General features: G+C 31.2%; 1 non-coding gene across 1 annotated transcript; it reads left to right on the plus strand.

Moving 5' to 3' along the window:
• Positions 1 to 27,683: 27,683 nt before the first annotated feature.
• On the plus strand, positions 27,684 to 27,790 carry LOC139845977 (small nucleolar RNA R71). Its single transcript, XR_011758726.1, has one exon. It is a non-coding gene; the product is annotated as a small nucleolar RNA R71 (small nucleolar RNA).
• Positions 27,791 to 72,089: the final 44,299 nt, after the last annotated feature.

Genomic DNA, 72,089 nt, shown 5'->3' on the forward strand with positions numbered 1-72,089 from the left:
AGCGTTACACGGACAGAATTTCGACTTACACCCTTACAACATTCGCTAACATACGCTTATTATTAAAATTAAAATTAAAATTAAAATTATAATATATATATATATATATAAATATATATATATATATATATATATATATATATATATATATATATATATATATATATATATATATATATATATACACACACATTTGAGTAAGAAGAGAAAAAGATGGTTTTTACATTCGCTCAAAACTGCGCTTTTTATAGGAATGTGGCCTGACACTGTTCACCATGCGATCGCATGGAATTATAGCCTCCAGACCATGCAATCGTATGGCCTGCTTTTCCAGCTCACATGAGTTTGTTTGCTTTCTTGCCGACGGTTTAATAAATAAATATAATATATAAATAATTTTAAGAATTATTTAAATATTATATTATATTTATGTGCATAGTTGACTTGTAATTTTTGCTCCGTTGCGTCGCGCGTTGAGAGTTGACTCTGGTCCCGGTTCCGGATTTTCGAACGTCCTTGCGTATAATTTAATATCTTGTACTTTGCGTTTCGCGTCTTGTACTCTTGTAATTTTGAGACGTTTCTCATCAATAATTTGAACCACTTTGATTGTACTTTATACTTTTGAGCTTTTTGGTCGTTTGCGTCTTCAATTCGTCGAATCTTTCTTTTGTCTTCACCTTTTATTATTTAAACGAATATCACTTGTAAATAGAACAATTGCAACTAAAAGTTGTCTTTCTTGAGGGATAATGCTATGAAATATATGTTCGTTTTTAGCATTATCAAATATTCTCACACTTAAGTGTTGCTTGTCCTCAAGCAATATAGTCTTGAAATAAAAATACTAGAATCACTTCTTTATTCTTCACACTTTGTACATCAGTGATTTCTATATGGCGGTATAAACAATGATAATAACGTTGTGGTTTATAGTCCCACATGACTATGAAAATTTTGATCCTTAAGGAAATTGGATCTTTATGAAAACATTTGAACTTTTAAAAATTTAATCTAGTATTTACCCTAGATAAGTTTTCGTGAATAACCCTTCACCGGAGTTTGCAAATTGTTTTTGTGGGTTTGGTGGGTTTCAGATTTGAAAATTTTGGCTCAAAACTTATGGTTTTGTGTCACCCACTTGCTAACCTTGTATTGGGAAAGCAAACGTCCAGTTTACTTGCTCCGTATATTACCTTTCAGTAAACTACCGTCCGGTTGTAAAGGAAAGCGTTGAACAAGCAACTGTTAAGGCAATGTCCCGTGACATGCTTTTGATTATGGTCTATTACGTGTCGGATGCAATTACTATCCTTGGTAGGAGCAATAGTAAAGCTCACCCTATAGTTTTTCGGTCTGGCACAAGGTCCTGTCTTCGACCATGCTATGCAACCACCGTTTTTACGGTTGACACCCGATTTGGTTTAGGTGATCTGATGAATTCCAGGTGAATTCCTAGGATTTTACGTTCAATGGTAATGAACGCATTAAAAATGGGTTTTCAGAAAACAAATCGGTTTGTAATTTTGATCAAAATATTTTCTCGTTCAAGCTCGAGTTTAGATATCATCGAATTCCATGAGTTTGAATTCTCAATCTTTAAGGTCAATCTCAAGGATTGAGTAATCAGTCTTAAAAGCTGATTTTTAATCTTTAAGGAGATTATCCTTTCTGGAGGTCTGATTCATTAGTCTTATCAAGCTAATTTTCACGGCGCCCTCCCCATTTTACGAGACAGATCCTCTCATGGTTAGGATAAGTCTGACCACTTGGCGACCCTGTTTGATGCTGAGGTCCGTGGATTTTCAGCTGATTTTTGAGAAAACTTTTCAAGGTTTTTCGTATACTCTACAACTGGTCTGGACGACAACTTTCTGACCTAAATCAAGAAGCGCGTGTCTTTTTCGGAAGACTTTACTTCCTTTTAATGATGGAATTGATTCATCGTGTAGATCCATCTTTTATTTCAAATATATTATAAGAAATTGGGTAAAACTAATAAAATTTGTCCAAAACAAAAGTATCTTCAATTATTTGTACAAAAATTTGTGAAATATGTTTTAAATAACTTGGTAAATTTTCCCACACTTGACTTTTATTTTCCTTTCTTTGCCTTTTTATTGTCCTCTATTCCATTTTAAATGAATTCTAACATTTTGGGTTGTTTCTCAATTTATGTTCTTTCCGAGGTAACAATAATTTCGGTGTTAACACCTAGTTTTACCGTTCATAAATATGTATAAACATGATTTTGAATTCATTTATTTGAAAATTTTGAAAATTTTTACTAGAATTGGGTAGTCAGTATATAAGACTAGGGCTGTTCTTTATTATCATAGAGCACCAGATTCTAATACAACTACTGCGTTACTAGTATTTTTAATGGTAACCAAGTGTATAAGTTAAAAATTTTAAAAATTCGAAAGAATTTAACCCCTTCCCACACTTAAGATCTTGCAATGCCCTCATTTGCAATAAATCAGTAACAATTTAAATTATTGAGGGTGATTAGCGTAGAAAAATGATTAAATTTTACCAAAGTTTCCAAACATATTGGCGTTTGTTTGCTGAATGATAAATGGTGCACATCATTTGTTTATTCCGTCTTGTTGTTACATCACATTTGTTTTTCGTTTTGTCGTCAAAATTAGTAGCTTTTGCTGAACTTAATGCCAGTCTTTGAAAATGTGCTGTTTTACCCTGTTGTGTACAATTGAAAATATACATACATACAAATAATAAAATGCATGGTAATTTGAAATGGGACTTAACATCCCACTTTCAAATCAAATATGAAATATTAGTACAAAATAATAAAAATGTTAAAACTTACATAAAAGTATTACAATATAATATATTTAAACATAAATAAATAAAAATAATAAAAAGATAAAACTCATAAAAATCACCAACGGGAACTATGTCAATCTGGATAGGGGTTCCAGTTCATGTCGTCGGTCGGGTTCCATGGTTGGTGATAGGTGTACTGGTAGGCCTGGTTAGGGTCGTAGAGAGTATATGGTGGTCTCATCTCGGGCTGGTGTGGAGGATAGTAAGCTGGTCGGGTCGGTACATAATGATCCTGAGGTGATAGCCGACTCATGATCTGACGCTGATGATAGTCCCATCTATCATGCTGTCATTGCCTAGAATGCTCGTACTCATTCCGGGCTTGCCACTGCTCGTATCGATTATGTCTATCCTGGTTTGTCATTTCTACCTTATCTATACGCTGGTAGACATCAGTCATAGCCTCCCTAATGACATCCCTAATGTCATCTGCTTCCTCCAATTCCTCATCTGAACCTCTCTATACCTGTGGATGACGACCAACATAGGGTACTGCCTGATTGCGTCTGCTTTTCAATACCTTAGCACCCTGATAGACCTTTAATCCTAAGGTATCATCCTGTTCCCTACATACCATAAGTGGACCCCCTGATCCCTATCTACACCCAAATACTCTCCAATGAGAGTAACAAAAATACCTCCTCCTATTACTCCCCCTTCCTGTATTCCTTCTACCATCTTAGACAAATAAAAACCAACACAGTAAGAGATATTAACAAAACCTCTTGGGTCTCGAATACACTTTAGGTAAAATAAATCATGTAAGGTCATTTTCTCCTTGTTGTGACCTCTCTATGTAATCGAGTTAGCCAGAAATCTATGAATTATACGAAGCTCGGCTCTGTGAATATGTAAGTAGGTATGTGTTCCTGCCCGCCCAAAAACATTAAAATCTGACATACGCCTCCAGACGGCGTTAACATTAAAATTCCTATTTTCCCTTTCACCATGATAAATCAAATTTGTACAATCGGGTAATAGTAATTCAGCGGGCTTATATATCTGTAAAGCCCTGACCATGTCCAGCATGGACATCCTGTACATCCTACGGTCAAGTATAAATCTAAGAAAACTTCTATCATCTAATCTAATTACATCCGCATTAAGTGAAATAGTACTCATAAGCTCAACGCACCATTCCTTATATACAGGCCTATGAATGGTGAATAAACGTTCCCAATCGGGAAAAGAAGAGCTGCCATACCTTTGGATCAGATGCTGTCTAACTGAGTTAGCAAGTTGGACCCTTTCCAAAGGCTTCCAATCGATTGTCCTTGGCACTTCTACATTTTTCGGTACCAGTTTGAATTTGTTACTTTGATATGTTGGGTAATCTTTCCAGCTTCGATCAAATCTTAGATTGGGATGCAACTGTTCTTCATGAATCGTTGGGTGAGCTACTATCAGATGCATCGGAAATACTACGTAAGCATCAACATATTCTTGATGCGGATCATAATAAGGTACGTGTTGATCAGGTTGTTGTTGTTGTTCCTGTTATTGCTCCGGTTCATATTGCATTTCAGGTTCAGGTTCTGGAGCAGGTTGTCTAGATGATGATGATGCACCATCAGTATTAGTAAATCTCTTCAAAACACATTAAACACAAATTTTGTGCATCCAAATATGTATTAGTGTTAGCAAAATAACAACTTGAAACAATTACAATAACATGTTTAATCAAAATTAAACTTATACACATTTTTACAATTTTAACAATTCTACACTTTTTCAAATAAGTATATATGAAAATATTTACAAAGTTCATAAGCATTCAACTCAAATAACATGTTTAAAACAACCATTACTAGCAATTAAACAAGTTTCAAATGGCATTTACATCAATTTAATCAAGTTCATGAATTTTATACCTAAAAAGTCCACTTTAATTCTCAAAAATCATGTTTAGGATCAAAGTTTGGATCATTTAGCTACCTAAACATGTTACACTACTTAATTTAGCAAAAATTCATGACAAAAATCGGCCATAACCTGTTTATATCAAAAAGCCCCAAATTGCTCAAGAACACAAACCCTAGATTCCTAAAAAATTTGTAGTTTTTAGCTTCAAATCAGGGTAAATAGCATCAATCTAGGTTATACATGCATAATATACTAACAATTTAACTTTAATTACATTAGAAATTAACAAAATCAAATTAGAAAAATTATAGCTCAAGAACACTAAAAATTAAATTTAAAGAGGTTTAGGGGTGTAATTGTTACCCTTCTTGATAAACTTCATATCAAATTCATGATTAGAGCGAATTATAGCAAGAAATTTGGTTGATTTTGGTAAAAAAAATGGTGATTTTAGAGTGGATTTTGGAGAGTGTTCGTGTGTATGTGTGTGTTGAAGTGGGAAGAACAGAACAGCGAGCTGCTCTTTTGTTTCTGTCCAAAATTCGGTCTCCATGCGACCGCATGGAAATGAAGGCCAAACCCCATGCGATCGCATGGGGTGCAGGTACTGTTTTTTTTTTTTTTTTTTTTTTTTTTTATAAAAACCTTATACTTTTTAAAAAAATAAATAATAAATTTTAAAAATTTGTTTCTTTTTAGGAGTGAGGACGTTTCGGATCATTGTCCTAGTCCGTCTCTCAATAAAGTTTTAAAATTTTGTTATTTCAAAGCGTAGTTTTAAAAGTAAAGATTTTTGGGTTTTTTTATGTTTTTGGCTTACTTTAATTCAATAATATTAAAAAATAATGATAATAAAAGTTCTCGTCCCTCCCTTGGGTAGAGCAATTTCGGTTCAACGACCTAGTTTTCAACTCACGACGAATTTTAAAAATCATATTTTTAACTTAGTAAAATAAAGTAAATTTTTGTTTTTAAATTCACACCAAACTTAAATTTAAAATGCATAAAATTAAAAATTCATATTATTAAAATTAAAAGTTCACACCAAATTTATATTATATTTTTGTTTTAATACATACAAACTTATTTTTAAAATATTAATTTTTCAAATATTTACAAACTTAAATATATTGATTTTAAAAAGTTTACAATGTTAATTTAATATTTATATAATAATTTTAAAAACAAGGTAAAAAAATTAAAATAAAAAAAATCTTTTTGGTCTTTTATCCCACTTTAATCAATCAAATATTATCAAAAATATACGCCTATCTTTTCGGTAAAGTAATTTCGGTTCAACGACCTAGTTTTACTCCTGACGAATTTCTGAAATATTTTGGGTTGATTGATTAAAGATATTTATACATTGAGAATAAATGGTAAATTTCGTAGTGATGTAATAAATTTTTGTATGATATCAATAATTTCGGTTACGCATACCTAATTTTATTGAATACCAATTTAATACTATATAGCGAACGATTCAGCGTTTATTATCAAAAGGTTAAAAGCAATAAAAATAAAAATAAAAACTATACATACATACCTGTGAGAAAAAATTCTCAGAGACCTGCTTTAGCCGACTCATAGGAGAGTCGTGTGATTTGGTTCTCCATAGCTACGTAAGCATAACCTCGAATCTTCAATATCTTTTCTTCTAAACATATAAAGGGTAGTTCTCTGCATAGAGTAACAAATTCGGTATTTGAATATGTTTGATTATTTGAACATTTACCTTCGTGTGACCATTTTCCACATTTATAACATCTTTCAAGGTGTCGTACTCTTCTTTTTGTTGCGGATTTTGATTTTCCTTTTCCAAAATGTATTTTATGATGATCTTTCCTGAGTTCTTTTCTTACTCCATCCATTTTATCTCTTATGAATGATACCAGTTCACTCGGAAGTGTGTCATTATTACGTTTAGTAATCATAGCATGTAGCATTAGACCATGGTTCAGATCAAAGGAATTCTTCATCTCGTAAAACCTAAAAAAAATAAAAATTTAGAATGGGGGGGAGAAGACTAGTTCTTTAGGGTCTGCTAGGGAAAGACCATTCGGATTCCATTCTCGGAAACTACACGAAAACAGAATATCTAACTCTAACAGAAATAAATGTTACCCTAAAAAGATTCGAACCTTCCCACACTTAGTTAGCTGTGGTGTCAAAATTGTGATTAACTTCATCTTCAACTTCCATTAGATTATCTATGTAATGTTTAACTCTGTGACCATTAACCTTAAATTCAATTCCATTTGAATTTATTAATTCTGCTGTTCCGTATGAGAAAACTCTTTTGAATATGAATGGTCCAGACCATCTTGATTTCAATTTTCCAGGAAATAGCTTGAATCGTGAATTGAAAAGAAGAACTCTATCTCCTTCTTTAAATTCTTTTGAACTTCTGATTCTTTTATCATGCCATTTCTTCATTTTTTCTTTATAGATTAACGAATTTTCGTATGCTTCATGTCTTAATTCTTCTAATTCATTTAGTTGGCTTAACTGTAGACGTCCGGCTTCATGTAAATCAAGATTACATGTCTTCAAAGCCCAAAATGCTTTGTGTTCAATTTCTGCTGGAAGATGACATGTTTTTCCATAAACGAGTCTAAAAGGTGTGGTTCCAATTAGAGTTTTGTAGGCTGTTCTAAAAGCCCAGAGTGAATCCTCCAATTTTATGGACTATTCCTTCGGATTTGATCATACGGTTTGTGAAGACCCGTCCTAATCCATCCGGACGAAGTCCATATCGATTATAAACGATTCACAACAGTTGATTACATCGCGAGGTACTTGACCTCTATATGATACATTTTACAAACATTGCATTCATTTTTGAAAAGACAAACTTTCATTACATCGAAAGTTGACAGGCATGCATACCATTTCATAATATATCCAACTATAATTGATTTGATAATAATCTTGATGAACTCGACGACTCGAATGCAACGTCTTTTGAAATATGCCATGAATGACTCCAAGTAATATCTATAAAATGAGCAAATACACAGCGAAAGATTTCTTTCGTACTTGAGAATAAACATGCTTTAAAGTGTCAACCAAAATGTTGGTGAGTTCATTAGTTTAACTTAAACAATCGTTTCCATCATTTTAATAGACCACAAGATTTCAGATTTCCATTTCTCATAAACATACGTCCCATGCATAGAGCCAAAAATATCATTCATATGGATTGAACACCTGGTAACCGACATTAACAATATGCATATATAAGAATATCCCCATCATTCCGGGATCCTCCTTCGGACATGATATAAATTTCGAAGTACTAAAACATCCGATACTTTGGATGGGGCTTGTTGGGCCCGATAGATCTATCTTTAGGATTCGCGTCAATTAGGGTGTCTGTTCCCTAATTCTTAGATTACCAGACTTAATAAAAAGGGGCATATTCGACTTCGATAATCCAACCATAGAATGTAGTTTCACGTACTTGTGTCAATTTCGTAAAACAGTTATAAAAGTCAGCCCAAAAATATAAAGGGTAAAAAGGCAAATGAAACTCACGATACTGTATTTTGTAGTAAAAATATATATGACGTCATTGAACAATGCAGGGTTAGCCTCGGATTCACGAACCTATATCAATTGTGTATATATTAATACGTATAATGTAAGTTACAAAATTTCATTTATTAATATGTATTATTTATATATTATAGTTTTTGTAGAATTTTTTCTAACGTTTATTTTAAAACGTATACTTATATTATATTTTAAGTTATATTTTATATATATATATATCGATTTTATGTATATATATCTATAATGATTTACGTTTATATAAATAGTGACATTAATATATTTATATACATATATTTGTGGTTAGTATTGTATTTATGAAATTTTATTAGTTTGTTATGTGAATTATTAATACAATCCTAGTATATACCATAAGTATATATATAGTGTACAAAAGATTTATTTGTTAAAATAATAATTTAGATAATAATGATTTACTAATAATAATAATAATTTTATTAATAATGATAATACTAATAGCAAAAAAAATGAAAATGATAACTGTTAATGATACTAATAATAATAACTCTAAAATAATATTAATACTAATACCATACTTATGTTAATAATAAGGGTTCTAATATTTATAAAATGATAAATGATAATCATAATAATACTAGTAAATATTAATGATGATACTGATAAATATGATATTATTAATTGTAAATGTACTGATGATACTATTATTTATAAACCGGTACAAATTCTAATATTGATGATAATAATATATTTTTATTTCCTTCATAATAATAATAATGATAATCATAATCATAATCCTAATGATGATAAAATACTAAAATGATAAGTTTATTACTAATAATAATATTATTAATACCTATCATAATAATAATAGTAATGTCTATAATACTTTCAAATATGATAACAAGTATGATACTAATAATAACAATAACAATAACAATCAAAACAATCACACTAATAATAATAATACTAATAATAATTAATATATAATAACAATAATAAAATTAGAAAAGAAAACTACCTCACATGAAAAGAGTTTCAAAAAAAAGAAACTGCCGTCCTCTGGACTCGATCTCGTGACCACATGCTCACACGCAAACACTCTCGACCATCCCACCAACTCTGATTCTCCGTACTAATATCGAATTTAAATTTTATATATAAAATGTTTTTCTTCTATTCCTCTTCTTCTCCACAAGTCTCATGGATTCAACAAAACATCAATAACCAAAAAAAAAAAAAAACAAAATCGGGGTTCCCTTTAAAGCTTCAAAACATTACAGAAAAAAAATAATTTGGGTTCTAAAATAAAAAAAAAAATATACTAAAGGCCTACTGCAGCGTCGGTTCTTAGAACAAAAAAAATCGATTTCGTAATAGATAACATTATAGATAATGTTTATAACACGAAATAGTTTTCTAAACATGTATAAAAACTACTGGAATCGTCAATTTGATCAGAAACATATACACGAACGCGAATTTGTCTCAAGAACAATTGTTGACTTTTTTTAAACTAAATTTGACTTCAAAATTCAAGATCGATATAAAGATTTGAGAGTTGAGATTTTGCAGATAGATTCAAAGAAAGATTTCTAACCTTTCTGCATTTTTAGATTTTGAAACTTTATTCGAAATTGAATTAAGAGAAAAAAAAATTGGAGCGTGCAGAGAAGAAGAAAAAAAAAATATCGATGTGCTTTTTAATCCCATTGGATTTCCTTTTTATTTGATTTGCAATTATACATAATCATGTTGTAATAATAGAGATCACTTGATAAAAATGGAGAAAATGTCAACACAGGTTCACGAGTTGGGAGCAGGAAAGAAACAAAAAAAAAATAATAATAATAGAGATAAAGGATACAGAGGTCACGCGTATAATATAGATCCCTACTGTTTTTTTTAATTAATAATAATAATAATATATAATAACAATACTATTAATATCTAATAATATTAATAAAATTAATAATAATGATAAATATAATATTAATGATAATAATAATTGTAAAAATGATAATAATAATAATAATAATACCATACTAATTATGATAATATTAATATTTTATCGATAATAATAATATTAGTAATAATAATCTAATATATACATCCAATTTCATCTTTATATGATATAAAGTGATATTATGAATACAAATATTGATATTTGACGATACAAATAATATTACTACAACAACTATATTTGTATTTAAATTTAATTTATTAATATCATCTATTATTATGTAATATTTAATAATTATGTAATATGTATTGTAACATATACTGAATATTATATATTTATGCATTTTAATATAAATATATTATAATATTTATTTACATACTAATTATATTATACTTATGTATGTAATTATGAAAAATATAAATGTTTTATATATGTAAGTATTATATATATTTATTAAAATAGTACATTATTTCATCATAGATATATTATAAATTTCTACATATACATAATATAATAATTATGTATAAAATCATATATATATATAGTTATATTTATGTATATATGTATACTACCATATATATAAAATCATGTTTTAAATGTTGAGTAGATGATTAATTATGTATATTAAACAATTAACTACAAAGTATAACATTGTACATTTAATATTTTGATAACGTTGGTAAAATATGTTTGAATCATTTATATACAATATACTATATATATTCAAAATGAAAATCTTTAGTTATTAAATGTTATCTTTTATAATAACAAAATTACTTAATAGTTCATTAATACTAATATAATTAGTTTTATATATAATTATTTATATTTACATTCTTAGTTACAATTAAAGGTTCGTGAATCGTCGGAAATAGTTAAAGGTCAAATGTTATCATGAAATAGTTCAAACATAATGAGACTCGGTTTAATAGACTTTGCTTATCGAGTCGAATCATATAAGATTATGTTTAAATTTGGTCAGAAATTCCCGGGTCATCACACGGTTTTCTCTAAAATACGTTTTAAGGCTCGGTTGGTATTTTCAACTTGTCCACTTGTTTGTGGATGATAAGTGGTTGAGATTTTATGAGTTACTCCATATCTTTTGAGAACTTTCTCAAGTTGATTATTACAAAAATGAGTACCCCGATCACTTATTAAAACTTTCGGTGTTCCAAACCATGCAAAAAGACGTTTTAAAAAGTTAACTACAACTCGTGCATCGTTAGTTAGGAGAGCTTGTGCTTCCGCCCATTTAGATACATAATCAATGGCAACAAGAATATAGAGATTATTATGAGATTTTGAAAATGGACCCATAAAGTCAATACCCCAAACGTCAAATACTTCCCATACTTGAATGACATTTTGTGGCATTTCATCACGTTGACTTATTTTTCCGGCCCTTTGACAAGCATCGCAGGATTTGCAAAGAAGGTGTGCGTCTTTGAAAATTGTAGGCAAATAGAATCCAGCATCGTAAACTTTTCTTGCTGTGAGCTGAGGCCCATAATGCCCTCCTGTTGGTCCTGTGTGACAATGGTTTAAGATTTGACTAGCTTCATCTTCGAATACACATCGGCGTATTATTCCATCGGGACAACTTTTAAACAAATGTGGATCTTCCCAAAAATAGTGTTTTATATCACTAAAGAATTTCTTTCGTTTTTGGTACGACAATCCTTTTTCAAGGAATCCACATACTAAGTAGTTTACATAGTCTGCAAACCATGAAATTTCACTATAATCTATCTTCAATAGATATTCATCAGGAAAGTTGTCTTGTATGGCCGATTCATTTAGAACTTCTAATTCGGGATTTTCAAGACGAGAAAGATGATCAGCTGCGAGATTTTCTGCTCCCTTTTGGTCAAAGATTTCAATATCGAACTCTTGTAAGAGTAAGATCCAACGGATTAATTGTGGTTTAGCATCTTGTTTCGAAAATAGGTATCTAAGAGCAGAATGGTCGGTATAAACCACCGTTTTAGCTAGAACGAGATATGAACGAAATTTGTCAAAAGCAAAGACAATAGCAAGGAGTTCTTTTTCAGTAGTTGTATAATTCGTTTGTGCTCCTTGTAATGTCTTACTAGCATAATAAATAGGTTGAAATCGTTTTTCAATCCTTTGTCCTAAAACGGCTCCCATTGCAAAATCACTTGCATTGCACATAAGTTCAAATGGTAGATTCCAATTTGGAGTTATCATGATCGGCTCATTAGTGAGTTTCTCTTTATGAATATTAAAAGATTTGATGCATTCATCTAAAAAGATGAATGGAGCATCTTTTTCTAGGAGTTTATTCATAGGAGTGGCAATTTTAGAAAAATCTTATATGAAACGTCGGTAAAAACCGGCATGCCCTAGAAAACACCTAACTCCTCTAACATTGGTGGGATGTGGAAGTTTAGCAATTACATCTACTTTAGCTCTGTCCACTTCAATTCCTTCCTTTGAAATTTTATGACCAAGAACGATGCCTTCTTTAACCATGAAATGACATTTCTCCCAATTAAGTACTAGATTTGATTGTTCGCATCTAATAAGCATTCGTTCAAGATTAACTAGACATGATTCAAATGTATCACTGAAGACTGAAAAGTCATCCATGAAAACTTCCATGCATTCTTCTATCATGTCATGAAAAATCGCCATCATGCACCTTTGAAAGGTTGCAGGGGCGTTGCAAAGTCCAAATGGCATGCGTTTGTAAGCAAAAGTACCATAAGGGCACGTGAATGTGGTTTTCTCTTGATCTTCGAGTGCTATTGGAATTTGAAAATATCCGGAAAAACCATCAAGAAATCAATAGTAACTATTTTCGGCTAATCTTTCCAATATTTGATCAATGAAAGGTAAGGGAAAGTGATCTTTTCTGGTGGAGTCATTTAATTTTCTATAATCAATACAAACACGCCATCCTGTTACAGTCCTAGTAGGAATAAGTTCATTTTTTTCATTTGTGATGACAGTCATGCAACCTTTCTTAGGTACGCATTGAACTAGGCTTACCCTTGGACTATCAGAAATTGGATAAATTAAACCAGCATCAAGCAGTTTAATAATTTCTTTCTTAACAACATCTTGCATATTAGGATTTATTCTTCGTTGGCGTTGCACATATGTTTTATGACCTTCTTCCATAAGGATTTTATGTGTACAATACGAAGGACTTATTCCTTTAATATCATGAATCTTCCATGCAATAGCTGGTTTATGAGCTTTTAGCACAGCAATGAGTTGAGATTTTTCATTTTCAGTAAGAGAAGATGATATTATTACAGGTAATTCAGATTCACCATGTAAATAAGCATATTCTAAATGGTTTAGAAGTGGTTTTAATTCTAATGTCGGTGGTTCTTCTATCGATGATTTATATCGATATCTGTCTTCTTCTTTTAGCATTTGAATTTATTCTGTTGTTGTTTCATATCCATTAACCATAAGTGTAGCTAATATTTTAGCTTCATCAATTGGTTTAGTTACTTCTCCTAAAGAACATTCTCCCGTTCCTTGTAATTCTGGAAATTCTTCTAACAATTCTGCATGTGAATCTATAGTTTGAATATAATAACATGTATCATCTGCAGATTGCGGTTGTTGCATTGCTCTATCAACTGAAAAGGTAACACTCTCGTCCTCTATACTTAGGGTTAGTTTCTTACCGAACACGTCTATTATTGCTTTAGCCGTGTTTAAGAATGGTCTTCCTAATATGAGAGGAACTCGAGAATCTTCTTCCATGTCCAGAATAACAAAATCTACTGGAAATACTAAAGTACCAACTTTAACTAGCATGTTTTCCATTATCCCTCTAGGATATTTTACTGATCGATCGGCTAGTTGTATACTTATTCGTGTTGGTTTCAATTCTCCAAGGTCTAGTTTAGCGTATAGTGAATACGGCATTAAATTTATACTAGCACCTAAGTCTGCCAATGCTTCTATTGAACTAAGATTACCCAGAAAATGAAAGGACCCGTCCTAAACCATCTGGACGAAGTCACCAACAACTGGTTCCATTGCGATGATCGACTCCAAATACTGTCTTTAAAATGAGCAAATGCACAGCGGAAGATTTCTTTCATACCTGAGAATAAACATGCTTTAAACGTGTCAACCAAAAGGTTGGTGAGTTCATTAGTTTAACATAAATAATCATTTCATAATTTTAATAGACCACAAGATTTCATATTTCCATTTCTCATAAACATACGTCCCATGCATAGAGACAAAAATATCATTCATATGGATTGAACACCTGGTAACCGACATTCACAATATGCATATAAGAATATCCCCATCATTCCGGGATCCTCCTTCGGACATGATATAAATTTCAAAGTACTAAAGCATCCGGTACTTTGGATGGGGCTTGTTGGGCCCGATAGATCTATCTTTAGAGTTCGCGTCAATTAGGGTGTCTGTTCCCTAATTCTTAGATTACCAGACTTAATAAAAAGGGGCATATTCAGTTTCGATCATTCAACCATAGAACGTAATTTCGATTACTTGTGTCTATTTCGTAAAACAGTTATAAAAGTTGCGCATGTATTCTCAACCCAAAAATATAAAGGGTAAAAAGGTAAATGAAACTCACCATACTGTATTTTGTAGTAAAAATACATATGACTATATTGAACAATGCAGGGTTGACCTCGGATTCACGAACCTATATCATTTGTATATATATTAACACACATAATCGTAATCGAATAAATATATTTATTATTTTTAATAATATACTTGTTAAATTATTTGTTATATAGATATAGATATATTTAATTTATATATTTAATTTAACTCGTGTTTATCTTTTATAATAACATCATAATAATAATAATAATAATTTATATTAGGGTTTATATATGATGAAATATATATGTACCAATTAATTGATATATTTGATATATAGCTTAGTTACAATCTTGTTAATAATCAAATCATAGTGATATGTGATATTAATATTCTTATAATGTATTTTTATATAAAAATACCTATTGGTAGTAATACTAATAATAATAACTATGAATATAGCAATTTTTCTATTAATGATAATAATGATAGTAATAATAATAAAGATAAAAAAAATAATACTTAAAAATAATAACAATTAAGTTTTATGATTTTTACTTATAGCATCCATATTTACTTCCATCTTAATAGTTCTAAATCTATATATTTTTTTTTTCTACATCATATTAGTTAATAATCAAGATAATAATAATAATAATAATAATAATAATAATAATAATAATAATAATAATAATAATAATAATAATAAAAATAATAATAATCCTAATTGATAATACATGTTAGTGATAATAATAATAAAGGTCATACTTTTCATAACACTTACTATTATTAACAATTGTAATAATAATACTTAATAATAACAATAATATTAATATTCACAATAATATAAATGTTAATAGAAATAATTTTTAGTAAGGAAACTACCTCTATAAACTTGTTCTAAAAAGAATGCCCCAAACCGAGCTCGAACCCATGACCACTCGCTCACACAAAAGACCTTATGACCAACTACACCATCCATCATTCCTGTTTTAATATATAACCGAAACATATATAACCCAATAATATGTTTTCTTCTTCTTTTGGACCCAATACATCTTGTAGTCCATTAGTGATCCGTAAGCCCACTAGGAAGTTAAAAAGGAAATGGCCCAAGTAGGAACTGCAGCCCATGTTTCATGATTTGGAAAAAAAAGGCCGATATACAAATTTATTTATTAACGTATCATCTTTTTAATTGTGGCCGACAAGAAGAAAAAGGGTTTCGTTCATCTTTTCACTCGTATTCATCATCATAATATCATCAATATCCATTATCATCATTCATCGTATAACATCGCCTTCATACTCGTTACATACATCACTCGACATCATCTCCATTATTGCATCATCATCGTTATCCTAGTGTTAACATCATTATCTTAATTATCGTTATACGTATATCATTATCAAGGTCATCATCATCGTTCGCCAACATCACCATTCATTAACATAACCATCATCATGTATCTTCGATTGAAACAGAAACCGTATAGCAGCGGTGGTTCGAGCAGTAGCAACATCTCAATGATAGTGATAGTTGCAGCGTCTATAACCGAAAGATAATAAAAGAAATAGTATAACAGCAGCCTGTAGCCGTGATCGAGAGAGGGTTACTTTGGTTATGGTTTACTGAAACATAAATTAATTAGCAGCAGCAGTAACAAACGAAAAACTTTGAAGGTTTGATGTTTTATTGATGGTTATTTGATTTTGTGTTCGATAATAAGAAACAGAAAAATATAATGCAATCGTGACATGGTTTTAAAGGTTTGATGATAAATGGGTTGTGGGTTTGGGTCTGGACCGAAGGCTTTAACAGGAAGAAAAGAAAGAAAAATAAATGGGTTTTGTGCTTTGATGGTTTGTGGTGGCGGTTGTTGATAGTGGAGGTGATGAGCCGATGATGTTGGGGTTCGGGTTGTAATGGTTTAAAGTGGTGATGACAGTGGGTAGCTCGATGGTGGTCATGAACAACAACAAGAATTGGTGGCGGCTTTGTAATTCAAATAGAAGTAGAAAATGAACACAATTTAACAAGATGATGATGGTGGTTATGGTATTTCTCTATCAAAAACAGAAAAACGGAAATCATTAAAGATAGTGTTTGATGGGTGGTGAAATGGTAGTAGTAGTGGTGGTCTAGCTGGAAAATAAAGTGGTAGTGATAGTTGAGTTCTCGGTTGATCATACCTATATGTATATATGCGCTAGTATTCATGCATACATACGACGACTTCAAGTGTGCACCGGGGCATTGATATAGCGTATGTATAGACCTAGCATGTACTATGCGCAGGTTCACATTTCGTTGATTCAAGTCATGCTTCACCATGCTATGCGTATGAGAATGGGTTGAGATTCATGATATATATAATCGATGGCCTCCATTTCTTTTTAGGAGTTTATGCATACGAGCTTGTACCATTCATAAAAATATTTGTACTTTCAATTACTCAATAAAACAAGCATGTCCATTCCCATAATTGGGGGTGATACTTATATATATATATATATATATATATATATATATATATATATATATATATATATATATATATATATATATATATATATATATATATATATATATATTCGTTGATAATGACTAAAGGTAGGCACAAGTTGTTTTAAAAGGTGAATTCATGTATATTATCTATATGTCGTGATTAGGAGGATTGGATGAAACACAAATAGTTAGTCAATTATACTGTGGCAAATTGAAAATTGACATAAAGTTAGGATATGAATTCAAGGATGTGAAATTATATTATATTATATTTATTATTAAACGTGTACAATGAATAATAAGTAGCCTTCCAATTAACTTATTGTAGCGACAGTTTATCACAGACTGTGTATCGTGCAAAAACAGTGATGGATAAAAAGTCTTTAGAAAAATTCTAAATTGTTACAGAAATTATATTTATTTATTTTAGTCATTATGGTATAAAATTCTATCACTAATTTGTTAAATAAAAATTACATCAACTGTCCCTATCATTTTTGGGTAAAATATTAAAAATGTTAAAATTACATAATTAGATTCTAAGTATACTTGTAATAAGCCTATAACTTATATAATTCATTTCCGGATCACCTTTTATTTTAAAATTACATAAGTTCGAATTTAACTTGCTTAATATCAATCGGAACATTAAACGAGTATTACAAACATTTAATATTTATTTTTAATATACTTTATTTATATATAGAGATATATTTTAAATAATAATTATTATAATATCCTATTTTTATTTTATAAATTTTTTTTTTATAACGACAACATATAATACATCAAATTATATTTCAAAATATTATTTATATACATTCACACATATCTATTTACAATTAATTATTCGTGAATCGTCGAGAGCAGTCGAAGGTCAATTGAATATATGAACATCGTTTCAAAATTTTTCTAGACTCAACATTACATACTTTGCTTATCGTGTCGGAATCATATAAGAATTAAGTTTAAATTTGGTCGGAAATTTCCGGGTCGTCACAGTACCTACCCATTAAAGAAATTTCGTCCCGAAATTTGAGTGAGGTCGTCATGGCTAACAATAAAAATGTTTTCATGACTAATATGGGTTGATAAATAAAGTTTTATCACCATTAAATAATACTAATAAAACATTTCGATTACTCGAAGTGTACGAGTGGAGTTATCATAAAAGATTGAGATTGAAATTTAACTTTTGACGTTATTTTGGTTGAATTCCGGAACTCAAGGAATATAAAGAAAATTTCCAAAATTTAAAAGATTTGATTCTTTGGCGAGTAAGGAAATTAAGATCTCTATAATTAAATACGGTGATCTGCATCGATTACTCTGTCTGATATTTCCATTATAAATTAAACTTTTTCCGTTTCATTATTTTCCACCACTCCCATTTTCTATACTTTCATTCTTAATTCTTACTTCTAAAAAATTTTGAAAATGCTTCATCCAGTTCTAATCATTGATATTTTCCTAATTATCCTTTCTGTCATCTTTCTTTTTAATCTTCCACCAGAAGAATCTGTTTACTTCTACTATTACCTTGGGATGATACTATTCTTAATTCTACCGTGTCTTTATATTGCTATTCGTATTAATATCCACGGTTTGTAACCTCCATGTTGTTATTGGGCTTTATAATTTGGAGCTCTTTGCCTTTTTATTATCCTCCTGGCCTCTAGTAAAGCGAGTAATGATCCAGAATTTGTAAGTATGGAGTTTTGAATGAACTTAATGTTCTAAACAAGAAAGAATGTAATAGCACGATTTGATTTGTCAAATTACCAGAACCACTAAGAATAGAACTATCAAGAATATATTTTCTTGATATGTTTGAAGGTTGAACAGATTGAACAAGTCGTGTAACATGGCACATGATGACGTTATGGTCTGTGAATCATCACGCTTCATTAGAAAATCAGCATGACTTACTGTAATATAATCACGTTGATCAAGTGTCATTATATTATACTAACTCATGCTTCAGTTCCCAACACTACTTCAGAATTCATTCATAGTTTATACTTAGATTTTACAGAAATTTCCAGTATAATGTATTACAGATAACACGAAGAGGTATATAATTTCGGACGAGAATATTTATGAAAATATCCTCAGAAATATCGAAGATATTTATGATGATATTTTGGAATTTCTAAGTTCAAAGGTTGATGAAGAAAAATTTTCCGCAAGATTTTAACATGACCTCGGAGAAAGACATTCGTTGAAGATTTCATCGGATCTAGGATTACCTGGATTCTTTGAATATAGGGTATGGTCCTTGTATTTATCCTTGGTCTCTTTCGTGGTTAGCTCAATCCGTTTTTCAGTTCCAACTTTTCTGAGCTTTTCCAACATACTATTCTTTATCATAGAATTTCCGACGATTAAGGTCGTTTACGGTTATCTACAGTTTCTGCTGCTTCATTCAGCTTTTTCAAAATTCAGAGTATTGATTTGTGACTGGGTGCTTTTCAGAATTTCATAATGAGAGATCATAATTCTAAGAAATAAATGTCATATATATAACTGTTGATGTAGATATGCTGTGAGTTTTCAAAGTACTGATTGCTGATTCTCAGTAATTGTTATGGCAGTTCTCATTATAAGATGCGGATGTGTATATGATAGGGTTTCAATGAATAACTATAATGATTTATCAGAGAGATTTAAGCCAAGAAGCATCGAGGTTGTTGGTACGTCTGCTGGTAATATGGTGGAATATAAAAGAATTCTCCGGTATCAAAAGGGTAATCGTATATATCAGGATTATAGTAAGACTACTTCGAATGAAAAGTCGAAGTTGACTTGCTGGAGCTGTGACTAAATTGGCTACTTTGAAGAGAGATCTCAAAGTTATTTTTGCTAATAAATGCCAAAGGATCTGACGCGGCTACGTGTTAAACTTTTACTCAGTTGCTGAGAGTTTCTCCGGTGCATATCTATACGCATAAATCTTTTCTTTCGTAGATGAAGTGCGGTTGATTCATCCAATCGATTGAGGTGTTTTCAAGAATCATGAAAGGTTTGAACGCAGATTGTAATCATCAAGATACAAATGAGGTTTAAAATGATATCAAGTGGCAAACTTGAAGAAATGTTAAGTTTCATATGTTATAAATAATATTTTAATTCATTTTAGTTGTCCAATGTTATTAGTCCACAGTCGATAGTCCACAGTTAACAGTCTAATAATTTATATATAGTTTAATTTATAATATTTGAATTAATTAATAAATATCGTGACCCGTGTACATGTCTCAGACTCGATCACAACTCAAAGTATATATATTATTTGAGAATTAACCTCAACCCTGTATAGAGAACTCGATCATTACTGCATATAGAGTGTCTATGGTGATTCCAAATAATATATATAGATGCGTCGATATGATATGTCAAAACCTTGTATACGTGTCCCGATATTTAAAGTGCGTAAAATAGATAACAGAAATTAAATGACGATAATTAAAATTGCGAGAATGTAAATTGCGATAAATAAACTACGATAAATAAATTACAATAATTAAATGGTAATACGAAATTAACAGTTAGCTAGGAACAGTTAGCTAGGATTTTGTTAGCGTGGATTCTTAATAGAATTTCATATTGTTAATTAATCTGTTTCTAATCAATTTTTATTGTGTCCAATATTTCTTCATTATGCCACTTGTTGGATTCTGATAGGTCAAAATCCAAATATGTAATTGGATGAATATGGTTATTCTGTGGTGAACGGATTTGTATATCGGTGGATGTAAGTAGGATAGTATATGACTGTTGAAACAGATTCGAAGAACGTACAATGTAACTTACTAATGTGAAATTTAAATAGTCCTCGAGTATTACCTACCCGTTAAAATATTTTCACCATTAACAGTTTGTACAAGAGAATTTTTAATTACAATCTTTATGAAAACATATATACATATATATATTTTCTTCAGATGTATTCATGGATTTAATGAGTTAATATAATATTAAACTCATTTGCTTTTCGGTTGGAACTAGAATAAATAATCTTTAAAACTTTAGAGATTACATATTCGACATCTCGAACGAAGATCATACTCAAAGTACAGATGATAATATTGGAGCATAGATTGTTGATGGTACTGGTGCTGTTATTGATTGTACTGTTGGTGCTGGTGATGTTGCTGAAGCTGGTACATTTTGCACCATATTCTTCGAATTTATTATTCGAGCGCGAAGTTCGTTGACTTATTACTCCAGGATGATTGTCGGTCGGAATGAGCGGATGAATAAGGTTTAGAATTGTGGATTGAATATGATCTTGTCGAGTTACCCTGGGAATGAGACTGAAAATGGTGTCTCGAACAGGTTCGCCGGTAAACGCTTCAGGTTTATTGTCAAGAGGTGAATTCGGTTGATGGAAGGGATTACCTTCTGCGCGTTTCCATTAATTAAGTCAACTACGAACCCATCAGATGAAGTGATAATGGCTGATTGGTTGATTCATACCGATGACGCTATTTTCGGAGCTTAGGTGAACATCTATGTCGGAATAGCTGTCGGAATAACTATCGGAATAGCTATCGGAATCTGAGGGACTCGAACTGGTTGTAGGATTCATCTCGTACGATCAGATGAAGGATTTTCGATAAGAATAGATTATAGGATGTAGATTAGTACCCTGCAATACATAATTTACATATGCATATATAATACTAAAATTCCATAAGTTACGGAGGAATCTACGGAAGTTTTCAGGCAAAGTTACAGTAACAGATACGCTAAGATATGAAGTAGCAGATACGCTAAGATATGAATTTTGTCTATACACTATTCATGCAGTCAATACAGTAAAACGTGTCTAGACTAAGAATGATAAGCAAGTGATTATCTAAAAATGATAAGCAGGTAATTTTTTTTCACAAAATGATAAGCAAATCTTTTGACATGCAGACACGGTCGAAGTCCAGACTCACTAATGCATCCTAACGACTTATCAATTAGACACACTAATGCAGACATGGTTCGCTAAGACCACCGCTCTGATACCAACTGAAAGGACCCGTCCTAAACCATCTGGACGAAGTCACCAATAACTGGTTCCATTGCGATGATCGACTCCAAATACTGTCTTTAAAATGAGCAAATGCACAGCGGAAGATTTCTTTCATACCTGAGAATAAACATGCTTTAAACGTGTCAACCAAAAGGTTGGTGAGTTCATTAGTTTAACATAAATAATCATTTCATAATTTTAATAGACCACAAGATTTCATATTTCCATTTCTCATAAACATACGTCCCATGCATAGAGACAAAAATATCATTCATATGGATTGAACACCTGGTAACCGACATTCACAATATGCATATAAGAATATCCCCATCATTCCGGGATCCTTCTTCGGACATGATATAAATTTCGAAGTACTAAAGCATCCGGTACTTTGGATGGGGCTTGTTGGGCCCGATAGATCTATCTTTAGAGTTCGCGTCAATTAGGGTGTCTGTTCCCTAATTCTTAGATTACCAGACTTAATAAAAAGGGGCATATTCAATTTCGATCATTCAACCATAGAACGTAATTTCGATTACTTGTGTCTATTTCGTAAAACAGTTATAAAAGTTGCGCATGTATTCTCAGCCCAAAAATATAAAGGGTAAAAAGGTAAATGAAACTCACCATACTGTATTTTGTAGTAAAAATACATATGACTATATTGAACAATGCAGGGTTGACCTCGGATTCACGAACCTATATCATTTGTATATATATTAACACACATAATCGTAATCGAATAAATATATTTATTATTTTTAATAATATACTTATTAAATTATTTGTTATATAGATATAGATATATTTAATTTATATATTTTATTTAACTCGTGTTTATCTTTTATTATAACATCATAATAATAATAATAATTTATATTAGGTTTTATATATGATGAAATATATATGTACCAATTAATTGATATATTTGATATATAGCTTAGTTACTATCTTGTTAATAATCAAATCATAGTGATATGTGATATTAATATTCTTATAATGTATTTTTATATAAAAATACCTATTGGTAGTAATACTAATAATAATAACTATGAATATAGCAATTTTTCTATTAATGATAATAATGATAGTAATAATAATAAAGATAAAAAAATAATACTTAAAAATAATAACGATTAAGTTTTATGATTTTTACTTATAGCATCCATATTTACTTCCATCTTAATAGTTCTAAATCTATATATATTTTTTTTCTACATCATATTAGTTAATAATCAAGATAATAATAATAATAATAATAATAATAATAATAATAATAATAATAATAATAATAATAATAATAATAATAATAATAATAATAATAATAATAATAATAATCCTAATTGATAATACATGTTAGTGATAATAATAATAAAGGTCATACTTTTCATAACACTTACTATTATTAACAATAGTAATAATAATACTTAATAATAACAATAATATTAATATTCACAATAATATAAATGTTAATAGAAATAATTTTTAGTAAGGAAACTACCTCTATAAACTTGTTCTAAAAAGAATGCCCTAAACCGGGCTCGAACCCATGACCACTCGCTCACACAAAAGACCTAATGACCAACTGCACCATCCATCAATCCTGTTTTAATATATAACCGAAACATATATAACCCAATAATATGTTTTCTTCTTCTTTTGGACCCAATACATCTTGTAGTCCATTAGTGATCCGTAAGCCCACTAGGAAGTTAAAAAGGAAATGGCCCAAGTAGGAACTGCAGCCCATGTTTCATGATTTGGGAAAAAAAGGCCGATATACAAATTTATTTATTAACGTATCATCTTTTTAATTGTGGCCGACAAGAAGAAAAAGGGTTTCGTTCATCTTTTCACTCGTATTCATCATCATAATATCATCAATATCCATTATCATCATTCATCGTATAACATCGCATTCATACTCGTTACATACATCACTCGACATCATCTCCATTATTGCATCATCATCGTTATCCTAGTGTTAACATCATTATCTTAATTATCGTTATACGTATATCATTATCAAGGTCATCATCATCGTTCACCAACATCACCATTCATTAACATAACCATCATCATGTATCTTCGATTGAAACAGAAACCGTATAGCAGCGGTGGTTCGAGCAGTAGCAACATCTTAATGATAGTGATAGTTGCAGCGTCTATAATCGAAAGATAATAAAAGAAATAGTATAACAGCAGCCTGTAGCAGTGATCGAGAGAGGGTTACTTTGGTTATGGTTTACTGAAACATAAATTAATTAGCAGCAGCAGTAACAAATGAAAAACTTTGAAGGTTTGATGTTTTATTGATGGTTATTTGATTTGGTGTTCGATAATAAGAAACAGAAAAATACAATGCAATCGTGACATGGTTTTAAAGGTTTGATGATAAATGGGTTGTGGGTTTGGGTCTGGACCGAAGGCTTTAACAGGAAGAAAAGAAAGAAAAATAAATGGGTTTTGTGCTTTGATGGTTTGTGGTGGCGGTTGTTGATAGTGGAGGTGATGAGCCGATGATGTTGGGGTTCGGGTTGTAATGGTTTAAAGTGGTGATGACAGTGGGTAGCTCGATGGTGGTCATGAACAACAACAAGAATTGGTGGCGGCTTTGTAATTCAAATAGAAGTAGAAAATGAACACAATTTAACAAGATGATGATGGTGGTTATGGTATTTCTCTATCAAAAACAGAAAAACGGAAATCATTAAAGATAGTGTTTGATGGGTGGTGAAATGGTAGTAGTAGTGGTGGTCTAGCTGGAAAATAAAGTGGTAGTGATAGTTGAGTTCTCGGTTGATCATACCTATATGTATATATGCGCTAGTATTCATGCATACATACGACGACTTCAAGTGTGCACCGGGGCATTGATATAGCGTATGTATAGACCTAGCATGTACTATGCGCAGGTTCACATTTCGTTGATTCAAGTCATGCTTCACCATGCTATGCGTATGAGAATGGGTTGAGATTCATGATATATATAATCGATGGCCTCCATTTCTTTTTAGGAGTTTATGCATACGAGCTTGTACCATTCATAAAAATATTTGTACTTTCAATTACTCAATAAAACAAGCATGTCCATTCCCATAATTGGTGGTGATACTTTTATATATATATATATATATATATATATATATATATATATATATATATATATATATATATATATATTTCGTTGATAATGACTAAAGGTAGGCACAAGTTGTTTTAAAAGGTGAATTCATGTATATTATCTATATGTCGTGATTAGGAGGATTGGATGAAACACAAATAGTTAGTCAATTATACTGTGGCAAATTGAAAATTGACATAAAGTTAGGATATGAATTCAAGGATGTGAAATTATATTATATTATATTTATTATTAAACGTGTACAATGAATAATAAGTAGCCTTCCAATTAACTTATTGTAGCGACAGTTTATCACAGACTGTGTATCGTGCAAAAACAGTGATGGATAAAAAGTCTTTAGAAAAATTCTAAATTGTTACAGAAATTATATTTATTTATTTTAGTCATTATGGTATAAAATTCGATCACTAATTTGTTAAATAAAAATTACATCAACTGTCCCTCTCATTTATGGGTAAAATATTAAAAATGTTAAAATTACATAATTAGATTCTAAGTATACTTGTAATAAGCCTATAACTTATATAATTCATTTCCGGATCACCTTTTATTTTAAAATTACATAAGTTCGAATTTAACTTGCTTAATATCAATCGGAACATTAAACGAGTATTACAAACATTTAATATTTATTTTTAATATACTTTATTTATATATAGAGATATATTTTAAATAATAATTATTATAATATCCTATTTTTATTTTATAAATTTTTTTTTATAACGACAACATATAATACATCAAATTATATTTCAAAATATTATTTATATACATTCACACATATCTATTTACAATTAATTATTCGTGAATCGTCGAGAGCAGTCGAAGGTCAATTGAATATATGAACATCGTTTCAAAATTTTTCTAGACTCAACATTACATACTTTGCTTATCGTGTCGGAATCATATAAGAATTAAGTTTAAATTTGGTCGGAAATTTCCGGGTCGTCACAGAAAACATGGAATTGTGAAACTTCCTGGATCAGGTAATTTTTCTGGTATCTTATTCAACAGCACTGCAGAACAATTAGCATTCATAGTAACAGCCGAGAGTTCTTCCATTTTCTTTCTATTTGTGATTAGGTCTTTCAAGAATTTAGCATATCTAGGCATTCCTGAAATCACATCAATGAAAGGAAGATTAATATTTATTTGTTTAAACATATCCAAGAATTTGGATTGCTCGGCTTCAAGTCTTTCTTTTCTCATTTTACTCGGGTAAGGAAGTGGTGGTTGGTATGGTTTAACATAAGGTTTAGCCTTAATTGTGTTATCTTCATTAACCTTTTCAACTACCGGTTCTTTTTCCTTATCTTGCTCAGGTTGTGTTTCTTGTGGAGTAGGAATAGCATCCTCAGAAATTACAGGTATTTCAGGTGGTTTAAGTGTAACACCACTTCTTGTGGTAATGGCTTTAGCTGTTTCATTCCGGGGGTTAGCATTTGTATCACTAGGTAGACTTCCCGATTTTCTTTCACCTATCAACCTTGCTAGGTTACTTACTTCTTGTTCCAAATTTTGAATAGAAGATTGTTGATTTCTAAATGCTTGAGCATTTTGTTCATTGGTTTATTTCTGAGATGTGAAAAACTGCATTTGAGATTCAACTAGCTTTGACATCATGTCTTCTAAATTTGGCTTTTTATCATCGGTTTGTGGTGGTTTGTTTTGAAAAAATAGGTCTTTGCTGATTGTAAGTATTGTTAGATACTTGTTGATTGCTAGGACCTTGTTGGTTGTTGTATGGAACATTTCGGTTATAATTCTGACTTTGATTGTAGATCTGTCTTGGCGGTTGATAATTATTCTAATAATTATTTCCAGGCCTTTGGTTCATGTATGAAACATTCTCTCTTTTTCCATTGTTGGTTCAATACTGAGACAATCTTTTGTCAAATGTGGTCCTCCACACTGCTCATAACTAATTCGTATTGAGTGGATATCTTTAGTCATCTTTTCCATTCGTCTCTCGACAGCAACTATCTTTGCGGAAATGGAATCAAAGTCATGGCTAGAATCGGCTCTAGTTGCTTTAGATGATCTAACGATATCTTTTTCTTGATGCCACTCATGTGAGTGGGAAGCAGTGTTATCAATAATTTTGTAAGCGTCAGTTGCGGTTTTCTTCATAATGGAACCACCAGCTGCTATATCTATGTCTTTTCTTGTAGTGATGTCGCATCCTTGGCAGAATATTTCTACTATTTGACAAGTGTCTAAACCATGTTGAGGACATCCTCTTAATAACTTTCCAAATCTTGTCCATGCCTCATATAGAGTTTCATTTGGCTTTTGTGTGAACGTAACAATTTCTCCTTGAAGTCTTATGGCTTTAGATGTCGGAAAGAATTGTTTAAGAAATTTTTCAACTAAAACGTCCCATGTATTAATCGCCCCTTCAGGTAACGATTCTAACCAATCTTTGGCTTCTCCCTTTAAATTCCAGGGAAATAACATGAGATAGATCTGTTCATCCTCCACTTCTCTGATTTTAAATAAAGTACAGATCCTATTAAAGGTTCGAAGATGTTCATTTGGATCTTCCTTCGGCGCACCACTAAATTGGCATTGATTTGTTACCATGTGTAGAATTTGTCCTTTGATTTCATAATATGGCGCATTAATGTCTGGTTGAGTAATTGCGTGACCTTGACCAGTGCGTTTAGCTCTCATTCGGTCTTCCATACTTAGAGGTTCTAGATTTTCCATTATTGAATTTGTTGAATATGAATCACTAGAGGATTCTGATTTAATGGGTTGTTCCTCGACAATCTCTGTTTGAATGATTGGTGGTTCCGGAGGAAAGATTAATGGTTCAGGATCTCGGAATTGTCCCTGAATATCCTCCGGATTCTCAATTGTGAGGTCGGGTACAAAAAATGGATTATCGGAAATTTGAATTGGAGTACTTGGTCGACTGGATGACGATTCTAAAGAAAATTCAACGGCAAAAATATTGGCTAGATGTCTTGATCTGGTTACATGTGGTGAGCGTATAAAAGGTGGTGAACGTTTTGCTCGGTGCATTCACTGAATATCCTATTAGTTATAAAAGATAAAAATTATATAAGTTATCAAATTAATAGACTTTTCTGCTTTTGCCCACGTTTCGAATAGCCAAAAGATGTAGCAGGGAGCCAGAACCCTTTAAATCGGAAGCTCACAACTCAGCCACTAACAAATCCAACTATTACTACGAAGCAGAAAATTTTAGATGTCTATCAATTTAACCACTTAAAATAATTTTTAGTTGAAATTTAAAGAAATTTTAGAGAAGAAATAAAAAATTCTATGTCCTAAAAACTAGAGCGTCGTGAAATAAGAAAGAAAAAGAGCGCGTCGGAAAACGTTGAAAAATAAAAGGTCGAAAAATAATAAAAAGAACGTAGCACGTCTAAACTTAAAAGTCTAAAAACTAAAAATTAAAACTTACGTCTAAAGGTATTAAAGCTTAAAAGAAATTCTATATCCAAAACGGTATAAACTTAAAAAGTACTAAAATTTATAAAACGGCGTCGCAAAATTCTAAAGCACCTAAATCTTAGTCTAAAGAAAAAGTACTTAAGGGATTTTACGGCAAAGTTTAAAAATCTAGAAATAAAAATAACTACAGCAAAAACTATGACTTAGAACTAAATACGAACGAAAAATACAAATATTACGCTAAAACAAATAAAAAGATACAAAATATAAAAATAAACTTAAAGTTGTAAAAAGTACAATTTTTATAAAAATATTATTTTTATATTATTTATTTTATAAAAGTATTAATTTTATAATTTATCAAAACTAATTAAAACTAAAAATACAAATTAAAACTAAAAACTAAATTAATTATTTAATTAATTAACCCTAATTAGGGTTTAGAATAATAATAATAATTAATACCCGTAATTAATACAGAACTAGGTCAACTTCGGCGTGTCAGATCCAGTCATGCGATCGCATGAGATTGGAGTTAAAACTCCATGCGGTTGCATGGATTAAATTTCCAGGCCAGATTATGGGCTTCAACAGTGATCGGCCCGTAAACTTTTATATATATATATTTTTTTTGTTTTTAAATTTATATAAAATATTTATATAACTTAAATAAAACTTATATTTAAAAAAAATAGAAATAAAAATATTCATAATTTTATATATTTTGAACAACTCTTAAAAATATATATTTTTTGTTTTTCTTTTTATATTTTTGTGTTTTTAATAATTAAAACGTATTTTTACAAAAGCGTATTTTTACAAAAGTAAACTAAGACTTAATAAAAATCTTTTTTTATATAGCGTTGCGCTTTCGGCGTTTATCTTTCCCCGGCAGCGGCGCTAAAAATACTTGATGTGCGTAGAGGTGTATACAAAATAGTTATATTTTTACTACAAAATACTATTAAATACGATACAATTTTACACAAGTTATTTATTTATTTATAGAGTGGATATACCTAAACCTTGCTACAACACTTATAGGCAGTGTACCTAATCGTACAGTAGTGTAGTTTTTTAGTAAGTCCGGTTCGTTCCACAGGGATCTTAGCCAAGTTTAACGCTATATTTCTAAAACTATATTTGTAAAAATATAAATATAAATATATATATATATATATATATATATATATATATATATATATATATATATATATATATATATATATATATATATATATATATATATATATATATATATATATATATATATATATATATAAGTAGTATTATTATTATAAAAGGGGGTTTTTACCGTTTAATGACCGGTTTGTCGATTTTAAAACTTAAGTCGCAGTTAAAACCTAATGTAAAAATATTAAAAATAAATATAACTTAAATTAAAGCGTAAAGTAAATGACAATAATGAAATTGCGATAAATAAAAGTGCAATAAATAAAATGATAATAAATTAAAGTGCGATAATTAAAAGTGCAATTAAATATGAAATAAAGGAATTATGCTTATTTAAACTTCCATAATCATGATGTTCGACGTGTTGTTTTTAGTTTAGTACCATGGGTTAATTGTCCTTTGTCCTGAATTATTTGATATGTCCATACGGTTTTGTCCATATTAGTCCATCAGTCATAAATACAAAGTGCGAGAGTCTTCGTCAAATTATCCTTATACCCGAAGTCAAATATTCCAACTAATTGAGGATTCAAATTGTAACAAGGTCTTAATACTTTGTTTAATGAATACACCAGGTTATCAACTGCGTGTAGTTCAAGGTTTTACTACTTTGTTAACAATTACACCAATTACCCTTGAATGTAATCCACCCCTGTTTCAACTAATCCATTAACTATTAATCCAGTTTCGTGTCCGGTAAAATGAACAATTATTGGTATTTATAGATATTCCGCCCACCGTACCCAGTCAAGCGTATGTGGTTATATATAAATACGTCAAATTATAAGTCTATATATTAAATTAACGAGTTATCATTTAGTTAATATAAAGCCCATTAATAGCTCATAGTCTAATTTCCACAAGTGTCGTTCTTTTGTCCAAACCCCAATTATGGTACAAAGCCCAATTACCCCGTCTTTAATATTTAGCCCAACATCATGATTACTTCAATTTAAATAAGCATAATAATAACTTAGCTACGAGACATTAATTTAAAAAGGTTGAACATAACTTATAATGATTAAAAATAGCGTAGCGTTACACGGATAGAATTTCGACTTACATCCTTACAATAGTCGCTAACATACCCTTATTATTAAAATTAAAATTAAAATTAAAATTAAAATTAAAATTAAAATTAAAATTAAAATTAAAATTAAAATTAAAATTAAAATTAAAATTAAAATTAAAATTAAAATTAAAATTAAAATTAAAATTAAAATTAAAATTAAAATTAAAATTAAAATTAAAATATATATATATATATACGTTTGAGTAAGAAGAGAAAAAGATGGTTTTTACATTCGCTCAAAACTGTGCTTTTTATTGGAATGTGGCTTGACACTGTTCACCATGCGATCGCATGTAATTATAGCCTCCAGGCCATGCGATCGCATGGCCTGCTTTTCCAGCTCACATGAGTTTGTTTGTTTTCTTACCGACGGTTTAATAAAAAAATATAATATATAAATAATTTTAAGAATTATTTAAATATTATATTATATTTGTGTGCATAGTTGACTTGTAATTTTCGCTCTGTTGTGTCGCGCATTGAGAGTTGACTCTGGTCCCGGTTCCGGATTTTCGAACGTCCTTGCGTACAATTTAATATCTTGTACTTTGCGTTTCGCGTCTTGTACTCTTGTAATTTTGAGACGTTTCTCATCAATAATTTGAACCACTTTGATTGTACTTTATACTTTTGAGCTTTTTGGTCGTTTGCGTCTTCAATTCGTCGAATCTGTCTTTTGTCTTCACCTTTTATTATTTAAACGAATATCACTTGTAAATAGAACAATTGCAACTAAAAGCTTGTCTTTCTTGAGGGATAATGCTATGAAATATATGTTCGTTTTTAGCATTATCAACAGATCACAAGAGTCTGCAATATATTTTCTCTTAGAAAGAATTGAATATGCGTCAGAGACGATGGCAAGAGCTGATTAAAGACTACGATTGTGAAATTAAGTACCATCCGGGTAAAGCAAATGTCGTAGCAGATGCGTTAAGTCGTAAAAAGTCATATGAGAATGTGAAATTTTTGCGTTTGAGTATAACTTCAGATTTGATCTATCAATTACGAACTGTTCAAGCCTGTGCTTTGGAGGATGAACATATTAAATCTGAACTTATGACTAAATGAAAATTTGACCTAATTGATGATTCTCGTGGACTTAAGACTTTATATAACCGTATTTGGGTGCCTATGCTTGGAGACTTGAGGGATTTAATCATGACTGAAGCTCACAAATCCAGATTGATAGTACATCCAGGCAGTAATAAGATGTATCATGATTTGAAATCCATGTATTGGTGGCCGACTATGAAAATAGACATCGTTCGATTTGTTGAAAAGTGTCATATTTGTGCGTAAGTGAAGGCAGAACACCAGAAACCATATGGTTCGTTGCGTCAATTACAGATTCCAGAATGGAAATGGGAGCATATCACGATGGATTTTGTGACAAAATTACCTAGAACTCAGAGAAAACACGATATGATTTGGGTAATAGTTGATCGTTTGACCAAGAGTGCTCATTTTCTAGCTACTCATGAGACAGCGTCATTAAGTGAACTTGCCGATTTATATGTGAAAGAGATAGTTAGTCATCATGATGTGCCATTATCGATTGTGTCAGACAGGGATCCTAGATTTGTATCGAACTTCTGGAACAGTCTACAATAGAATCTGGGTACACGTGTGAATCTGAGTATAGCTTATCATCCTCAGGCAGATGGCCAGGGTGAACGAACGATATAAACGTTAGAGGATATGTTGAGAGCATGTGTATTAGAATATGGTGGTTCGTGAGATACACATTTGTCGTTGGTTGAATTCGTGTATAACAATTCTTATCATTCGAACATAGTAATGCCGCCTTACGAAATTTTGTACGGCCGTCATTGAAGAACTCCGACTTGTTGGTTAAGCTGGAGAGAAACAGTTTGCTGGTCCCAAAATTGTTCAAATGACAGCCGAAAAAGTTGCTATTGCGCGGGAAAAGTTGAAAGCAGCTAGAGATAGACAAAAGATGTATGTAGATCCGCGTAGATGTCCAGTAAATTTTAATGTTGGTGATCGTGTGTATCTTAAGGTTTCACCGTGGAAAGGGGTCATCAAATTTGGTAAACATGGTAAGCTCGCGCCAAGGTATATTGGGCCGTTTCCAATTAGTGAGATTCTGAATGACCAGATAGTTGTGTTAGATCTTCCTTCTGAGTTAGCTGGTATTCGTAATACCTTCAACGTGTGTTATTTGCGTAAGTGTAAAGTCGATGACGAGACACAGATCATACCGCTAGTAGATTTGAAAGTTGATTTGAGTAACAAGTTGGTTGAGGAACCAATTTGAGTGGTCGATAAAAAGGTTACTAAGTCAAGAAAGAAAGAAATCCCGATGGTTTTAGTAGAATGGAAACACAGTGTAAGGTCTAATTTGACGTGGGAGACAGAAGAGTTGATGAAGACCCGTTATCCTCATCTGATTGAGAAAGACCAGATTCTGAGGACGGAATCTCTTTAAAGGGGTGGATTTGTAACAGACTGGAACCAGGATTAGAAGTAAGATTACTAAATTACCCTTAGGTTAATATTTGTGTTTAAAATATGCTTTTATTTTAATAATATGTGTATTGTTAATTGAATATGTGGTTAAGACCAATTTGTGACAAGAGTCACAGAAATGGTTCATTTGTTGAGTTTGGACTCCGTTAGGATTGTCAAATTAAGTACAAAAGATATTAGATAACTGGTAGATACCCACGTGTAATGGGGTATTATATTTTAACACAATTATAGTGTAGATATCAGCTTCTTTCTTCCCATTTCTAGACATTTCTAAAACTAAACAGTACCTAAACTTCATCCCCTTCATAACCCTAATTGAATCTAAGCTAGAAATTGGATCAAGAGACTTTAAGGAGTGATTATTATAATCCTTGTGATCATCTAATCAGGTTTGTTTACTTGAATCCTTGCTTTGATTCTTGATTAAATGGGTTTTGTGTTCTTGAATAAAAATTATGATTTTTAGCTTGAATCTTCATGAATTGTGTTAGTTATGCTTAATTGATGTTAGAAATAGTTGCTATATAGTTTATATGATGTTTTTTCAAGTGGTTTTGATGTTAGAACTTGCAAAAATCGAGTTTTTGGGCCAAAATGGCAAAAATCAGCGTGCAGGAGCTGTTCTTCAGCTCCCACACGAGTGACAGGTCACTCGTACGAGTGATTACACATTTGAGGATCAACCACGCGGTTGAGGACTCACTTGCACGAGTGAGGTCTCAGCCACGTGTGTGAGCACCGGTCAGCTTTGTGGAAACTTGTTTTGGTCATAACTTTCACACTGTAACTCTGTTTTTGATGAATCAAGTATCGTTGGAATTGTAATGAAAAATCCTTTCCAATGATAAAATTTTTAGAACTATATCAAAATGTATTTGGGTCAGAAATAGAGGTATTAGCATGTGTGTCTAGTGTACATGCGTTAATATGTTATTATGGGTTGAATTCTTGATATAGACTTATCAATTAATGATAATATGATTGTATGATGTGGTTTAGAACTTGATATTATGACTTTGGGTGGTTTTGGATTAAAAACCCATCATAACAGCTGCTGTTGTTGTACTTCTCCACCCGCACGAGTGAACCTTCACATGTACGATTGAGGCGGTCAACCGCATGGTGAACCACATGAGTGAGTGGTTACTTAAACTGTTATATTTGCTAGTTGGATCGTATGGTTGAGATGTGACTCGTACGAGTCATATGTCACTCGTGTGGTCAACCGTACGGATCTACTGTTGTCTAATAAGATATTTGGCCAAGGACCAAACGTACGAGTGAGGTGTTAACCGCACGGTTAAGGTTTCTCAGATGTGCAGATAAGTGTCACTCGTATGGTTGACAGGTCAGATTGATTAAGTGTTCAAGTGCTTGTTTATTGATGCAATTGTCTTGTTGTTGGGATGATATCAAGACACGATTACTGACTTGATTATGTCTATTCTAAGGTGAAAAATAGAAAGAAAAGACTCAGAAAGATTAGACCTCTGAGAATCTTCAATTGCTGGTAATTGGTGAGTGGGTCTATCTTCGGATAGAGTTTATGTAGCAAATCATGCTACTGAGGATTACTCTGATTACCCTGTGTAGTGTAGTGATTGCCATGCTAGTTGGATAGTTGCATGCTATGTGATTAATATGGTGTATATGTGCACTGTGTTTGACACCAGCTGTTCCTAGGGAGGTTGGGGATTTGCAACTGTTCCCAGGGAGGTTGCAGTCCGTGTGAGGTCAACCATTCTAAGAGAGGTTGAGTCCAAGTCCTACAGTTTGTTTAGTATAGCATAGAAGAACGTATGTGTTGCGTTTGGATAGTTATGCAGAGACTGGTAGGAAGGACTATCGGTAGATCCTAGTCCGATCAGCTAGGTCGTGTGCCCGTACAAGCCGCCGATCCTCATATTGTGGTTGATTGTATGCTTGATGGTTGTAAGCATGTTAGCTTATTGTTGTATGATGGATTGCATAAGCTTAATCTGTAGTTAGATTCCATTCACTTAGCGGTGCGTTAACCCCCTACGTTCCTTCCCTTGCAGGTTTAGCTACTGCTACTGGGATCGGAAAATGATGTAGAAGACATGTTTGACTTGCAACTCTGATGTGGGCTTTTGTAACCGTGTTTGTAATAACGTAACACCGTTTGATAGAGTAAACGTAATTAAGTGGTTTTTCTACTAATGTAATTAAGGTTATGGTTTTACTAAATAAGACTTCAGCTGTGTTATAAAAAAAAATAGACGGTTTTACACCTTTGTATTGGAACTCTTATGCATAATTAAATACCAATTTGATGCTTGTTTTTTATGTAACACTTTATTTAGTTTCATTGAGAATATTTTTGGGGTTAATAGATCCCTACTAGCCACAAATCCTTACATGTTTAGAGACATCTTGGGTTAATGGTTCGATTATTTTGTGACACTTTTTGATATCTCTCAAATTATAACTCTATAATTGTTTCTATTTTAAATTTTCATTTTGTATGAAAATATATTTGACTAGTTTCGTTTCGATAACAATTGATGGCCGCAAAACATATTTTTGAGCACATTAAGTTGCCATATAATCAGGCCAAATTATGCGGCAAGCATGCTAAAAAAACTCCGGTTGAAAATTTGACCCACTTTCGCAGGATGAATACATAACGACTCTATGAGCAAGACTTCCAAAAGGCAGGCTTCCATTCATAATAATTTTGACGCAGAAAAAGTCGTTTCGCTATTTGTAAAGGTGAATTTTGAACTGTCAGATTTTACGATAATTATTACCTTTCCATTTGAACTCTTATGCATATTTAAATACCATTTTAATACTTGTTTTTTATGTAACACTTAATTTAGGTTGATTGAGAATATTTTTGGAGTTAATATATCCCTACTGTCCACAAATCCTTGCACGTTTAGTGACATCTTGGTTTAATGGTTTGATTATTTTGTGACACTTTTGGATATCTTTCAATTCATAACTCTATAATTGTTTCTATTTAAAATTTCATATTGAATGAAAATATATTTGACTATAATTTCGTTTCGATAATAATTCATGGCCCTAAAACACATTTTTGAGCACATTATATTGCCCACATAATCGTGCCAAATTATGTGGCAAACATGCTAAAAAAACTTCGGTTGAAAATTGGACTCACTTTCACACGATGAATAGATACCGACGCTATGAGCAAGACTTTCTGAAGGCTTACTTCCATTCGAAATAGTTGTGACGGTGAAAAGTCGTTTTGCTATTTCTAAAAGTGAATTTTGAACTTTCAGATTTTACGATAATTATTACCTTTGTATTTGAACTCTTATGCATATTAAATACCATTTTGATACTTGTTTTTATGTAACACTTTATTTAGGTTCATTGAGAATATTTTGGGGGCTAACAAATCCCTACTAGCCACAAATCCTTACATGTTTAGTGACATCTTGGTTTAATGGTTCGATTATTTTGTGACACTTTTTGATATCTCTCAAATCATAACTCTATAATTGTTTCTATTTTAAAATTTTATACTGAATACAAATATATTTGACTATAGTTTTCTTATGATAATAATTCATGGTCGCAAAACACATTTTTGAGCACATTACGTTGGCCACATAATCGGGCCAAATTATGTGGCAAGCATGCTAAAAAAAACTTCGGTTGAAAATTGGACCCACTTTCGCACGATGAATAGATAACGACGCTATGAGCAAGGCTTCCTGAAGGCTTGCTTCCATTCGAAATAATTTTTGACGCCAAAAAAGTCGTCTTGCTATTTCTAAAGGTGAATTTTGAACTTTCAGATTTTACGATAATTATTACCTTTGCATTTGAACTCTTATGCATATTTAAATACCATTTTGATACTTTTTTTTATGTAACACTTTATTTAGGTTCGTTGAGAATATTTTTTGGGTTAATATATCTCTACTAGCCACAATATAACACCCCGCCAAATTTCATCTGACGGCGTGTTAATCATAGGTCCCACAGTAACAGTTCACGCCCTCTAATGAGACGTTTCAAAAGCATTCGCATTTAATTTTATTAAAAAAAACCGTTGACTTTAAAACACTAGTCAACAACCACAAAGGAATACCATTGTGATCGTAACCACAAGCCAGCAGTATTTAGAAAATATAAAAAGAGTTTAAATGTGAATTAAATAAAAATAATGTCTGTAGAAAACCCTACGCGGTCAGCATCATTACACCAGCTGATACGAAAAACTGACTCTAACTTCTCGAACCATCGATTGAGTCCAACTAGTCCCTCAGTCCCACTAAAGAAGTGTGGGTTGCAGCTAGTGAATGTTATGTAAGTACATCCACCACGACCATTATTGCCGTTATTGTTGTTCCTCGATCCACCATTGTTATTGTTGTTGTTACGCGTAGTAACTCAGCTCTATCTGCCGCGATATCTTCGGCGACAAGTCTAATGATTTGTGTTGCTGCAGATTCCTTTGGTGGCATGATCTTCAAAATAGAATAACACACCAGATCAGTGTCAAAAACAACGCTATATATAAAAATATACTAGCAACAAGTAGTGAAGACTAGTAAATAGTAATAATACGTAGAGATTTCTTAGTAGTGAGAAGTAGTGTTAAGTAGTACTAGTAGTTGTAAGTAGTAACAGTAGTGACATTAGTGACACTAGGGATAGTAACGATAGTAGTGACACTAGTGTTATGTAGTGATAGTAGTGGTAATAGTATTGAGTAGTGACAACAGTGATAATCATAGTAGTGTTCTTTCAACACATGTAATTATCCATCATATAATCATCGAGCAGTTAAATATATAATACCACACAATATAAAGGTAAATAGTCATTCATAAATGATAAGGTAATCCACCATATTCAAAAATAATCCAAAAGTAATATATCCAACCAAAATAAATGTCAAGTACTAATAGCCCGGTGTAAACCACCCGGTAAGTCTATGCAATAATAGTAGAAAGAATAATGAAGAAATGAGTAGAAGAAAGTCCAAAGTCAAGTGACTCATTCACTTCTTCCTCAGTCTAGTGTGAAAGGCTGGTCCATCATCACTCTTAGCCTTGGCTAGATCCGCCTCGAGCTTATATATCCTTGCAGCATAAGTTGCATTTAGCTTTTCTTGCTCGAAAAATCTAGCCTCTATCTCATCCAGGTACTCGTTCATAGACTTCACCGTCTCTTGTAATCCATCTATCACCTCTGGATGCGGGGTAACACACATGATATCACTGAGGGCATTCACACGATCTCGTATCAACAGGTTCCTGTTAGTGTGAATTAGATCCATAGCGAGGATGTTAACAGGATGATCAGGCATTGGAGCAGGTGCAGGGTAATTAGGCACTGAAGCAGGTGCAGGTGCCACGTTTGAGTTGTTTGAACTTCCTGACGAACTCGACATCTATCTCAGCAGCACAAGAACAGTTAGAGAAAGAACATCAGTTAATTACAAGGTATAATCATAAAGTAATCATATTGTGACTAAGTTCCGGTCATTGTCTAGACTCGCTAAAGTGTTCTAATGACTCGATCAGACACACTAATGCAAATCCTAGTTCCCTACGAATCGTTAGCTCTGATACCAACTATAACACCCCACCAAATTCCATCTGACGGCGTGTTAATCATAGGTCCCACAGTAATAGTTCACGCCCTCTAAATGAGATGTTTCAAAAGCATTCACATTTAATTTTATTAAAAAACCGTTGACTTTAAAACACTAGTCAACAACCATAAAGGAATACCATTGTGATCGTAACCACAAACCAAAAGGATTTAGAAAATATAAAAAAAGTTTAAATGCGAATTAAATAAAAATAATGTCTTGACAAAAAGATGCTGACTCCACGGCCAGACAATGCATCAAGTAAACCAGCGAAAGCAATACCTCTAAGGATCTGAGAATAAACACGCAAAAATAGGTCAACAATAATGTTGGTGAATCTACATGTTTAAGTAGTGTAAAATAGTATCTGAAAAACAGTATTCAGAAAAATAGTTCATTTGCATTTGACCACGAGATTTCAATAAGCACAACCCAATCGTTGCAAAATGTACATACATCCATGAGCACCTGAATATTAGCATAAAGACCCGTGTATAGTATATATAACTACACTTATCCTTTACCCCGTATATCGTATACACTTGTTCGAGTGTACATATAGTTCAAAGTAAATGCACCATAGTTATAGTAGGGTTAGGTTTGTCTAACTTAACAGATCCGTCCATCTAATTTGTGCTTACCCGAAGGTAATTATAGTATTCAAGCTAGGGGCTTTGTGAACAATAACTCAACATGTATAATAGTACTCGTGTCAAAAGTAAAAGAATTTGTAAAAATGTAAATGTAACCAGCGTGTATTCTCATCCTAGAAAATATGTAAAAAGCAGGACTGTAGACTCACCTTTGAAAAGCTCGGTATGAAAAGTAAGCAACAAGTAGCTTCTACGGATTACGGTCGAGTAATGCAACCTAGTTAAACGTATTTAGGTTGGTCAATAATTGTATCTAGTGCATAGATATTTCATAGAGTAAGTTGTCCTATTGCTCAGACCGACGCGTTTCAATGTAAAAGTCAACACATAGTCAACTAGTTCATGCAAGTCAACAAAAGTCAACCAAGGTCAAACAAAAGTCAAACTTGGTCAAAGTGGTCAATCAAAGTCAACACATCAGTAGGTTCATGTCAATGTTGGTCAAATAGTCAAACTTGGTTTATATCGTTCATTTTCAGCTTCAGTTTCAAGTTTTATCGATTATCGATTTCGTTGTCATACCGCATGTTAAAGTAGTGTGCAACTAAAGACACATATGAACATATGACAATCAAGTTTTACTTATGACATATTAATGATCATTATACAATCTACATCCATTCATAAGTTCAAAGTTATGTCCTTAGCACGAAGCACATAATAGCATTCACAATACACATTGCACGAAATCAGTTTCAAACTGCGCATCAGTTTTAGAATGAGTATAACCGGAACTAGGAGCATGAAAATCAAGCAAGGTCAGTGGATAAATTTCAAGGAAAAGCTAAACTAACACATATAAAAAGATGAGTTGATTTGGTTTAGCCAATTAGTGCAGTTTATTCTAGAAAGTCAGACCATCTGTTTCAGTCCAATTCAGTAGTTAACAAATCTTTGGTCTTATAGTACATAATGTAGCGGGTTACAACATTTGACTTGAACTAGACATTTGTTCTAAAACAAACAAAGAGTAAATATCCAGAAGCTCAAGTCTTTAAACCATCCACAACTTAACTTATAGTGCCTAAGGTGTATACTTATCATATTCGGACAGAATACAGTTAGTCGTTTTGGCACGCACATTACGCAAGCTATACATATCCAAATATCACAAGGCCTAGATGAAAAGTTATTTTAAAACATATGAAGTTTAATAAATGAAAAGACTTGGTTCAAGAACACATTTTATAATTCCTTTAGAACCTGTTTTAAGTTACCGATTAATCAGGTTTTACCAAGAACGATCATTTAGGCATAAAATGAGTTTTACAACTCCAAATAGCACGATATCTGAAATGTCCCATTCATAATGATTATAAACGTTTCATATTAATTGATTTTATTGCGAGGTTTTGACCTCTATATGAGAAGTTTTTCAAAGACTGCATTCGATTTTTAAAACAACCATAACCTTTATTTTATCGATAAAGGTTTTTAAAAACTTTACGATGATTATCAAATAATGATAATCTAAAATATAGCATTATCACACGACCATTTCATAATGGTTTACAATAATATTACACATCAACTTAAGTCTTTGAATGCAGTTTTTAAACAATATTATACAAGCATGCAGACTCCAATATTGTCTTTATTTAGCATGCAACAGCGGAAGCTCTTAATAATCACCGGAGAATAAACATGCTTAAAATGTCAACAAAAAATGTTAGTGAGTTATAGGTTTAACCTATATATTTATCAAATCGTAATAATAGACCACAAGATTTCATAATTCCATTTCTCATAAACAACATGCAATCTGCATAAAAATTATTCATATGATGAACACCTGGTAACCGACATTAACAAATGCATCTAGAATATCCCCAAATATATAGGTACACTCATCTATATATAAAATCAAAGTACTAAAGCATCCATAACATGGATGGGGTTCGTTAGGCCCATAGATCTATCTTCAGAATTCGCGTCAATTTGGGGGTCTGTTCCCAAATTATTAGGCTACCAAGCTGAAAAGGTGATATCCGGTATAATGATTCAATCATAGAATATAGTTTCAAGTACTTGTGTCTATTTTGTAAAACATTTATAAAACTGCATGTATTCTCATCCCAAAAATATTAGATTTTAAAAGTGGGACTATAACTCACTTTCACCGATTTTCACTTCGTCGGAAAATAAGACTTGGCCACAGATCGATTCACGAACCTATAACAAATATATACATATATATCAAAGCATGATCGAAATATATTCACAATATGTTTTATTATGTTTTAATGATTTAAGTTTATTAAGTTAACAGTCCAACGTTCGTAGTCCACAATTAGTTGTCCACAGTTAGTAGTACAGAAATAAATCAATATATATTATATCGAATCAATCCATGATCCAGTGTATACAAGTCTCAGACTCGATCACAACTCAAAGTATATATATTATTTTGGAATCAACCTCAACCCTGTATAGCTAACTCGAACATTACCGCATATAGAGTGCATATGGTTGTTCCAAATAATATATATAGATGACGTCAATATGATATGTCAAAACATAGTATACATGTCTATGGTCTATCAAGATTACATAATATATGTTAGAATACATGTATAATACAATAATAGTTAGTTAGGATATGGTTAGTATAGATTTTTATCAATTCATCCAGTAGTCAAATTAACCATTTTTAACCAATTTTGTTTTACCCATAACTTCTTCGTTTTAAATCCGTTTTGAGTGAATCAACTTTCGATGATTTCATATTGAACTGTATTTTATGAAACTAAACATAAAAATTATAGGTTTATAGTCGAAAATACAGGTTACAAGTCATTTTTGTAGAGGTAGTCATTTCAGTCGAAAAACGACGTCTTGATGACCATTTTGAAAAACATATTTCCACTTTGAGTTTAACCATGATTTTTAGATATAGTTTTATGTTCATAAGAAAAATCATTTTCCCAGAAGAACAACTTTTAAATCAAAGTTTATCATAGTTTTTAATTATCTAACCCAAAACAGCCCCCGATTTCACTACGACGGCGTATGTCCGGTTTTACGGTGTTCTTCGTGTTTCCAGGTTTTAAATCATTAAGTTAGCATATCATATAGATATAGAACATGTATTTAGTTGATTTTAAAAGTCAAATTAGAAGGATTAACTTTGTTTTTGAACAAGTTTAGAATTAACTAAACTATGTTCTAATTATTACAAGTTTAAATCTTCGAATAAGATAGTTATATATATATATATATGAATCGAATGATGTTATGAACATCATTACTACCTCAAGTTTAGTAGGTAAACCTACTGGAAGTGACAAGAAATGATTTAGCTTCAAAGGATCTTGGATGGCTTGAAAGTTCTTGAAGTAGAATCATGACACGAAAACAAATTCAAGTAAGATTCCTACTCGAATTAAGATTGTTATAGTTATAGAAATTGAATCAAAGTTTGAATATGAGTATTATCTTGAATTAGAATGATAACCTACTGTAAATAACAGAGGTTTATTAATATTAGATGATTACTTGGAATGGATTAGAAAGCTTGGAAGTAGACTTGCAAACTTGAAAGTGTTCTTGAAGTGTACTTGAGTAGTTGTTTTGAAAGTTGATCTAGGTTAGGATTTATGAACTAGATTGAGCTAGATTTTGTTGAAGATGATGAAGAACACTTAGAACACCAAGAGAGAACTTGAGAGAGATAAGTTTGATGCATGAAAGTTGAAAAATGAAAGTGTTATGGTTGGTGAAGAAAAACGTGATCCTAACCTTGAATATAAGGTTCCATTAGTTTGTATTTTTGTTAGATATTTCATGCTAGTTGCCAAATGATGGTTTCTACATATTTAGGTGACTCATTAAGGGTGCTAAGAGCTGATCATTGAAGTGTATACACTAATAGTATATACATTTAGAAGTTGTTTATTGTACGAGTACGAATACGGATTGAATACGAGTAAATAGTGTTACTGTAGTAAATAGTGTTTACTGTAGCAAATAGTGTTTTAGTTGTACATCTTTGATTTAATTGTATTTCTTATATATATATATATATATATATATATATATATATATATATATATATATATATATATATATATATATATATATATAAAATAAAAACTTACATCATAAAAAAATAAAACGATTATATAATTATCACAATTTATGACGTTCGTGAATCATCAGGCAAACGGGGTGGTCAATTGTCTACATAAACTCATTTCAACTAATCAAGTCTTAACAAGTTTGATTGCTTAACATGTTGGAAACATTTAATCATGCAAATATAGTTTTCATTTAATATATAATCATGGAAAAATTAGGGTCACTACAATATCCTAGTCCAAATTGAATGTTTTTAAATTATCAATTCATAACTCAATTCATTATCTATTTGTCCAAATTTCGAATTTTGCAACAAAACTTCAATTATGCATATCTTGCACATACGGTAACGAAAATACGCAATTCAAAAGCCTAAAATTATTATTTTTTCATGAGGATTCTGAATATGTAATAATATTTAACATCCAATAAGTTCAAGTTTCTGTAATCATACAAATCAAATTCGGGTTTAACCCTAAAAATGTCAAACAGACAAATTAACGCATGCAAATAATTATAAACGTATAGACTTGAGCAATTGACAACATCTATTATGAAATATTATCAAATTCAGATTTATGAAAATTAGGGTTTATAGATATATACCTCCAATCAACAAATTATTTATATCAACGTGTAGAGGATGACGAGAATTGCAACCTTCGTGTTGAAAGTAAAAGCTAAAAATCAAAATTGATGGTGGTTGTGTTGTGTGTGTGATCGTCGACCAAAGGGAGCATGGAGGGAGAAACTGGCGACTGATTAGGTTATGGGATTAGGTTTATCACTAGTGCTCTTTTAATCATCTAATTTTAGGGCCTAATCCACACTACTTTAATCCATAAGACCACAAAATAGTCCATTAAGGGGGTGAGGATGGGATTCGGCCGAACATGGCCAAATGGGTGTTCCCGAGCTCGTGTAGTCCAATTGCATGTACTCGTGGTCCATTTCAAGTGTCTTTTAAATGTACCAAAGTCCAGGAACGCTAAACCGATCGTTAAAACGCAACCAAGTAATCTAATTTATTAAAATGATTAATAAATTAAATATTTTTCAAAGTTAATAATTATTTAAATAAATATTAAAATAAACACGAGTGTTTCGTTACTCAAAAAATAGTTTTTGCAGTTGTTCAAACTATTTCGACGCTATGAGGAAGACTTCCTGAAGGCTTGCTTCCATTTGAAATAGTTTTGAGGTCGAAAAATTTGTTTTGCTATTTCTAAAGGTGAATTTTGAACTTTCAGATTTTGAGATAATTATTACCTTTGCATTTGAACTCTTATGCATATTTAAATATCATTTTGACACCCGTTTTTTATGTAACACTTTATTTAGGTTCATTGAGAATATTTTTTGGGGTTAATATATCCCTACTTGCTACAAACCCTTACATGTTTAGTGACATCTTGGTTTATTGGTTCGATTATTTTGTGACACTTTTTGATATCTTTCAATTCATAACTCTATAATTGTTTATATTTTAAAATTTCATATTGAATGAAAATATATTTGACTATAGTTTCATTTCGATAATAATTAATGGCTGCAAAACACATTTTTAAGCACATTACTTTGAGCACATAACCGGGCCAAATTATGTGGCAAGCATGCTAAAAAAACTTTGGTTGAAAGTTGGACCCACTTTTGCACAATAAATAGATAACGACGCTATGAGCAATACTTCCTAAGGGCTTGCTTCCATTCGAAATAATTTTGACGCCAAAAAAGTAGTTTTGATAGTGAATTTTGAACTTTTATATTTTACGATAATTATTACCTTTGCATTTGAACTCTTATGCAAATTTAAATACCATTTTTGATACATGTTTTTCATGTAACACTTTATTTAGGTTCATTGAAAATATTTTTGGGGTTATTATATCTCGACTAGCCACAAATCCTTACACGTTGACATCTTGGTTTAATGCTTTGATTTTTTTGTGACACTTTTTGATATCTCTCAATTCATTACTTTATAATTGTTACTATTTGATGATTTCATATTGAATGAAAATATATTTGACTATAGTTTCATTTCGATAATAATCCTGGCTGCAAAACACATTTTGAGCCCATTAAGTTGGCCACATAATCGGGCCAAATTATGTGACAAGCATGCTAAAAAAACTTCGGTTGAAAATTGAACTCACTTTCGCACGATGAATAGATAACGATGCAATGAGCAAAACTTCTTTAAGGCTTGATTCCATTCGAAATAGTTTTGACACCAAAAAGTCATTTTGCTATTTCTAAAGGTGAATTATGAACTTTCAGATTTTACGATAATAATTACCATTGCATTTGAACTCTTATGAATATTTAAATACCATTTTTGATACTTACTTTTTATATACCACTTTATTTAGGTTCATTTTAAATATATTTAGGGTTAATATATCCCTACTAGCCACAAATCCTGACACATTTAGTGACATCTTGGTTTAATGGTTCGATTATATTGTGACACTTTTTGATATCTCTCAATTCATAACTCTAGAATTGTTTGTATTTTAAAATTTCATATTGAATGAAAATATATTTGACGATAGTTTCCTGTCGATAATAAATCATGGCCGCAAAACACATTTTTGAGCACATTATGTTAGCCACATAATCGGGCAAAACTATGTGGCAAGCATGCTAATAAACTTTGTATGAAAATTGGACCCATTTTCGCACGATGAATAGATAACGATGCTATGAGTAAGACTTTGTGAAGTCTTGCTTCAATTCGAAATAGTTTTGAGGCCAAAAAGTCATTTTCCTATTTCTAAAGGTGAATTTTGAACTTTCAGATTTTACGATAATTATTACTTTTGCATGTGAACTCTTATGCATATTTAAATACCATTTTGATACTTGTTTTTTATGTAACACTTTATTTAGGTTTATTGACAATATTTTTGGGGTCAATATATCCCTACTAGCCACAAATTCTTACACGTTTAGTGGAATCTTGGTTTAATGGTTCGATTATTTTGTGACACTTTTTAATATCTCTCAATTCATAACTCAATAATTGTTTCTATTTTAAAATTTCATATTGAATGAATTTATATTTGACTATAGTTTCATTTTGATAACAATTCATGGCCGCAAAATACATTTTTGAGCACATTACGTTGGCCACATAACCGAGCCAAATTATGTGGCAAGCATGATAATAAAACTTCGGTTGAAAATTGGACCCACTTTCGCACGATGAATAGATAACGACGCTATGAGCAAGACTTCCTGAAGGCTTGCTTCCATTCGAAATAGTTTTGACGCTGAAAAAGTCGTTTTGCTTTTTCCAAAGTAGAATTTTGAACTTTCAGATTTTACGATAATTATTACGTTTGCATTTGAACTCTTATGCATATTTAAATACCATTTCGATACTTATTTTTTATGTAACACTTAATTTAGGTTCATTGAAAATATTTTTGGGATTAATATATCCCTACTAGCCACCAATACTTGAACGTTTAGTGACATCTTGGTTTAATGGTTCGATTTTTTTTGACACTTTTTGATATCTCTCAATTCATTACTCTATAATTGTTTCTATTTACAAATTTCATATTGAATGAAAATATATTTGACTATATTTTCGTTTCGATAATAATTCTTGGCTACAAAACTCATTTTTGAGCACATTACGTTGGCCACATAATCGGGCCAAATTATGTGACAAGCATGCTAAAAAAATTCGGTTGAAAATTGGACCCACTTTTGCACAATAAATAGATAACGACGCTATGATCAATACTTCCTAAGGGCTTGCTTCCATTCAAAATAGTTTTGACGTCAAAAAAGTCGTTTTGCAATTATTAAAAGTGAATTTTGAACTTTCAGATTCTACGATAATTATTACCTTTGCATTTGAATTCTTATGCACAATTAAATACCATTTTTGATACATGTTTTTTATGTAACACTTTATTTAGGTTCATTGAAAATATTTTTGGGGTTAATAAATCTCTACTAGCCACAAATCCTTACACGTTTAGTGACATCTTGGTTTAATGGTTCGATTTTTTTGTGACACTTTTTGATATCTCTCAATTCATAACTCTATAATTGTTTCTATTTTAAAATTTCATATTGAATGAAAATATATTTGACTATAGTTTCGTTTTGATAATAATTAATGGCTGCAAAACACATTTTTGAGCACATTACGTTGGCCACATAATCGGGCCAAATTATGTGGCAAGGATGCTAAAAAAAACTTCGGTTGAAAATTGGACCCACTTTCGCACAATGAATAGATAACGACGCTATGGGCAAGAATTCCTGAAGGTTTGCTTCCATTCAAAATAGTTTTGACGCCGAAAAAGTCGTTTTGCTATTTCTAAAGGTAAATTTTGAACTTTCAGATTTTACGATAATTATTACCTTTGCATTTGAACTCTTATGCATATTTATATATCATTTTGAAACTTGATTTTATATAACACTTAATTTAGGTATATTGAGAATATTTATGGGGTTATATCCCTACTAGCCACAAATCCTTACACGTTTAGTGACATCTTAGTTTAATGGTTCGATTATTTTGTGACACTTTTTGAAATCTCTCAATTCATAATTTTATAATTGTTTCTATTTTAAAATTTTATATTGAATTAAAATATATTTGACTATAGTTTCATTTCGATAATAATTAATGGCCGTAAAACACATTTGTGAGTACATTACGTTGGCCATATAATCGGGCCAAATTATGCGGCAAGCATGCTAAAAAATCTCCGGTTGAAAATTGGATCCACTTTCGCACGATGAATAGATAACGACACTATGAGCTTGACTTCCTGAAGGTTTGCTTCTATTTGAAATAGTTTTGATGCCGAAAAACTCGTTTGTTAATTCTAAAGGTGAATTTTGAACTTTCAGATTTTACGATAATTATTACCTTTATATTTTAACTCTTATTTAGATACTTTTTTTATGTAACACTTTATTTAGGTTGATTGAAAATATTTTTGGGGTTAATATATCCCTACTAACCACAAATCCTTACACGTTTAGTGACATCTTGGTTTAATGGTTCGATTATTTTGTGTCACTTTTTGATATCTCTCAATTAATAACTCTATAATTGTTTATATTTTAAAATTTCATATTGAATGAAAATATATTTGACTATAGTATCGTTTCGATAGTAATTAATGGCCGCAAAACACATTTTTGAGCACATTACGTTGGCCACATAATCGGGTTAAATTATGTGGCAAGCATGCTAAAAAATACTTCGGTTGAAAATTGGACCCACTTTCACATGATGAATAGATAACGATGCTATGAGCAAGACTTCCTTAAGGCTTACTTCCATTCGAAATTGTTTTCACGCCAAAAAAGTCGTTTTGCTATTTCTAAAGTTGAATTTTGAACTTTCATATTTTACGATAATTATTACCTTTGCATTTGAAATCTTATGCCATTTTTAATATTTGTTTTCTATATAACACTTTATTTAGGTTCATTGAAAATATTTTCAGGGTTAATATATCCCTACTAGCCACAAATTCCTATACGTTTAGTGACATCTTGGTTTAATGGTTTGATTATTATGTGAAACGTTTTGATATCTCTCAATTCATTACTCTACAATTGTTTCTATATTAAAACTTTATATTGAATGAAAATATAGTTTTGTTTCGATAATAATTCCTGGCCGCAAAAACACATTTTTGAGCACATTACATTGGCCACATAATCGGGCCAAATTATGTGGCAAGCATGCTAAAAAAACTTCGTATGAAAATTGGACCCACTTTCGCACGATAAATAGATAACGACGCTATGAGCAAAACTTCCTGAAGGCTTTCTTCCGTTCAAAATAGTTTTGACGCCGAAAAAGTCATTTTGCTATTTCTAGAGGTGAATTTTGAACTTTCATATTACCTTTACATTTGAACTCTTATGCATATTTAAATACCATTTTGATACTTATTTTTTATGTAACACTTTATTTAGGTACATTGAGAATATTTTTGGTGTTAATATATCCCTACTAGCCACAAATCCTTAAACGTTTAGTGACATCTTGGTTTAATGGTTCGATTATTTTGTGACACTTTTGATATTTCTCAATTCAGAACTCTATAATTGTTTCTATTTTAAAATTTCATATTGAATGAAATTATATTTGACTAAAGTTTCGTTTCGATATTAATGCTCGGTCGCAAAATACGTTTCTGAGCACATTACGTGGCAAGCATGCAAAAAAAACTTCGGTTGAAAATTCGACCCACTTTCGCTCGATGTATAGATAACGACGCTATGAGCAAGACTTCCTGAATGCTTGCTTCCATTCGAAATAGGTTTGATGCCAAAAAAGTTGTTTTGCTATTTCTAAATGTGAATTTTGAACTTTAAAATTTTACGATAATTATTACCTTGCATTTGAACTCTTATTCATATTTAAATACCATTTTTGATACTTGTGTTTTATGTAACACTTTATTTAGGTTCATTGAAAATATTTTTAGGGTTAATATATCCCTACTAACCACAAATCTTTACACGTTTAGTGATATCTTGGTTTAATGATTCGATTATTTTGTGACACTTTTTGATATCTCTCAATTCATAACTCTATAATTGTTTCTATTTTAAAATTTCATATTGAATGAAATTATATTTGCCTATAGTTTCATTTCGCTAATAATTCCTGGCCGCAAAACACATTTTTGAGCACATTACGTTGGCCACATAATCGGACCAATTTATGTGGCAAGAATGCTAAACAAACTTCGTATGAAAATTGAACCCACTTTCGCACGATGAATAGATAACGAAGCTATGAGAAAGACTTCCTAAAGGCTTGCTTCCATTTGAAATAGTTCTAACGCCGAAAAAGTCGTTTTGCTATTTCTAAAGGTGAATTTTGAATATTCAGATTTTATGATAGTTATTACATTTGCATTTGAACTCTTATGCATACTTAAATACCATTTTGTCTTGTTTTTTATGTAACACTTTATTTAGGTTCATTGAGAATATTTTTGGGATTAATATATCTCTACTAACCACAAATTCTTAAACGTTTAGTGATATTTTGATTTAATGGTTTGATTATTTTGTGACACTTTTTGATATCTCTCAATTCATAACTCTATAATTCTTTCTCTTTTAAAATTTCATATTGAATGAATATATATATGTCTATAGTTTCATTTTGACAATAATTCCTGGCCACAAAACACATTTTTGAGCACATTACGGTGGCCACATAATCGGGCCAAATTATGTGGCAATCATGCTAAACAAACTTCGTATGAAAATTGACCCCACTTTCACACGATGAATTGATAACGAAGCTATGAGCAAGACTTCCTAAATGCTTGCTTGTAACGACCGTTAGTTAAATTCTATTAAATACTTAACGACCGTTAGTTAAATTCTATGAATTTACGCGCCAGAACTTTTTCTTAGAAAATACTATTTCTAATATGTGCTACATATTACTTGATTTCATACTTTGGTTTAGAAGTATGCGAGAAACTTAGAAAATGCAAGAAAAATGTACGGTTAGTGAAAACCGGAAAAACATCTTTAAGACAATGATACAATTGATAATTCACTTTTAATAATTATTTTATATCATTATTATTCTTTAAAGATACTTTTAATTTATTAGAAGTTTTAAAAGTTTAAAACGCGAAGAATTCGCTAAAACGCTCGGTTAACGTTTCAGCTTTCGGTTTTGGTTAACGAAACTTAGCAACAAATTAAATAATTATTAAGAAAAATAATTATTCCATGTATTTTATAAAATTTATAATTCTTTTATGATTAAGAGAATTTAATTTAATTAAAGAATTCGAAAGAATTAACGTTTAGCGATTCAGTTTGCGTTATCGACTAACGACACTTGAAGGCTCTTAATGGGATCTCATAGAAATTTTTCTAGCAATATTTTAAAGTCCAAGACTCCCTTTTGGGCCCTCTTGGTCATTATCCTTCATCCCTCCTCAAAATCCAACCCATCTAAAACTAATACTTAGGCCCTAAGTACTTAAGACTAGCTATAACCTAAAACCTAACACAATTTTTGCCTTCCCTCTCTTGTACCTGGTATTTATAGCTGAAAATAAGCCTCCCATCATCAAAAAAGGTCAACATCTTCATCTCTCAAAGAACACCTTTATATGCTTGCTTGCTTGCTTGATCGTTTACATAATCGTGTTCCCGGCGACGAGCTCTACACATCTATACCAACAATTGTATGATTAGGGTATGATTTAAAAACCCTACTTATCCATATTTTATTGTTAATCACATGATTTAGATGTGCTAGTGTTAAATTGGTCGCGATTGTGTATGTAACTAGTCGTTATTTTGTCCGATTTGCGAGTTAAGGTTTTAATCCCGAATTTGTTTTGCATGATTACAGAAACTTGAATTTATTGAATGTTAAATATTATTACATAATTGAAATCCTCTCAAAAAATTAATAATTTTAGGCTTTGGATTTGCGTATTTTCGTTACCGTATGCGTAAGTTACGATTAAATGAAGTTTTGTTGATGAATCTGTGATTTATTTGAATTCTAGAAAAACGTGCATGGAATTGAGTTATATACTAATCATAAATGTGTAGAGAATTGAAAACACTCAAGTTAGACTAGGATATCATGCTATTTGGTGTTGTAATGCTCACGTTATGCTTAATCGAGCGTTCATGACAAAACTGATATGCTCGGTAAAATAAAATAAATTCTAAAGGCTAATTTAAATGAAATAATGAACCAAGTATTTGCGTATCTAGAAAATTCATATGTTATAGATAACTTTTCATCTAGGCCTTGCATTGTATGGATTAATATAGCTTGCGTAATGTGCGTGCGAAAACGGTAACCTATATTCTGTCCAAATCTGCTACGTATGCACCTTTAGCCCTATAAGTTGACTTGTGCATGGTTTTAGAACTTGATTTTCTGGATATTGAATCTTTGTATGTTATGTGATTAAAGTTTAGTTTCTTGCAAACCTTGAAACCTGATACATTGTGCTCACCAAGGACGTAGTTTTGGTAACTGCTGAATTGAGCTGAAACAGAATGTCTAACTTGCATGAATAAACTGTACCAATTGGCTAAAAAAAAATGTATCATCTTTTTATATGTGGTAATTTGACTTGTCCTTGAACCATGGAACTGACCTTGCATTAATTGCATGTCCCTAGCTCCGGTTATGACCATTACGAGATTGGTGCGCAGTTTGAAACTAATTTGGTAAACCATAACTGCACCTATTCTGAAACCCGACTTGTAGACATCGTATGAGACCCTGGCTATGCTTTTTGGAAACTTTTATGAGTCTAGTTATGATCTGGAGTTTTCCATATTACCATGATTTATGTGCTATGAATTATGTGCGTTGATTGCAACTTGTGCATGAACTTTATGCTAGACGATAAACTGTGAACGCGTACTTGACAAACTGTGAACTGAAACATGTTAGTTGACTTAGGATTGACATGTTGACCAAGATTGGATGACCTACTGATATGGTTAACTTTACTTAACTATTTGATCAAGTTTGACTTTTGGTTTGACTTTGGTTGAGTTTTGTTGACTTGCATGAACTAGTTGACTATTATTTGACTGTTAACCATACAAGCTGTTTCCTTACTTTTCATTTCGAGCTTTTCAAAGGTGAGTCTACAGTTCCACTTTTTACATATTTTCTGGGATGAGAATACACGCTGGTTATACTTACATTTTACAAATGCTTTTATGTTTGACACGAGTAATATTATACATATTGAGTTATTGTTTACAAAGCCCCTAGCTTGAATACTTTTATTACCTTTGGGTAGGCACAATTTAGATGGATGGATCCGTTAAGTTAGGAAAACCTCACCCTACTATAACTGTGGTGCATTTACTTTGAACTGTTTGTACACTCGAACAAGTGTATACGTTTTATGGGGTAAAGGATAGGTCTTTATGCTAGTATTCAAGTGCTCAAAGATTATGTAACATTTTTGCAACGATGGGTTGTACTTATTGAAATCTCGTGGTCAAATACAAATGAACTATTTTTTTTAATACTGTTTTCAGATACTATATTACGTTATTTAAAACTTAACATAGTATTGTCTACAAATAATTGAAACTTGACATGATAGTGTCTACAAACATTTGAAACATGATACAGTGTTGTCTCCAAACTTTAAATATGAAACCTTTGTCATACGTTGAAATGGATTATTTAAGCTTGTGTTTTACAAGCAGGAGAAACAAAACATTTTTGAACGTCATACACAGCTGAACTTGACATTGGTGTCCACAAACAGACTAAAACTTGACAAATGTGTCTGCAAACTTTTAATATCAAACCTTGGTGGTCTTTTTCTAATAAACATTTTCTAAAAAAATTTTCTTAAACATACTGTATTGTTTACTTAAACCTGTAGATTCACTCAACATTATTGTTGACCTGTTTTGCGTGTTATTTTCAGGTATTAATAGCTTCCGCTGTAGATATTTGCTCTTATATATAGAAGTCAAGCCATGCGCTGGGACCAGAGTTAACAACTTCATTGAAGGATTTTGACGGAGTGTTAAAGTTGGTATCAGAGCTAATGGTTATAGGGAACTAGGATTTGCATTAGTGTGTCCGTCTATGTCTCTAGGACACATAAGCGAGTCTAGACTACAACCCGTACTTAGAACTTTTGTGAATTACTACATTGCTACATATACTGTGTGAAACGAATCATCCATATTACTATAAACGCAGTACGTTATTCATTAGTCCCATAGCGAGGTATTTGACCTCTATATGATACATTTTAGAAAATATTGCATTCATTTCATAAAAAGACACACCCTTATTATACATAATGCATGTTTTAAACAAGTGGTCGATTATTTAAGAAATAATCCCCATAATACATCGGTTTCTAAATACTACACACGTGACATAACAGTCAAATATAATACATGATAAAGGTTTTATTGAATGCAACACTTCATTTAAACAAAAGCATGAGACTCCATGCACAGCTTGCTCAGATAATGCAACAGCGGAAGACTTTCTTAAGGACATGAGAACAAACATGCTTAAACAGTCAACACAAAGGTTAATGAGATATATAAGTTTAAAGCTAGCATCGATATAAATATAGACCACAAGATTTCATAGTTATAAATATTTCAATAAAGATATTCTATAAGTTGTTGAGCGCTTCGGTAACCATACTTAACCATTAATGTGATATATTCCCTTTATTATGAAATCTCCCTACACTGTACCAAGTGTAGTAAAAACGAAGTACTATGCAACCGTTTACGATACTAGAGCGACTAGCCCGGTTGGGATTGTCAAACCCGATAGATCCATCAATAGGATTCGCGTATACATGTTCTTACAACATGTAAATATTAGTTACCAAGCTATTAGGGAAGATATGCAAAGTGGTACAACTCAACGTAGAATATATTTTAAGTACTTGTGTCTATGGCGTAAAACATAAAATGCATGTATTCTCATCCCAAAATATTTGTAGAGTTTAAAAATGGGACTATATACTCACTGTAGTAAAAGTATATTAATAATAAGTTTTCAACTTATTAAAAATATGTCCGTCGTCCTTGGATTCACGAACCTATAACAATAATAATGATTCAGATAATAATACGACATGTGAATAAAATAAAACAAGTTCATAGAATACTTATATATTAATTTTTAACATTTTTATGTTAGTAGTCCTTTGTTAGTAGTCCAAAATAGTCCGAAATGTCCAACAGTCCAATAATTGGTATATATAATCTTAGAATTACCCCACGATGTATTGTATACGTATTGTCTTTACATCAACCCAGAGACGTATTGTATACGCATTGTCTTAGAATTTATCAAAACGTATTGTATACTTATTGTCTTAGGATTTATCAAAACGTATTGTATACTTATTGTCATGGAATGTACCAAGATTATTATATATATATATATACAATCTCGGAATTAACTAAGATTATAATATTTTGTTATACTAATGATAACATGTCCAAATACATATAGGAAAAGTTAGCAAGGATAAGGTTTTTACAATATAAATTTCGTCCATACAACGTTAATTTTAGCAGATTTTGTTTTGCTCGCCAAATATTCATTACAACTCCGTTTAAAGTGAATCAAATTGCTATGGTTTCATAATGAACTGTAGTATTTAGAACTAAACTGAAAAAGTAGTTATTTATAGTCAGATTTATAGGTTACAAGTCATATTTGAAAGAGGTAGTCAATTCTGTCGAAAAACGACATCTTGATGACCATATTGAAAAACATACTTCCACTTTGAGTTTAACCATGATTTTTGGATATAGTTTCATGTTCATAAGAAATATCATTTTCTCAGAAGAACAACTTTTTAAATCAAAGTTTATCATAGTTTTTAATTACCCAACTCAAAACAGCCCCCGATTTTTCTACGATGGCGTATGTCCGGTTTTACGGTGTACTTCGTGTTTACAGGTTTTAAATCATTAAGTTAGCATATCATATAGATATAGAACATGTGTTTAGTGGATTTTAAAAGTTATGTTAGAAGGATTAACTTTGTTTGCGAACAAGTTTAGAATTAACTAAACTATGTTCTAGTGATTACAAGTTTAAATCTTCGAATAAGATAGTTATATATATATATATTAATTGAATGATGTTATGAACATCATTACTACCTCAAGTATAGTAGGTAAACCTACTGGAAATGATGAGAAAATAACTTGAGCTTCAAAGGATCTTTGATGGCTTGGAAGTTCTTGAAGCAGAATCATGACACGAAAACAAGTTCAAGTAAGATTACTACTTGATTTAAGGTAGTTATGTTTATAGGAATTAAACCAAAGCTTGGATATGATTATTACCTTGATTAAGAATGAAAAGTTACTGAGATTAGATGGAAGTTCTTGATCTTTGATGAGTTGTTGGATTGGATTAAAAAGATTGGAAGTAATCTTGCAACTTCTTGATTCTAGGTTGTTTTTATGATGATTAAAGCTTGTAATTGAAGCTAAATGATGGGGAAAATGCTTGGAGATGAACAAGTATGAAGTTAGGAGTATTTTGAGAGAGAATTAGGAGTGTAAGTATGAGAAAATGGAATGAAGAAATGGTGTGCATGCATAAAAACGTTTTCAGTTTATAAAGAAAGAAAAGATTCCTAATTTTGTTTTCTTGCTAAATAATTCATGCTAATTGACAAATGGTTGGTTCCACATGTTCCTTAATCATTTAAGGCTGCTAAGGAGCAGATTTTTATTGGTATATACCAATAGTAAATACATCTAGAAGCTGGGTATAATACGAGTGCAAATACCGAGCGAATACGAGTAGAATTGTTGATGAAAATGAATGAGAATGGAATTGTAACCATTTTTGTTAACTATGAGTGTTTTTATATATGTCTTGAACTCCTTCAAATGTGTATTAATACATCTTAATGCACTATATATACATATATATATATATATATATATATATATATATATATATATATATATATATATATATATATATATATATATATATATATATATATATATATATATATATATATATATATATATATATATATATATATATATATATATATATATTTTTTTTTACTGAGTCGTTAAATCATCGTTAGTCATTACATCTAAGTGTTGTTTTGAAACCTTTAAGTTAACGACCTTGTTAAATGTAATTAATCTCATTGTTACTATATCTAATGAGATGTTAAATTGTTATATTATCATGATAACATAGTTTGTTAATATATCTTAATACGATATATAAATATTAAGACGTTATTACAACAATAATCGTTACGTATATATATCGTTTCAAAATCCTTAAGTTAGTAGTCTCATTTTATGTATATAGTTCATGGTTAATATACTTAATGAGATACTTAATTATCATTTCATCATGTTAAATATATATATAAGTTCATATAATGTCATTTACAAGTTATAACGTTCGTGAATCATCGGACAAATTGGGTTGTCACATGTTTACATAAAATTCATTCCAATTAATCAAGTCTTAACAAGTTTGATTTCTTAACATGTTGGAAACATTTAATCATGTAAATATTAATATCTTTCAATATATAACCATGGAAAAATCCGGGTCATGACAGTACCTACCCGTTAAAGAAATTTCATCCCGAAATTTGAAGTAGTACCTATTCAATGGGCGGTGTTTGTAAACAGATGTGGATACTTCTGTTTCATCTGGTCCTCTCTTTCCCAAGTGAACTCAGGACCTCTTTGAGCATTCCAACTAACCCTAAATATAGGTATGTTGCTTTGCTAGAGCAGTTTGACTTCACGATCCATGATTTCGACGGGCTCTTCTATAAAATGCAGTTTCTCGTTGATTTGGATTTCTTCAAGAGGAATAGTGAGGTCTTCTTTTTCAATGCATTTCCTTAGGTTCGAGACGTGAAAGGTATTGTATACTCCAGCAAGTTGTTGTGGTAGCTTAAGTCGATAAGCCACCAGTCCAATACGTTCGATGATCTTGAATGGTCCTACGTATCTTGGGTTCAATTTACCCCTCTTACCAAAGCGTATCACACCTTTCCAAGGTGACACCTTTAACATAACCATGTCATCAACCTGAAATTCTAACAGATTCCTTCGAACATCAGCATAACTCTTTTGACGACTTTGGGCGGTCTTCAATGTCTCCTTAATTTGCACAATCTTTTCAGTAGTCTCCTGTATTATCTCGGGACCAATCAGTTGTCTGTCACCTACTTCATTTCAACAGATAGGGGATCTACACTTTCTTCCATAAAGTGCTTCGAATGGTGCAACATTAATACTCGTATGATAACTGTTGTTATACGATGTAGTGACCCGTCCTAATCCACCTGGATGAAGTCATCAACATTTGGTCCCATTGCGATGATCGACTCCAAGTAGTGTCCTTAAAATGAGCAAATACACAGCGGAAGATTTAATTCGTACCTGAGAATAAACATGCTTAAAGTGTCAACCAAAAGGTTGGTGAGTTCATAGGTTTATCATAACAATCATTTCAATATCTTAATAGACCACAAGATTTCTTAATCATAAACATAATACACTCGTAAGTGTATGTAAAGCATTCTAAGTGGTTGAGCACTTGGTAACCATACTTAACTATTAATCAACGTTGCATATTCCCTTTATTATGAAATCTCACTACACTGTACCAAGTGTAGTCACCAAACGAAGAACTGTGCAACCGTTGAATACTGGTCATCCAGTCCGGTTGGGGTTGTCAGGCCTGATAGATCTATCAATAGGATTCACGTTTACATTACCACATGTAAATAGTAGTTACCAAGCTATTAGGGAAGATATGCAGGGTGGTACAACTCAACGTAGAATATATTTTAAGTACTTGTGTCTATCTCGTAAACATTTATAAAAGCAGCGCATGTATTCTCAGCCCAAAAATATATATTGCAAAAGCAATTAAAAAGGGAGCAAATGAAACTCACCATACTGTATTTTGTAGTAAAAATACATATGACGTCATTTAACAAGAGTAGGGTTGACCTTGGATTCACGAACCTATATCAGTTATATATACATTAACACCTATACTCGTAATCAAACAATTTATATATTATTATTATTGATATATCTGTTATTTTAAGGATTTAAGTATTCCATTAATAACTTAAATATATTTATTTTATATATCTTATTATAAAAATAATAATAAAGTTAGGTTATATGTATAAGATATATTTTTATGTAACTAATGTTTATTTGATTAAATAATATTGATAAATGAAAAGTTGTAATATCTTTATATTAATAATAATATCAGTAATAATAATAATACTCATAATGATAATAATAATGATAATAATAATAATAATATTAATGATAATAATAATAATAATAATAATAATAATAATAATAATAATAATAATAATAATAATAATAATAATAATAATAATAATAATAATGAAAATAATGTAAATTTTAATAAAATGACAATTTTAATAGAAATGATATTTTAATAATAATAGTTTTAACAAACATAATAAATTTAATAAGAATGATAATTTAAATGACAATAATAATAATAGTAGTGTTAATAATATTATCAATAGTTCAATTAGATTGTAACTTAATTGTAATTTTTTTATCATTCTCATATTAATATCCCTATTTGTAATTTTTATATTTATATTCATAATAGGAATAATAGTAATAATCTATTTTAATAATAATAATGATAATATATTAATAATACTTATTACTAATAATATTTACTAATAACAATAATGTAAATTAGGCTTTAATAACAAAATTGGAAACACAAAACGCTGTGGCCTAGATTCGAACCTGAGTCACCTCGTACGTAAATGAGAGTCTTAACCATTAGAGCTGTTTTGATTTTCTGATATGTACGGCAACCATATTTATATACCCTACGATATTATATATCTTTTTTTTTAAATCTCAAAATAATAATAATAAAGATATAGATAATATTAATACAAATTATATTATTAATATTTATACCTAATAATGAACCCGTGTGGGGTTGTTCTAGTTCGACAGAAAGAAAGGCGAAATAGTTTGATCCAAAAATCTCCATCAATTATCATCATCTCGGTTGTCACCAAAACAAGATTAAAATCATCATTCATCAATTAGGTTCACAGTTTTAAGGAAAATTAGAAGTAGCAATCAATTATTGCAGCCGCCTGAGTTATTCGAACAGATAGAAAAAGAAGACGGCAGCTAATGGGTTTGAATATATGCGTTTTTGGGTGATGGTTCTCGGTGATCTTGTTTCTAAATTAGCAACCGAAACAATCAAAAATAATACGGCTTGAAGTAGTGGGAGTAGATTATTCATGGTGGTGGTGTTTCAAGGTGGGTTCACGATGGTGTTGTGATGGTTCTAGGGTGGCGGTGACTTGTTGGTAGTGGTGGCTCGACAGTAGGAACAAAGTAGTTATAGTTGCAGTAGCGAAAAGGGCTGTAAGTGGTGATCCTTTGTGGTGTTCATGGGTGTGGTAAGATTGTCATAGGGTGACGGTGTAGTGAGGTTTAGAGTGTTTGCCAAAGGTGATTATTATCGCTTGGAGTGGTGATGATTGTGGAAGGTTTATGGTTGTAGGGTGGCGTCTTGGGTGGTGGGTTTATGGTGGTGCCGGTGAAGAATCATGGTGGTAATAGGCCGATGATTGATCAAGCAAAACTTGGTGATGGAAGGAAGGTCGTGGTTGATGGTTTGCACGCCTAAAATCGAAGATAAATAAAAGTATAGGAAGTGGGTTTGTTCGAATAGTGATTGTTCTGTAGGGTAACGATGATCATGGTGATCATAGGTGGTGCTCTGGTGGCGGTTATGATCATGGTGGGGTGTCGGTTGTAGAAAACTAAGGTTGATCGGGTTTTCTCCTGTATGCATATCCTTTTGTGTGTGTAAATAAGATATACATATATAGAGGATAGATGGATTCTCTAGGTAGATGAGACCAAAATAATGAAAACAGTAATATGCCTTAATAATTTTTGTTACTTTCCAGGTTGTAAAGTAATATTATTGAATTTATATTATTAATATCATGACTAATGTGAAACAGATTAAGATATAGTGAAGCTGCCTCTCATTTGTTCTTATTATATCGTCATAATTTAAGGATATTATTTCGTGTTCATTGCTAAACAGTTAAAATATAAAAGTGTTACTAACAATCCCAAATTTTAAATTAAAACCATTTATTTATTCCGGTCATTAAATGTTTGAAACATGATCAAAAAGATTCGTCTAATGTTTATTTTTACTTCCAAGTAATATGTACGGTGTATTATTATTCAAAGTAGGAAGATAAATATATTTTTAAATCTATAATTTATGTAACTTATTAATGGACCAACATTTATTTTTAGATCCTCTAAACATTTGTATTGAACTTGTTTAATAATGATCGAATCACAAATGGGTGTTATTGTCGTTCACTAAATAAATTAGAAACCATATAAATATATTTTGTCTATACATATAAACACGTTTTATTACCTCGTAAGTTATTTATATATTAAATCATATATTAATTAAAATTATATTTTAATTAATTTATATATTTATATCTATATTTTAAATATGCATTTCTCTATTTACGAATAGTCGCTCGTGAAACGTCGAGAACAGTCGAAGGTCAATGAATACATGAACACAGTCAAAGTTTTTGTGGTTTCAACATTACAGACTTTGCTTATCGTGTCAAAGATATTAAATCGTATCGAGAGTTTGGTTTAAAATTAGTTGAAATTTTTCGGGTCGTGACAGTACCTACCCGTTAAAGAAATTTCGTCCCGAAATTTGAGTGAGGTCGTTATGGCTAACAATAAAAATGTTTTTATGACGAATTTGAGTTGATAAATAGAGTTTTATCATTCTTGAGTAATATAGATAAAACGATTCGATCATTTGAAGTGTACGAGTGAAGCTATCACAAAAGAGTGAAAAGTTTCATCTTAACTTTTGACGTAGTCATGGTGGATTTTTCGAATTTTAAGGGATTTAAAGAAATCTTATAATCAGAAAGAAAATGTAATAGCACGATTTATTAGCAATTTGTTGGAATTACGAAAAAACAGAAATATCAAGGAAATATTTCCGTGATATGCTTAGAAATTAAGTAGAATGAAAGAGTTATGTAACATAGCACATGATGAGGGCATGATATGTGAACCATCATCACGTTCCATTAGAAACTCAGCATGACTTACTGTAATATAATCACGTTGGCCAAGCGCATTATATTATACTAACTCATGCTTCAGTTCCCAACACTTCTCCACAATTCATTTATAATTTATACTTAGATTTTACAGAAGTTTCTAATATAATGGAATACAGAAAACACGAAGAGGTAGATAATTTCGAACAAGAATATTTATGAAAATATCTTCAGAAATATCAAAGATATTTATGATGATATTTTGGAATTTCTAAATTCGATAGTTGATAAAGAAAGATTTTCCGCAAGATTTTAACATGACTTCGGAGCAGGATAATATCTAAAGATTTCATCGGATTCAGAATTACCTGGATTCATGAATATAGGGTTTGGTCCTTCTATTTGTCCATGGTCTCCTTCATGGTTAGCTCAATCCGTTTTTCAGTACCAAATTTTCTATCGAGCGTTCCCTAACACTCCATTCTTTATCATCAACCTCTTGGTCATTTAGGCCCTCTACAATTTTGTTGTTTCCTCTGCATTTAATGCAGCCATATCTGAATCGTCGGTTAGCAATCCGAGGTGGTTTCAAGAGAATTGTGTTTCTAGATGATTAAACGCTGGTGATAATACGGTGGAATATAAAAGGTTCCCTGGTAACAATAAAAGAGCACGCATATATATCAAGGTTATAATAAGGTTGTTTCGAATGAAAAGTCGAAGTTGACTTGCTGGAGCTGTGATAAAATTTGCTACTTTGAAAGGGATTACCAAATTATGTTGGGTAATAATAACACTAAAGGAATTAGCACAGCTACGTGTTAAACGTTTACTCAGTTTCCGAGGGTTTTTCAGGTGCATAACTATATGCATCAATCTCTTCTTCTGTAGATGAAGTGCGGCTGGTTCATCCTCTCGATTGAGGTGTTTTCAAGAATCATGAAAGATTTGAACATGGATTGGAATCGTCAAGATTCAAATGAGGTTTAAGATGAAATCAAGTGGCAAACTTGAAAAATTGTTTAGTTTCATATGTTATAATCACTATTTTAAACTCATTTTAATTGTCCAATGTTGATAGTCCAATAATCGGTTTATATATATATATATATATATATATATATATATATATATATATATATATATATATATATATATATATATATATATATATATATATATATATATATATATATATATATATATATATATATATATATAATCTTAGAATTTCCCAACGACGTATTGTATACGTATTGTCTTTGCATCAACCCAGAGACGTATTGTAGACGTATTGTCTTAGAATTAACTAAGAAGTATTGTGTACATATTGTCTTAGGATTTATCAAAACATATTGTATACTTATTGTGTTAGGATGTACCAAATATTCGAATTAATAAATACGTATCATGACCCGTGTACAACTTATTGTCTCAGAATTAATCCGACGTATTGTGTACATGTGTCCCGATTTATCCGACGATATGTAAAGTACGTAAAATAAATGACAGAAATTACATGACGATAAATAAAACTGCGAGAATATAAATTGCGATAAATAAATTGCGATAAATAAAATGTTATCAGTTAGCTAGGAACAGTTAGCGTGGATTCTTAACAATATTCTTCCCATAGTTAAATTGTTTGTTTCTAACAAATTTTATTTTGTCCAATGTTTTCTTCATTATGCCACTTGTTGGATTCTGAGAAGTCAAAACCCAAATATGAAATTTGAATGAAAATGATTATTATGCGGTGATCGGATTCGTATCTTTGTGGATGTAGGTAGGATAGTAAATGACTGTTGAATCGGATTTGAAGAATGTACAGTGTAACTTATTAATGTGAAATCCAAATATTCCTCGGGTATTACCTACCCGTTAAAATATTTTCATCATTAACAGTTGGTACAAAAGAATTTTTTTAATTACAATCTTTATGAAAATATACATACATATATATTTTCTTCAGATGTAATCATGGATTTAATGAGTCAATAAGATATTAAATTCATTTAATTTATCGTTAATACTAGATTACATAATCTCTAAAACTTTAGAAATTACATAATCACCATGTCGAGCGAAGATAATCGATGTAGAATGATATGTAGAACGAAAATAAAGTAGATAGGACGATACATAGAACGATGATTATGCTCGAGGTACAGAATGAGATGTTGAGGCATGTGATGTTGAAACTTGGGTTGTTGATGGTAGTGATGGTACTGTTGATGTTGTTGATGGTGGTACCGTTGCTGTCGGTGATGCTGCTGGTGCTTATGGTATTAAGGCTTGCGATGTGGACGTTACTGATGGTACTGGTGTTGCTGATGGTGCTTGTAATCTTTGCACCATACGTTCCAAAGCCACTACTCGAGCGCGAAGCTCATTGACTTCTTCTATTACACCTGGGTGATTGTCGGTTCGGACGAGCGGATAAATAAAATCTAGAATTTGATGTTGTATATAATCGTGGCGAGATACTCTAGAAATGAGAGAGAAAATGGTGTTTCGGACAGGTTCGCCGGTAAGTGCTTCAGGTTCTTCACCCAGAGGTGAATTCGGTTGGTGGAAAGGATCACCTTCTTCTTGCCTCCAATGATTAAGTAGACTACGAACCCATCCCCAATTCATCCAGAATTGGTGATGACTAATTGGTTGATCCATTCTGGTTACACTACTTTCGGAGCTTGAGTGGGACTCCATATCGGAATCCGAGGGGCTTGAACTAGTGGTGAGTTCCATTTTGCTAGATTAGATACAGAGTTTTTGGTATGAAATGAATTTTGGATATCGGATGATATTCTAATTACATAGATTACCTATACATAGTACAGGAAATCCAGTAGATTACGGAGGGAATTAAGGAAACGTGTCAGACAAGACTTAATGTGATGGAATGTGAATTTGTCTGTACACCATCTATGCAATAATTGCAATAAGATGCGTCGAGACTGAAAATGACAAGTAGATATTTTTCGACAAATGGTGGTAAGCAAACACTTTTAACATGCAGACCAGGTTCAAGTCTAGACTCATTAGCATAACCTAACAACTATTAGGTCGAAGTCCAGACTCATTAATGCATCCTAACAACTACTAGTTAGACACACTAATGCAAGACATGGTTCCCTACGACCACCGCTCTGATACCACCTGTAGTAACCCGTCCTAATCCACCTGGACGAAGTCATCAACATTTGGTCCTATTGCGATGATCGACTCCAAGTAATGTCCTTAAAATGAGCAAATGCACAGCGGAAGATTTAATTCGTACCTGAGAATAAACATGCTTAAAGTGTCAACCAAAAGTTTGGTGAGTTCATAGGTTTATCATAACAATCATTTCAATATCTTAATAGACCACAAGATTTCTTAATCATAAACATAATACACTCGCAAGTGTATGTAAAGCATTCTAAGTGGTTGAGCACATGGTAACCATACTTAACTATTAATCAAGGTCGCATATTCCCTTTATTATGAAATCTCACTACACTGTACTAAGTGTAGTCACCAAACGAAGTACTGTGCAACCGTTGAATACTGGTCGTCCAGTTCGGTTGGGGTTGTCAGGCCCGATAGATCTATCAACAGGATTCACGTTTATAATACCACATGTAAATAGTAGTTACCAAGCTATTAGGGAAGATATGCAGGGTGGTACAACTCAATGTAGAATATATTTTAAGTACTTGTGTCTATCTTGTAAACATTTATAAAAGCAGCGCATGTATATTCTCAGCCCAAAAATATATATTGCAAAAGCAATTAAAAAGGGAGCAAATGAAACTCACCATACTGTATTTTGTAGTAAAAATACATATGACGTCATTTAACAAGAGTAGGGTTGACCTTGGATTCACGAACCTATATCAGTTATATATACATTAACACCTATACTCGTAATCAAACAATTTATATATTATTATTAGTGATATATCTGTTATTTTAAGGATTTAAGTATTCCATTAATAACTTAAATATATTTATTTTATATATCTTATTATAAAAATAATAATAAAGTTAGGTTATATGTATAAGATATATTTTTATGTAACTAATGTTTATTTGATTAAATAATATTGATAAATGAAAAGTTGTAATATCTTTATATTAATAATAATACCAGTAATAATAATAATACTCATAATGATAATAATAATGATAATAATAATAATATTAATGATAATAATAATAATAATAATAATAATAATAATAATAATAATAATAATAATAATAATAATAATAATAATAATAATAATAATAATAATAATAATAATAATGAAAATAATGTAAATTTTAATAAAATGACAATTTTAATAGAAATGATATTTTAATAATAATAATTTTAACAAACATAATAAATTTAATAAGAATGATAATTTTAATGACAATAATAATAATAGTAGTGTTAATAATATTATCAATAGTTCAATTAGATTGTAACTTAATTGTAATTTTTTTTATCATTCTCATATTAATATCCCTATTTTTAATTTCTATATTTATATTCATAATAGGAATAATAGTAATAATCCATTTTAATAATAATAATGATAATATATTAATAATACTTATTACTAATAATATTTACTAATAACAATAATGTAAATTAGGCTTTAATAACAAAATTGGAAAAACAAAACGCTGTGGTCTAGATTCGAACCTGAGTCACCTCGTACGTAAATGAGAGTCTTAACCATTAGAGCTGTTTTGATTTTCTGATATGTACGGCAACCATATTTATATACCCTACGATATTATATATCTTTTTTTTAAATCTCAAAATAATAATAATAAAGATATAGATAATATTAATACAAATTATATTATTAATATTTATACCTAATAATGAACCCGTGTGGGGTTGTTCTAGTTCGACAGAAAGAAAGGTGAAATAGTTCGATCCAAAAATCTCCATCAATTATCATCATCTCGGTTGTCACCAAAACAAGATTAAAATCATCATTCATCAATTAGGTTCACAGTTTTAAGGAAAATTAGAAGTAGCAATCAATTATTGCAGCCGCCTGAGTTATTCGAACAGATAGAAAAAGAAGACGGCAGCTAATGGGTTTGAATATATGCGTTTTTGGGTGATGGTTCTCGGTGATCTTGTTTCTAAATTAGCAACCGAAACAATCAAAAATAATACGGCTTGAAGTGGTGGGAGTAGATTGTTCATGGTGGTGGTGTTTCAAGGTGGGTTCATGATGGTGTTGTGATGGTTCTAGGGTGGCGGTGACTTGTTGGTAGTGGTGGCTCGACAGTAGGAACAAAGTAGTTACAGTTGCAGTAGTGAAAAGGGCTGTAAGTGGTGATCCTTTGTGGTGTTCATGGGTGTGGTAAGATTGTGATAGGGTGACGGTGTAGTGAGGTTTAGGGTGTTTGCCAAAGGTGATTATTATCGCTTGGAGTGGTGATGATTGTGGAAGGTTTATGGTTGTAGGGTGGCGTCTTGGGTGGTGGGTTTATGGTGGTGCCGGTGAAGAATCATGGTGGTGATAGGCCGACGATTGATCAAGCAAAACTTGGTGATGGAAGGAAGGTCGTGGTTGATGGTTTGCACACCTAAAACCGAAGATAAATAAAAGTATAGGATGTGGGTTTGTTCGAATAGTGATTGTTCTGTAGGGTAACGATGATCATGGTGATCATAGGTGGTGCTCTGGTGGCGGTTATGATCATGGTGTGGTGTCGGTTGTAGAAAACTAAGGTTGATCGGGTTCTCTCCTGTATGCATATCCTTTTGTGTGTGTAAATAAGATATACATATATAGAGGATAGATGGATTCTCTAGGTAGATGAGACAAAAATAATGAAAACAGTAATATGCCTTAATAATTTTTGTTACTTAACAGGTTGTAAAGTAATATTATTGAATTTATATTATTAATATCATGACTAATGTGAAACAGATTAAGATATAGTGAAGCTGCCTCTCATTTGTTCTTATTATATCGTCATAATTTAAGGATATTATTTCGTGTTCATTGCTAAACAGTTAAAATATAAAAGTGTTACTAACAATCCCAAATTTTAAATTAAAACCATTTATTTATTCCGGTCGTTAAATGTTTGAAACATGATCAAAAAGATTCGTCTAATGTTTATTTTTACTTCCAAGTAATATATACGGTGTATTATTATTCAAAGTAGGAAGATAAATATATTTTTAAATCTATAATTTATGTAACTTATTAATGGACCAACATTTATTTTTAGATCCTCTAAACATTTGTATTGAACTTGTTTAATAATGATCGAATCACAAATGGGTGTTATTGTCGTTCACTAAATAAATTAGAAACCATATAAATATATTTTGTCTATACATATAAACACGTTTTATTACCTCGTAAGTTATTTATATATTAAATCATATATTAATTAAAATTATATTTTAATTAATTTATATATTTATATCTATATTTTAAATATGCATTTCTCTATTTACAAATAGTCGTTCGTGAAACGTCGAGAACAGTCGAAGGTCAATGAATACATGAACACAGTTCAAAGTTTTTGAGGTTTCAACATTACAGACTTTGCTTATCGTGTCAAAGATATTAAATCGTATCGAGAGTTTGGTTTAAAATTAGTCGAAATTTTCCGGGTCGTGACATACGAGAATTCTGCCAATGGTAAACATTTATCCCATCCGTTTCCGAAATCGATCACACATGCTCTAAGCATTTCTTCAAGAGTCTAAATGGTCCTTTCACTTTGGCCATTGGTCTGAGGATGATATGCAGTGCTCATATCCAGACGAGTCCCTAGAGGTTCATGTAGTGATGGCCAAAACCTTGACGTAAACCTACTGTCGCGATCAGATATAATGGAAATAGGTACTCCATGTCTTGAAATAACTTCCTTCATGTATAATCGTACTAATTTCTCCATCTTATCCATTTCCTTCATAGGTAGGAAATGTGCTGATTTAGTGAGATGATCGACAATTACCCAAATGGTGTCGTAACCCCATGTAACGACCCGGAAATTTCCGACCAAATTTAAACCCTAATCTCTATATGTTTCCAAGACGATAAGCAAAATCTGTAATTTTGAGTCTAGAAAGTTTGAAATCTATATTTATATAAATCAAATACCCTTTCTATCATTCACGACGACTCACGAACCTTAAGTCGTAAACAGAAATTTATAGTAATTCGTTCTATGTAAGTATTTATGTGTAGGTATTAAATTATTCTTTCAATAATATTATCATTATTATTAATTATTATTAACAATAATATTATTACAAATATTATTATCATTATTATTAGTAATATCTTTATTACTAAAATATTTAAAATTATTATTATAATTTAGTTAATACTAATATAATACAACTTATTATTAATATCATTATTATAAATATCATTATAAACATTATTATTAGTAATTGTAATTACCCTTATTATTAATATTACTATTATTATTAGTATAAGAGTATTATTATTATATATATAAAACATTTATATTTACTAAACTCAAATATATTATATACACAGATATAATTACGTGAATAGAAACTGAACCCTATCACAATCAGATATATTTTTACTTTTCTCCTGATTCGTTCACCCTTTTGCCCGTGATCTTCTTTTGTCGGCCACAAATCTTTCAGCTACAAAACAAATAACAATTTGATTCGCTGTAATATTATCATCTAGTCTCTATATAAACACCTGCACGTAGTATTTTTCTTGTTCTTGTTTGCCTTTCTGTTCGACTCACAACAGTCCCCAGGACTACCAAGCTTGCAACTCTTTTATTATTATGCTACTGACAACCTGTTGCTATTGTTTACGTCTTTCATCATAACCCACTAATGATCACCATAACCACAACCCAAAACCATCGTGAACAACACCTTAAACTATCACCCTTCTTCTTCAAATCAATCATCACTTTCATCAATCTCTCTACTACGAATAACGTTACTGTTTCGATCAGAGAACTACCACCTGCTAACATTCTGTGATTTTATGTCACCATTCGAACACTCATGGATATCACACCATCGATAATTCACAATAAAAATCAAACCTTTGATTCATCCTATAATCACCACGTCTAGCCGCCACCAAGAACAACCCTACAACCATCATATGTATTCAAACCGTTTCCTATTTTTTTTCTTCCTTTTCTTGATTGATCAACATTCCAACATCACGTAAACCCACTTGATATTATTATTCCGATCAATCCCACCTTCCATCATTGCTTCTACTATTTTGAGTCTCATCGATCATCACCATCAAACTAGCCGCTATTCTATGATTACACTTGTCCGAACTTCTACACAACAAAACCCACTTCTATTCTTTTCTTTTTCATTCGAGCACCATAACAACAATTAAAACTACCAAGGATCACCACGACGGGTACATGTTGCTGCAAACGTTTCTGTTTTTAAACCAAAGACCCCACAATACTACTACTGATTCGAAGTGTTTCCCCAATCATAAAAACCGTCGCTCTACAATCACCACTTTACCATCCTCACCGCCACTTTCTCTCTCATCTCTCTCTCTTCCCTTCTTCTTTGTGAAACCCACCACAACCATCGTGACTCTCGCTATTACTGTGCGATCTGGTTCATGTTTCTGTTAAGATAACGATGATAATGATCAAGGTGTATAATCGCGATGATGAAAACGAGTGTGATATTGATGATGATTAGGAGTTGAGATGAGGTTGACATGTTTATTGTATCCGCTTCTTCTTTTCCTTCGTGGCCGACAGGAACCTCTTCTTGTGATTTAATAATTCGACGGCTAAGTTCCAGCTGTCTTTAAATGATTCCGTATTTTAATTGCATCTTGGGCTATCATGGGCCGAGGTCCAAAAGTTATGATTTCTTTGAGATAGAAACGGGTTATAGGGGTTAAATATATTTAGTATGTGAAATAAATCAGAAAACGCGATCAGAAGAGTGGTTGAATGTGTTTTGGGGTTGCGAGAGGTTGCGGGTTCGAGTCCTACTCGGGACAGTTTTTTTTTCGAAAGGCCTATGGAGGTAGTTTTCAAAATCTAAAATTTTTGATTATTATTATTATTATTATTGTTATTATAAATCATTTTGTTATATTACTATGATTTTTGTAATATTAGAAATAGAATTATTACTACTATTAATATAATTAGTATCACTAATATTATTATTATTATTATTACTAGTAATATCATTACTATTATTATTATTATTAGTATTATCATTATATCATTATTATTGTTACAAATACAAGTAGTAAATATTATTTTATTATTATTATATTTATCATTACAAAAATGAATATAATATTGTTAAGTTGAGTAATATCAAAACTATTATATTTTTTTTAACAAATAAATATTTTGTACATAAAACATATTATCTACATATATATTAATATTC

This window comes from Rutidosis leptorrhynchoides, chromosome 4 (genome assembly GCF_046630445.1).
Source record: "Rutidosis leptorrhynchoides isolate AG116_Rl617_1_P2 chromosome 4, CSIRO_AGI_Rlap_v1, whole genome shotgun sequence".
NCBI classification, from domain to species: Eukaryota; Viridiplantae; Streptophyta; class Magnoliopsida; order Asterales; family Asteraceae; genus Rutidosis; species Rutidosis leptorrhynchoides.